General features: G+C 40.0%; 1 protein-coding gene, 1 long non-coding RNA gene and 1 other non-coding gene across 3 annotated transcripts; all 3 read right to left on the bottom strand.

Annotated features, from left to right (window-relative positions):
- Window positions 1-401: 401 nt before the first annotated feature.
- LOC103510316 (multiple epidermal growth factor-like domains protein 8) lies at window positions 402-58622 on the bottom strand. The gene is made up of 45 exons (XM_026824391.1): window positions 58133-58622; window positions 57739-57902; window positions 57265-57314; window positions 55261-55488; window positions 54738-54851; window positions 54470-54594; window positions 53959-54086; window positions 53183-53241; window positions 52354-52601; window positions 51605-51738; window positions 51130-51274; window positions 49333-49470; window positions 48463-48646; window positions 47092-47216; window positions 46565-46702; window positions 45297-45469; window positions 44723-44932; window positions 44200-44310; window positions 43950-44024; window positions 42815-42977; window positions 42453-42481; window positions 41683-41845; window positions 40574-40824; window positions 39786-40041; window positions 38491-38654; window positions 34741-34976; window positions 23406-23597; window positions 22674-22850; window positions 22108-22250; window positions 21550-21768; window positions 20702-20913; window positions 18579-18708; window positions 18024-18198; window positions 12882-12987; window positions 12346-12518; window positions 11205-11379; window positions 10555-10785; window positions 9907-10046; window positions 9268-9474; window positions 8710-8852; window positions 8173-8394; window positions 7370-7698; window positions 6393-6649; window positions 5553-6191; window positions 402-3962 (listed from the first exon to the last, which is right to left on the bottom strand). Exons 1-45 carry the CDS (start codon window positions 58320-58322, stop codon window positions 3503-3505), a joined length of 8331 nt encoding a protein of 2776 aa, XP_026680192.1. The 5' UTR covers window positions 58323-58622; the 3' UTR covers window positions 402-3502.
- On the bottom strand, window positions 47637-48238 carry LOC113467905. Its single transcript, XR_003391827.1, has 2 exons — window positions 48064-48238; window positions 47637-47741 (listed from the first exon to the last, which is right to left on the bottom strand). It is a non-coding gene; the product is annotated as an uncharacterized LOC113467905 (long non-coding RNA).
- Window positions 55545-55616, bottom strand: Trnap-agg. The gene has a single exon. It is a non-coding gene; the product is annotated as a tRNA-Pro (tRNA).
- Window positions 58623-66153: the final 7531 nt, after the last annotated feature.

Below are 66153 nucleotides of genomic sequence, written 5' to 3' on the forward strand. Positions count from 1 at the left end.
AAATTATACACTGTTACTAATCTCTCTTCCTAGTCTTCTTAGTACTTAAATTGCATAAAAAATAAGAATTCCTCTAAATTTCAGCTTTCCTACAGAAAAAAATCTTCAATAGACCTCACTTAATGAATGCTTTATGGTACTTAAAACATCTGGTCATGTGTGACCTCTTCATTTCAGCTCAAATTCAAGTAAACTTAAAATTAATATTTAAAGCAGGGAATTGCAAACTCATAGACAATCTATAGCAAAATTTTACCGTCAAGATTTTCATTTTGCGCTTGTATACTTTTTTTTTCATTTTGATTCAGGATAATTTGAGCTAACACACTGGAGGGCTTTCCACGATAAGTCAATCACACATTCAGAACTCTCAAACAGCTAAATGGCTTTCATTATTTTTATCCTCACAAGAAAAACTTGGACATTTTCTCTAACCTCTCCTTACCATCTCGGTAGAAATTATTGTATAATTTCAATAAAATGTTTTTCAAAAGAATAATATAGTTGGTCGTTGTTTAAGATTATACCTAATGGTTTGTACCCTGCTTACAAAAGGTTTCGAGCGCACTTAGTGATAAGGTTTCGGATTTACATAAAGATGTTTCAAAATTCCAGACACAATTTTGTTTTATTATAAAAGAAAATAACTTTTGTTTTGTCGAGTACTTGGAAAACTTTGTTAACATGAATTTGTCTACTTGTAAAAACCTTCGGGAAAATTGAATTTTAAAATTCAAAATCCCGCATCTTGCCTAGATCACTGTCGCTCGGTGACACTTAGCAAGGCCTCGGTACATTATTATAATTTTAGTTGGTGTTACGTAGATTTTTTAAAAAATATATATTTTAAATACTAAATATAAAATTGACAGTTAAGATTGGAAAAATCAAAGGTGAAAAAAATGTGATTTGTTTACGCTTGCCAAAGAAAATTTTGAAATAATTATATGTTCAACATATTTGAACAAAAGTTTTATCGTTTTAAGTTAACTCCTGATTGGGACAATAATCTTTCTTTAATGCATGCTTTCTTTCAAAATCTGTCAGTATAAAATGGCTAGGTAACCAATGAAGAGCTTCCATAAATAAATAATGTCATTCTACTTGAAAAATGTCCGCCCTTCTACAAGGACTCATATTAAATTGTCAGTCTCCTTTGTGACAAAAATACCAAAAGCTTTCTTGACAAGAAAATAAAAAAAATTACAACATGATTAAATTATATGAAAATTAAATAAACCCAGTGAATGTATTAGAGAATGTTTCGAACCCTGAACCTACGCTATGCAAGTCCCAGAGACTTGAAACTTTCCATGTAAACTGTTATGTACCATAGCTTATCCATTTGTTACATTAGGATACAAAGCATCAGTGTTAGCACTGATGTCACTCCAAATCTGATTGGAAAAGACGAAATATTTATTATTATGAAATATATACAGAGCATAATATATTGTTAACTATTTTCTCGATTCGAGTTTTCTTTTCACTTTCTTTTTCAGCGTTTACTTACAGCATAAATTTTTACCTACAGCATAATTTTGACCTACTTTGAACTAGGAAAATTCAGTGAAAGACATAATATTGAGAATACAAAAAAGAGTAAAAAAACTAGCAACCGGCTCAATAATAAAATAATAGATATTTCTTTCGTTTGTTTTTTATTCAATAGTTTTTGTACAAATATAAACTTACGTTCACTGACACCCAATTTGTTGCTTGTACACAAAAAATAGTCATATTAAAATAATACATACAAACAGAATAAAAATAAAATGCGTAAAAATGAGAAACATAAGATCCATAAAGTACATATGAGAAAATAATACTACTAGTAGACAGTAGGTAGGTAATAGATATAGGTAGAAAAACGTTACACAGCTTTTGCATAACTTTTAAGGATTAAAAAGTCACTTTAGCTCAGCAGTTTCTAAAAAGGGTCTTGTATATTTTACGGTTTTATTTCAAAGAGTAGCACCTAGTAGGGCCCAGAAAACATTGATTTCATAAAAATGATTTTGGAGGAATTTCAGGAAGACTTTTAATATGCAATCTTTTACGCCAAAGATTTAAATTTCCACCTACCAGGTAATATTTCGCTAAAATCACATTCAAATTAGGAACATGCAAGAGGCATAGATATCAAAACCTTGAGAAAGCCAGCGGCTATACGCTATAGCACATCTTGGCTGATCACTGAAGGTGACATTGTGCGTGGTTAGTATCTGGACGGGTGACGATCTGGGACATCGGGGTGCACTCAGCCTCGTGAGGATAGTTGAAATTCCAGGAAGACAGCAAGGTGGCTTTAGTTTTAATTCAGGAAGGACTCAATTGAGATCAATGTGGAAGGAAGATCTGACACCAGACAAGAAACAATTTACATAGCTAAGGACGAAAAATATTGGGATAGCTAAAATTGGCTGCGTTCACAGATAGAGGTAATAGCTGAGGTCACAGATAGAGGTAATAGCTGAGGTCACATATGTATAGAGGCTAGGAAGTAAGCACTAGTTCTGTCAGTGACATTTTATTTTTTTTAGGAGGTTTGATAGAGGGAACTGTAACTGCCAAGGTCTTATCGTCCCGAAATCGAAGAGAAAAGGAAGACAGGATAGGAGAAAGCCAGAATTAAATTATTAGGTCGATTGGAGATTGTACCATTCATTTGTTCATTGTTACTGGCGTATATCCCTCACAGCCTTCGTGGTGCGGGGGGCCCGGAAGGGCACATTGAAGGGCCCTAAAAACCTATATTGTGGAGCACCCCCCGTCAATATATTGATCCAGGGGGCCCTCAAGCAAAACCTTGCGGGGCCCGAAGAAGTATATACGCCTCTGCTGCCAAAAAATTAACACATCAAAAAAGAGGGAGAAATAATACCAACGCTTTTGCTCATACAAAGCAAAACAAAAATATGAATTAAGTAAAATCAATAACAACAAAAATAATGAGGTCCGATTCCACTATCACTTTTGGCTCTCTGATTGGACGAAATGTAGATTGGTTTCGACATTCGGCCAATATTTCGTCCAATCAGATAAGAGATGCTTGATTGAGAATTTTATATCTAGAAGTGATGGTGATATCGGGCCTAATAAAAATACTGTACAGAAAAACAAAATACTGGTAATACTAAGGAAACAAGGTCTGTATACGAGTTAATACTTAATGGTAAACAACTAATGGTCGGGTCCCACAAAAGTGAGTTTAAACTCCGTTTAACTTAAACTCTTGGATTAAGCAATCTGATCTGAACATTAAAATTTCAAGAGTTTAATTTAAACGGAGTTCAAACTCACTTTGTGGACAAGGCCATAACAGAACCAGGTTACTGACAAGACCTGTGGTTTATTTTACGAATCACTCCTCACTCTGCATGCAGAAACATTGTCATTTCTGTGCGAGGAGTGAGAAGTATGACGTCACAATATCCCCCAGGACTTACAATTCCCTGACTATTCTCAGGTTAAGTACATGGTGCATTAGGCCGCGTGTACACTAGGAGCGTTCATTACGTCTCCTGAGGAATGGTCTGGTAGCGGCCGGGTTTACATTAGACCTAGCCAGGGTAATCAGAGATGAAGCCAGTGCTAGCTTCACAGGGGAGGCGCGTCCTCCTGGTAACTTGACAAATATCGTACTCACTGCAGCCAGAGCATTCCCTGTTGGTTCTAACGCGACGGGTCTGATCTCCCCTCCCCCACCTCGTGACCTTCCCCTCCTCCTATGATGAGGGGAGGCAAGACACACAGAGACAGTGGCGAAGGGTCTCCTCGCCAGGGTCATCATTTCTACCACATGACGTCTCCTGGCACGCTGCAGATCTGCTGCTTGTTTTGCTTTCCACGCCACCACACACGACGCGAGGAATAGGAAGAAACAAGAGAAGAACACGGAGAAGAAAACAAACAGGTCAATATGAAGTTGATCCTGACGGAAGAATAGAACCCCGTGATAGGTAGAAAAACGTTACACAGCTTTTGCATAACTTTCAAGGATTAAAAAGTCACTTTAGCTCAGCAGTTTCTAAAAAGGGTCTTGTATATTTTACGGTTTTATTTTAAAGAGTAGCACCTAGTAGGGCCCAGAACACATTGATTTCATAAAAATGATTTTGGAGGAATTTCAGGAAGACTTTTAATATGCAATCTTTTACACCAAAGATTTAAATTTCCACCTACCAGGTAATATTTCGCTAAAATCACATTCAAATTAGGAACATGCAAGAGGCATAGATATCAAAACCTTGAGAAAGCCAGCGGCTATACGCTATAGCACATCTTGGCTGATCACTGAAGGTGACATTGTGCGTGGTTAGTATCTGGACGGGTGACGATCTGGGACATCGGGGTGCACTCAGCCTCGTGAGGATAGTTGAAATTCCAGGAAGAGAGCAAGGTGGCTTTAGTTTTAATTCAGGAAGGACTCAATTGAGATCAATGGGGAAGGAAGATCTGACACCAGACAAGAAACAATTTACATATGTAGCTAAGGACGAAAAATATTGGGATAGCTGATAATAATGGTTGCGTTCACAGATAGAGGTAATGGCTCAGGTCACAGATAGAGGTAATAGCTGAGGTCACATATGTACTAGTTCTGTCAGTGGACATTTTTTTTTTTTTAAAGAGGTTAGAGGGAAATGCCAAGGTCTTATCGTTCGGAAAGCGAAGAGAGAAGGAAGACAGGATAGGAGAAAGCCAGAATTAATTTATTAGGTCGAATGGAGATTGTACCATTAATTTGTTCGATGTTACTGGCGTATATTCAACCCTTAGAGCCCCCAAGGTGCGAAAGGCCCCAGAGGGGCACATTCAAGGGCCCCAAAAACCTATTACGTGGAGCACCCCCCATCAATATATTGATCCAGGGGGGCCTTAAGCGAAATCTTGCGGGGCCCGAAGAAGTATATACGCCTCTGCTGCCAAAAATTAAACACATCAAAAAACGAGGGAGAAATAATACCAACGCTTTTGCTCATACAAAGCAAAACAAAACTATGAATTAAGTAAAATCAATAACAACAAAAATAATAAGGTCCAATGTCACCATCACGAAATGTAGAGTGGTTTTAACATTCGGCTAATCAGGTAAGAAATGCTTGATTGAGAATTTTATATCTAAAAGTGACGGTGATATCGGGCCTAATAAAAATACTGTACAGAAAAACAAAATACTGGTAATACTAAGGAAACAAGGTCTGTATACGAGTTAATACTTAATGGTAAACAACGAATGGCCGGGTCGACAGTGAGTTTAAACTCCGTTTAACTTAAACTCTTAGATTAAGCAATCTGATCTGAAAATTAAAATTTCAAGAGTTCAATTTAAACGGAGTTTAAACTCACTTTGTGGGCAAGGCCATAACAGAACCAGGTTACTGACAAGACCTGTGGATTATTTTACGAATCACTCCTCACTCTGCATGCAGAAACATTGTCATTTCTGTGCGAGGAGTGAGAAGTATGACGTCACAATATCCCCCAGGACTTACAATTCCCTGACTATTCTCAGGTTAAGTACATGGTGCATTAGGCCGCGTGTACACTAGGAGCGTTCATTACGTCTCCTGAGGAATGGTCTGGTAGCGGCCGGGTTTACATTAGACCTAGCCAGGGTAATCAGAGATGAAGCCAGTGCTAGCTTCACAGGGGAGGCGCGTCCTCCTGGTAACTTGACAAATATCGTACTCACTGCAGCCAGAGCATTCCCTGTTGGTTCTAACGCGACGGGTCTGATCTCCCCTCCCCCACCTCGTGACCTTCCCCTCCTCCTATGATGAGGGGAGGCAAGACACACAGAGACAGTGGCGAAGGGTCTCCTCGCCAGGGTCATCATCTCTACCACATGACGTCTCCTGGCACGCTGCAGATCTGCTGCTTGCTTTGCTTTCCACGCCACCACACACGAGGCAAGGAATAGGAAGAAACAAGAGAAGAACACGGAGAAGAAAACAAACAGGTCAATATGAAGTTGATCCTGACGGAAGAATAGAACCCCGTACGCTGGCTTAGGAACCAAGTGGGTGGCTACCAGGGCGAGGTAGAACCGTGTGTTGGAGAGGTCCTGTCTATCCTGAGGTAAGGTCAATACTAGACGGTGTGTTATGTTACGTACGATGAGAATGGTGTTGTTACGACCGACCGTGATGAAGGTAGACAGGCCGCTAGCTACTCGTTCCTCAATCCTAGAAATATTAATAATACAGGTCAGTTATTTAATTTATTAAAATGTAAGTTTTTTTTTGACCTCATGTGGGTGGTAATCATTGAAATACATCCCCAATAGATGAAGAGAATTCGAAATTGAGTTATTTTTTCACTCAGTCCCAGCTGGTTCCAATCAATGCTCTCAGTTTCCCAGACCCTCTGGTTTACCCTGGACTTACCTGTATGGCATATGAACGTGTCTCTTGGTTGTAGACCCTCCTCCCTGTAAACCCATGCTGAGACCAGGGATGGACTCGATATCCATATAGTCGTACTTCGGATCCAGGCCTATGACATGAGAGTTGAGCGTAGTGTTATAGTTGACCACCAGGGTATCATCACGAGGCGATAGGTAGAGATCTAGACTGCCCTGGGTGACGTCTACACTCACTCGGATATCAACGTTCATGAAACGCGGCTGCAATGCGAAAAATACCTGCAAACAGAGAGAAATTATAGTACAATACTTCAGTAAGCTTGTATACTGTAGTGTATAATTTAACCTCTAAAAAAAAGAAAAAAAAAAAAAATTGGTACTGTTGACAAGTGTAATATTTTAAATATCCGTTCGTTTTAGACAACATAACCATTACCAACCTCAGTGGTGTAGTGGTTAACACGGTGGATATTAGATCTGGAGATTGGTGGTTCGAGTCCAAGTCAAGTCGGAAAATTTAGTGTAATGTATTAGGTGCAGAACGACATTTGTGACAAGAATTAATGCTAAAACACAGTTAAAATTCCTCTTTTTTTTAAGTAAGACAATATTTTCACTTACAGACTGTCCCGGGTTGAGTCCCTTCGGTTTCATCTTGCACTCGTCCAGTAGTTTCGAGTCCAAACAGAACCTGGCGTCCACATTCATAACCTTATAACACTGATGTCCATTAGTCGGTGTTCCCGTATAGGAATCCTTACAGCGTGAACATTGCAGTTGGAAGCATGCCTGGTTAGCGTTCTTACTGGCGAGTTGACAGGAGGGGTCGGACTCCGTGTTGTTACCACAGTTACACTTCTCACCAGATACAGGGTCACATGTGTTGCCGTGCCCGTGACACTCGCATGGTCTACAGTGAGAACGACATTTGTGACAAGAATTAATGCTAAACACAGTTAAAATTCCTCTTTTTTTAAGTAAGACAATATTTTCACTTACAGACTGTCCCGGGTTGAGTCCCTTCGGTTTCATCTTGCACTCGTCCAGTAGCTTCGAGTCCAAACAGAACCTGGCGTCCACATTCATAACCTTATAACACTGATGTCCATTAGTCGGTGTGCCAGTATAGGAGTCCTTACAGCGTGAACATTGCAACTGGAAGCACGCCTGGTTAGCGTTCTTACTGGCGAGTTGACAGGAAGGGTCAGACTCCGTGTTGTTACCACAGTTACACTTCTCACCAGATACAGGGTCACATGTGTTGCCGTGCCCGTGACACTCGCATGGTCTACAGTGTGCGCGGAGATCGTGAGACCCTCGGAAATAGCCTGAGAATAGAAGACAATCGGACATTATTGCTTACCGTTATATTATTTGAATACTTCATTGTTGACCCTCATCCGACTAGAGTCTCGCCAACTTTGTACTCTTTGTACGCTTTATAGAGGAAACTCCTGAAGAGCAGAAAGGAGTTTTTTATCTTCCTTTTTGGACATTTTTGCTTACCGTTATATTAATTGAATACTTCATTGTTGACTCTCATTCGACTAGAGTCTCGCCAACTTTGTACTCTTTGTACGCTTTATAGAGGAAACTCCTGAAGAGCAGAAAGGAGTTTTTTATCTTCCTTTTTTTCAGGCCCTAGAAGACCTGTTAAGGCTCCATTTGATTTGTATAAGTTTAATAGGCTGTTAGGGACAAAAAAGGTTAATGAAACCCACAATCGGACTGTCACTGTGGTCCTGGCCATTAATCGCCAAAGGCTCAGATATTCTAGTTCCTTGACTGTCTATTCTCCTTACCTTCAACACAATCTTCACACTTGGGCCCCGTCGTGTGATTACCGCAATGCATACAGCGCGCCCTGGTGGTAGGTCCTTCATCTAGGAAGGCAGCTAGTTCAGATGTACCTCCAGACTCGGGAGAGAAGGGGAGTGAAGCCAAAGATGCGTTTATGCAGAGACCTGTGTGGCCATTGCAATACTCGGAACATGGCACACACTCACCATTGTCACGGGGATCACCTGACACAGTCATAGAAGGCACAAAATTACTAGAATATTTATAGAGATAAGGCACCAAATTACAATGAAATTCATAGAGATTAGCCTATAATTACTATGAAATTCATAGAGTTACTTAAGACACAATATTCCTATGAAATTCAACGACATAAGCTGAAAATTGCTTTGAAAAGACCTTCGAAAAATACAGGTAAAAGTTTACAGGTAAAAGTTTGAAGTTTCTCGCTTTTGGCCAACAAAATACATTACTTTCCTTCCTATAGGATAAGGAAAGTAAAAAAAAGCTAACACTCAAGTATCAATACTACTACTTACCTACATACAGAGGTTCACACTTATCACACTGAGGGCCCTTGGTATGATTATGACATCGGAGACATACGTCTAGTTTATCAGGACCTGCGCAGTCTGCATGTCCATTACATTGACATTGGATACTGCAATTGACACCCACATATCTGGAAGAACAAAAAATTCCAATAGAATCATTTACATCTTCTGATTTATTTAGACGTTTGATAGAGGGAACTTTAACTGTCAAGGTCTTATCTCCTCGAAAGCGAAGAGAAAAGGAAGACAGGATAAGAGAAAGCCACCTACTTTGCCAGCCTAGTTGGCTTGGTTGGTAGCGCCCCTGCCTTGTAATCGCTGGTTCGCGGGTTTGATTCCCGCCCGGGACGGATTTTATCCTAAACAGATACGGTTCGTTCTCGGAACGGCAGGATTTCTCCTATCCTGTCTTCGTTCTCTTTTCAATTTTGAGACGATAAGACCTTAGTAGTTACAGTTTCCCCTATCAAACATTATCAAACCTCTTAAAAAAGAATTAAAAAAACCTACATAATAATAATGGCGGTAACTAAGATTTCTTACCCAAAGTCACACTGACACTTGTCCGGTTCCGAGCACACGCCGCGTACACACCCTTGACTACACACCGGTACACACTCCCCTCCCTCCTCGCTCTTATTATAGCCGCGTCCACACACACACTCGAACCCGTCGGCCAGGTCTACACATTGCTCGCTCTGAGGATCACACGTGTGGTGGTCGTTCAGACATTCGTTCTCCGGAGGACATCTGAGGAAGTAAAAAAGTATGTTATAATTAGGTGTATTTTCCTTTCGGGAAACTTTCGGAAACGGTATTATTATGGTGTGAACGAGGTAAGAAGGAACAAGGGGACAACAATTGAAGAAACTTTTAGAAGAGTCTACTAAATGTACATTGATAAACGTCCACAAGACTAAATGTACATTGATAAACGTATAGTTACAAGATGTATAAAAAAGAAAATTACTGTAGGACCACAAACACAAAACAAATTTATTCTTACAAAGACTGTTTCATAGAGCAACATTTTGCATAAAGTAAGGGATTGCTACTTAGGCGGATGTTTGGTTTGTATAAACTCTCAAGACATTTTCTGACGTAAGTAGTTAATTACATATTACCTATTATGAAAAACGAAAAGACCAATTCATTTTTTTTTTTTCAAAAAGGTGAACTTACTTGACATAGTTCCAAGAGAAGCTATCGTTATTATTGACTTCAATCACTTGATCAGGGTAAGTCTGATAGAACAGAATATCACAAGTAGAACTTTCAGGCCCTGACGAGGGGCTATTGAGAGATCCTTCTGTACACACGCCCTGGAATGAATAATGTGGAATTAATTTATTGGGCTCTGGATTTCGTTATTTAAAAGAAAATTAATTACAATAAAACACACACCCTGGAATTAATAAAACAGTGGAACTTATTTATTTGACACCGAATTTCGTTATTGTTTAAAGGTAAATTAATTAATTAAACAGTAAAGTATCAATTATACTCTCAATTAAAGTTCCGATTCCTAAAGTAATGAGATGGTAAGTCATAAAAAAGAGCTGAACTAATAGGTAGGTACCTAATAATATTATCATATTATGTGGTGTATTCCTTAGGCCAGCCACTCACTATCAGCTAGACCTTACACCTGATCAGGTCTACCTGATACCTGATAGTGAGTTGCTGGCCTTAGCATAATGGACTTGAGATCTGGAGGTTGGTGCTTCGTGTCGCGCCATCTTGAATTTTCTATGGTTTAATATAAGCGATATCACACCAAAAAGGGGCGAAATTCCGAGAGGAAAATACTCAAAATACAACTTAACTCACCATTCCTCCTGTAGTATCTCTCTGCAGAGCACACCAGCCACAGTGAGCGTGTCTCAAACACGTAGAGCATTGGGTATAGGCAGAACAGGACCTGGGACACTGAGGTGCTTGGTGAGGTCCTAGCACCAGACCACACACACCACCAGCACAGTACAGGGCCTCATAGCTGGGAGATATACACTCGTTCAACATGGAGGACCAGCGACACTCGTGCCATCCACCTTCTCCTCCCTGTCCAGCAGAAATACAGAAGGTACAAGTCAGATTTAAATACCTTTCTCGTACACAAAAAGGCTTAGGTGTAGGGGAAAATACCCCTAAAAGTCGGGTTAAGCTTAGGCCAGCCACTCGCTGTCAGGTAGATAGTGAGTGGCTGGCACAGGTGCACCTGATCAGGTCTACTTGATAGTGTGTGTGCTCATCAGGCGTATACCTCATCAGGTGACCTGATTAGGTTAGGTACCTGTCAGGTCTACCTGATAGTGAGTGGCTGTCTTTGTACGGCAGGGATAATAAAGTCAGTCCATTTCTGGGTGTCGAATAGGCATTCTAGGAAAGGTGGGAGTGAAATTTGCAAATTCAATAAGAAAATTAAGAAGAAGGAAAAAAGTTTTTATCTTTTTTGTTATATTTCATGGACTGATACTTACACTCGATGTAAGACAATCTTGACAATCCGTTCTCTGATCACATCTCAGAGGACACGAACTTCCCGTCTTGAGTTTGATATTGGTTCGGTTGGCATCAGTCTTCACTGCACAATTCCAATCATAAATTGGTTCACTGGATACGAGAAGCCCTGACTCGGCAGTCAACATGACTTGTCTGAAATTGAACATAGAACATGACTTGTCTGAAATTGAACATAGAACATGACTTGTCTGAAATTGAACATAGAACATGACTTGTCTGAAATTGAACATAGAACATAACTTGTATGGCATTGAACATAGAACATGACTTGTCTGAAATTGAACATAGAACATAACTTGTCTGAAATTGAACATAGAACATGACTTGTCTGAAATTGAACATAGAACATAACTTGTCTGGCATTGAACATAGAACATGACTTGTCTGAAATTGAACATAGAACATAACTTGTCTGAAATTGAACATAGAACATGACTTGTCTGAAATTGAACATAGAACATAACTTGTCTGAAATTGAACATAGAACATAACTTGTCTGGAATTGGACATAGAACATGACTTGTCTGGAATTCAACATAGAAAAGACTCGATTGATTCACACTTTAGGGATGAGCTTTTCACTCCTCGTCCACACTGCCTCGACAACATAGATGCACCTCGTCGATCGACGGCTGTCGACTGTGTGTGGACACAGCTTAATAAATTATACATACTCTAACACTAACTTTATTCGTGTGCTAACTTGATACCTAAGATGAAAAAGCTGAGTGGTCAAGAACACTGACTAATGACCCAGAGGTGCTGGGTTCAAATTCCGGCCAGGGCGGAAATTTTCTAACCAGATTTTTCCATTCTTGGATAGGCATGGATGCAAAAGAATATGCCTTGAAGTCATGCGAAAGCTGTACCAAAGTACAATCTAAAAAAACACAAGAGGAAATAGAAAACGGTCACTTTTCGGCCATACCTGATCCAGAAGCAGCTAGTTGATTCCTGACACTTGTTACAATCCGACGCCGCACATTGCAGCTCCTTACAGGTGTTCACATTACGCACGGACGTACACTACACTATCAGGTAGATCTGATCAGGTGTACCTGTCGTCAGGTCTACCTGATAGTGAGTGACTGAATTTACCTGGTCCAGAAGCAGCTGGATGATTCCTGACACTTGTTACAGTCCGATGCTGCACACTGCAACTCCTTACAGGCGTTCACATTACGCACGGACGTACACTTGTTACCGGAATCACACGCCACACTCTCCGGAATACAATGCCCGCGCCCGCAGTTTGCACACCACTTGCACGGCTGATGATGGAAATAAAACGAGAATTAGACCACGAACAAATTGAATGCAGTAGCAGTATTGTCGTTTACGACAAAATAAATAATAATAACAATAAAAAAATCGTATTTTCCTTTCCCACTTTCTCCTCTTCTGAAGCTCGTTTGCCCTCTTTTGGTGTTTCCGAAAGAAAAATACAACTTAAGATAAGGCTTATATTATAAGCATAATCTTTTTATATTATTCTACCAAAAGTTTCGTCAACCGCGTAGACATTAGGTTATTTTCCTTTCGGCAAAGTGAATACTGAGGTCAATTTTCAATTCCAAACTAGGTTGGCGTCCGACAGTGAGAATATCATGCAGAAATTATTTCCTATTACATACCTGTTCTTGGTTCCAGTGTATAGGCCACCTGGCCAGACATTCCGTACAGGTGACGGCATCCTGACATCTCCTATTCATCAACCACTGGGCGTTACATATCGGAAATCTGTCCCAATGAGTGCCACGAGTTTCTCAACCATGGTACTTGTGATCTGGTGAGTAGATGTACGATCAGTTGGGCCCTTAGGCCAGCGCTGTACCAAATACGTAAGACCTTGTTTAGACTGAGGGAATAAAGGGACTTTTCAGTCTCATTCTTGCAGTATAAACAGGGTATATTATATCATAATGAAAAGAAAATGGGATTTTTTTTCTTTTTTACTTGAGAAACTAAAAAAAGAAGAAGAAAGAAAAAAGTGAAAATTTGTCCGAATTTGAAAATAAATAAATATGCTAAATAGGTAATATAATTGTGTTTTTACTCACCCAAAATCATTTTTAGTGTAATGTAATTATTTTTCTTCGTTTATTTTCAGAAATACGGTCGTTGTGTGTGTAAGCCAGAGTACGGTTCGCTAGACTGCGGTACCCCGCTGTCTGATAGGCAACTCATATTCTCTCCCCTGTTCAACACGGATCACTTATCAGATCAGTTTGATCATCTGAGGAAGATGTTGCCCCGGTTTGGACACACACTGTTGGCGGACAGGCGCGGACAGTTGTGGCTATTCGGTGGCTACTCCCTGTCCCATGGTCCTCTCAATGATATTCGACTCTTTGATACCAAGACCAATGCCTGGACCAGTGTAGAGGTAAAAACATCAAAAGGGAAAATAATAATATATGTATAGCAATATAGCATAAGTAACCAACCTCAGTGGTGCAGTTGTTAACGCGTTGGACTTTGGATCTGGAGGTTGGTGGTTCAAGTCCAAGTCAAGTCATAAGATTTATCTAGGTGTAATAATCGGGGAACGATATTTGTAACAAGAATTTAAATATGCTTAACACAATTTATGTAAAAAAAGAAATTAAAAGTAATGTGATTTTGATATAAATTTAGTTTTTCCCTTTTTATTTCACAGATCACCATCGGCTATAACAACGAAGCTACAATGCCCAGGGGACGTTACTTCCACGCGGCTGAGTTGGTTCATTCTACCCATGAGATCTTCGTGTTTGGAGGCCTATCGCAGAGTCCCAATAGAACACTGAGTGACTTCTGGAAGTTCAATGTCAAGAATGATCGCTGGACTTTGATTGAGGTAGGAATTGGTGTAGTGGTCAAGACGCCCGCCTGGTAAACAGGAGGGCGTGGGTTCAATCCTAGCCGAGGTATGGAATTGTATTCTCAACACAATTAGAACAATGGATCACAATGACTGCCAAAGCATGTTCCATGGGTTTCTATAGAATCCCATGTATTAAAACATCTGCCATAACATGAGAGACAGACTTTGGTTCTTGGAATTTTTTGAACCAAAAATAGCCAAATTTCACTCAGAGGCCTCCTTTCAGGTAACCCTTGAATATATAAGTGGCCTGTGGCAGCAGTTGTGGACGTACAAAGCGGAATCTCTTTGGTGGAATAAAAAAAAAAGTACCAAGCCAGCCTAGTTAGCTTGGTTGGTAGCGCGTCTGCCTCGTAAGCGCTAGGCCGTAGGTTCGATTCACGCCCGGGGCGGATTTTATCCTGATGGGATAATGTTCGTTCTCGGAACGGCTGGCTTTCTCCTATCCAGTCTTCCTTCTCTCTTCAATAAATGATCGCTGGACTTTGATTGAGGTAAGAATTGGTGTAGTGGTCAAGACGCTCGCCTGGTAAACAGGAGGGCGTGGGTTCAATCCTAGCCGAGGTATGGAATTTTATTCTCAACACAATTAGAGCAATGGATCACAATAACTGCCAAAGCATGTTCCATGGGTTTACCTACAGAATCCCATGTATTAAAACATCTCCCATAACATCAGAGACAGACTTTGGTTCTTGGAATTTTTTGAACCAAAAATAGCCAAATTTCACTCGGAGGCAATCTTTCAGATAACCATTGAAAATACATAAGTGGTCCATGACAGCAATAGTGGACGTCCAAAGCGAAATCTCTTTTTTGGAATAAAAAAAAAAGTACCATAATAAAATACAGCTTCTCTCTACTTCAGCCTAGTTATCTTGGTTGGTAGCGCGTCTGCCTTGTAAGCGCTAGGCCGCAGGTTCGATTCACACCCGGGGCGGATTTTGTCCTGATGGGATAATGTTCGTTCTCGGAACGGCTGGCTTTCTCCTATTCAGTCTTCCTTCTCTCTTCAATTTCGGGACAATAAGACCTTAGCAGCTAGATACAGTTCCCTCTGTCAAACCTCTTCAAAAAGGAAAAAAAAGTACCATAATAAAAAACAGCCTCTCTCAACTTATACCATAATCTTCTCTCTACATACTGTTTTCAGACCTCCCCCTCTCCTCCCCCTGTAGCAGGCCACACCCTAACTCTGCGCCGCTCTGAGGACAAGGAAGAAGAAAGCTTGATCCTGATTGGTGGATTTAGTCCCCGGCATGGCTTCCTCAAACATGTGTGGGAATATAACTGGGACAACAACTCCTGGATGACCTTGGAAACTTCGGGCAATGGACCTCTAGGTAATAATAATAAATGCCGTTTCTTTGTGTTATTATATCACAACTTTGTGTTATTATATCAGAAAGGCCGCTGTTGCTCATTTTCGGCTGCTCACTGGGCATGACTGTTTGGCTGAACATCTCCACCGCTTTGGTCTAAAATCTTCTCCTATTTGTTCCTTAAACAGTCCTATGAACTCAGTTCATCTAAACTTCTGTCCTGCCTTGGAAGTCAGCAATGACATTGTAGATCAATATTGGGAAGCCAGAGGTAAAATGACCTAGTAGTCAAATAACCCGACATTTGCAAACAAAAACAACAACATATCACAACATTGGTGATCACTGCAGCATTGTAAGATTTTCCAAATATCTCGATAATCCAGCGCTTAATGTTTACCCTACCATGCTGGCACCGGTCGCTATGCGCATTTATTTTACACAGCTGCTCATTTTCCTCACGAGGCTGAGTGGGCCCCACAACAGCCAGTCACGGAATCAATCATTTGGATGATACAAATTTTTTGACCCCGCCGGGAATCTAACCCGGGTCTCCCGCGTGCAAGGCGAGGGCAGTGACCACTACGCCATGGGAGCTTACTATGTTGTGTAGCTTTTTGTCATCTAATTTTCTAAATACATCAGTTCCGTTATGTTTGTTTCATGTCCAGGTATCTATGGCCACAGTACCGTGTTTCATGTGCAGTCTCAAAGTTTCTACGTGTTTGGTGGCTACACATATGCCGTCAATAGAACCTTCATTTCAGATCGCCTCTACGCGTTCCATTACCCGACCAAAACTTGGACCGTCCTGCCTATCTTTCATAGCTATTCACATGCGGTAAGTTCCATTACCCGACCAAAACTTGGACCGTCCTGCCTATCTTTCATAGCTATTCACATGCGGTAAGTTCCATTGGGTGTTCTAGTGTTGTCCCAGGAGATTTTCCACCCAACCGCACTGAAACAGTGTCTGTTTGACTCATTGAGAGATGGTAGTTCAATAATTGACGATGGTAAAAGATGATTGTTTCACTGCGGTTTTTATTTCGTATAATAACGATTGCTACATTAGATTCGTGTGATCTGTGTCGTAGCGTCCTAGGCTTTTGGCTAAAGAGTTCCCCGATTTAGATAGATAGGTACTTTAAAAAAAGGCATGTTTCACCGCCGCGCCGTTTTTATTTGGCAGCTATGAAACAGCTGCTACATTAGACTCCTATGTCGTTAGATGTGTTTATTTTGACATTTCAGCCCCGAGAAAGATTTCTACACTCTGCCATCACGACTCCTCATCACTTGATTATCTATGGAGGTCGTATGCACCCTTATGTCAAGTCAGATATATTGCTAGCTTACTCCTATGCTTGCAACCAGTGGCTGAAACTACTTGGCAGAGGTGAGTGACGAATTTCTTATCGTCCCAAAATCGAAGGAAGAAGAATGGACCTCATACATATGTTTAGGACCCAGAATCTGGTGGTTGGTGGTTCGAGTCCAAGTCATGTCATGACATTTAGCGTAGTGTATTAAGCGGGGAATGACATTTGTGACAAGCAGTTATGCTTACCACAATTGAAATTCCTTTTGTACTTTCCTTATTCTAGAGAAAGGAAAGTAATTTAATCGACAAAATTTTCGATGGACAGGTTTTAGTGCCAGAACACGTTTTCAGGTCCCTAGAGCCTAATTCCAAAGTTTCAGCCATCGGGTCCGTGTGTGTGTCTGTGTGTAAACAAAATATCTCAAGAACGATGAGAGCTAGAGACTTGAAATGTGGCAAGGGTGCAATACGAAACACGGAGTCAATAGGATAAGGAAAGTCGTGTGATGTTCACACCTGATTTATTATTTCCAGATGTGGAGTTAGTTCAAAAGCCGCCTCCACACTCGTACGCTCACTCGATGACTTATGATGAGGAAACTGGCTATATCTACGTCATGGGAGGCTTTACTGGCGGTATTCAGAGTCACGTGACTAGGATCTATGTACCCCGTGACCCGTGTAACTTGTGGAGTGAGAAGGAGAAGTGCAGGTGAGTGTACTGTACTTCTTGCTTACTTATGGCCGCCATTCACGCTCAGACCGCTGACAGACCTAGGTTTGTCAGCGTTCTGAGTGTGAGTGGCTTTTTTACTTTCTATTATTTTATTATTAACAGATCGTACCTCAACACCGCTTTCGCATTACTTCAAGGCACGTTCTTTTACATCCATGCCTATCCAAAAACTGGAAATTTAACAGATTATTAACAGATCGTACCTCAACACCGCTTTCGCATTACTTCAAGGCACGTTCTTTTACATCCATGCCTATCCAAAAACTGGAAATTTTGATTAGAAACTTTCCGCCCTGCCCGGATTTGAACCCAGCACCTCTGGGTTGAGAGTCAGTTCTCGGGCACATGGGTGGGCACAGTTCTTGGTTACTAAGTTACTGAGATCAATTAATAGTACTTCAAGGCCCGAAAGTAAGGCTCTTTTACTATAGGCGTTTTCCATCTTTTTCTTTTGTCTTAAACATACTGATGACGAACGTGTTTTATTTCAAAGGAAATATCTGGGCTGCTCCTACTGCGCTGTCTTGCGCACCGATAAACACTTCTGCTATGATAACGGACCGGACTCGCGGGATCCCTGTTATAATCAGAACGGCACTACGACGACTAACAACGGCCAGATATGTAACGCCCAGTGGTTGATGAATAGGAGATGTCAGGATGCCGTCACCTGTACGGAATGTCTGGCCAGGTGGCCTATACACTGGAACCAAGAACAGGTATGTAATAGGAAATAATTTCTGCATGATATTCTCACTGTCGGACGCCAACCTAGTTTGGAATTGAAAATTGACCTCAGTATTCACTTTGCCGAAAGGAAAATAACCTAATGTCTACGCGGTTGACGAAACTTTTGGTAGAATAATATAAAAAGATTATGCTTATAATATAAGCCTTATCTTAAGTTGTATTTTTCTTTCGGAAACACCAAAAGAGGGCAAACGAGCTTCAGAAGAGGAGAAAGTGGGAAAGGAAAATACGATTTTTTTATTGTTATTATTATTTATTTTGTCGTAAACGACAATACTGCTACTGCATTCAATTTGTTCGTGGTCTAATTCTCGTTTTATTTCCATCATCAGCCGTGCAAGTGGTGTGCAAACTGCGGGCGCGGGCATTGTATTCCGGAGAGTGTGGCGTGTGATTCCGGTAACAAGTGTACGTCCGTGCGTAATGTGAACGCCTGTAAGGAGTTGCAGTGTGCAGCATCGGACTGTAACAAGTGTCAGGAATCATCCAGCTGCTTCTGGACCAGGTAAATTCAGTCACTCACTATCAGGTAGACCTGACGACAGGTACACCTGATCAGATCTACCTGATAGTGTAGTGTACGTCCGTGCGTAATGTGAACACCTGTAAGGAGCTGCAATGTGCGGCGTCGGATTGTAACAAGTGTCAGGAATCAACTAGCTGCTTCTGGATCAGGTATGGCCGAAAAGTGACCGTTTTCTATTTCCTCTTGTGTTTTTTTAGATTGTACTTTGGTACAGCTTTCGCATGACTTCAAGGCATATTCTTTTGCATCCATGCCTATCCAAGAATGGAAAAATCTGGTTAGAAAATTTCCGCCCTGGCCGGAATTTGAACCCAGCACCTCTGGGTCATTAGTCAGTGTTCTTGACCACTCAGCTTTTTCATCTTAGGTATCAAGTTAGCACACGAATAAAGTTAGTGTTAGAGTATGTATAATTTATTAAGCTGTGTCCACACACAGTCGACAGCCGTCGATCGACGAGGTGCATCTATGTTGTCGAGGCAGTGTGGACGAGGAGTGAAAAGCTCATCCCTAAAGTGTGAATCAATCGAGTCTTTTCTATGTTGAATTCCAGACAAGTCATGTTCTATGTCCAATTCCAGACAAGTTATGTTCTATGTTCAATTTCAGACAAGTCATGTTCTATGTTCAATTTCAGACAAGTTATGTTCTATGTTCAATTTCAGACAAGTCATAAAGAAGAATGGACCTCATACATATGTTTAGGACCCAGAATCTGGAGGTTGGTGGTTCGAGTCCAAGTCATGTCATGACATTTAGCGTAGTGTATTAAGCGGGGAATGACATTTGTGACCAGCAGTTATGCTTACCACAATTGAAATTCCTTTTGTACTTTCCTTATTCTAGAGAAAGGAAAGTAATTTAATCGACAGAATTTTCGATGGACAGGTTTTAATGCCAGAACACGTTTTCAGGAGCCTAATTCCAAAGTTTCAGCCATCGGGTCCGTGTGTGTATCTGTCTGTAAACAAAATATCTCAAGAACGATGAGAGCTAGAGACTTGAAATTGTTTATGTAGGGAATAAATGTGGCAAGGGTGCAACACGAAACACGGATTCAATAGGATAAGGAAAGTCGTGTGATGTTCACACCTGATTTATTATTTCCAGATGTGGAGTTAGTTCAAAAGCCGCCTCCACACTCGCCACATTGTTTTTAATTTCTTTTTTTTTACATAAAGAAATTGTGTTAAGCATATTTAAATGCTTGTTACAAATATCGTTCCCCGATTATTACACCTAGATAAATCTTATGACTTGACTTAGACTTGAACCACCAACCTCCAGATCCAAAGTCCAACGCGTTAACAACTGCACCTTATGCTATATTGCTATACATATATTATTATTTTCCCTTTTGATGTTTTTACCTCTACACTGGTCCAGGCATTGGTCTTGGTATCAAAATGGCAGAGTGTAGAAATCTTTCTCGGGGCTGAAATGTCAAAATAAACACAGGAGTCTAATGTAGCAGCTGTTTCATAGCTGCCAAATAAAAACGGCGCGGCGGTGAAACATCCCTTTTTTTAAAGTACCTATCTATCTAAATCGGGGAACTCTTTAGCCAAAAGGCCAATACCTTCGAACAGCCTAGGACGCTACGACACAGACCACACGGGTCTAATGTAGCAATCGTTCATTAATACGAAATAAAAACCGCACTGAAACAATCATCTTTTACCATCGTCAATCATTCAACTACCATCTCTCAATGAGTCAAACAGACACTGTTTCAGTGCGGTTGGGTGGGAAATCTCCTGGGACAACACTAGAACACCCAATGGAACTTACCGCATGTGAATAGCTATGAAAGATAGGCAGGACGGTCCAAGTTTTGGATTCCCTCAGTCTAAACAAAGTCTTACGTATTTGGTACAGCGCTGGCCTAAGGGCCCAATCATACAGTCCAACTGATCGTACATCTACTCACCAGATCACAAGTACCATGGTTGAGAAACTCGTGGCACTCATTGGGACAGATTTCTTCCTGACAGTCAGGTCCGGTTCTCCTCGGGGGGCACACACACTGGTTGTTGATACAGGTTCGATTCTCGGGACACTTGTCCGGGCAGCTGAAGATCTGATAGGTGGCGTTGAAACCTTCACTCGGCTTACCTTGCTTGTAGTGAATAGTCATAACACCTGAGGGGAGGACATCGAGGTTTGACATTACTACAAGCTTAGACTGGCTGGGGGACTTTGAACAGGGAGTGTACCAGCCTAAATTTCCCTTGCTAAAGAAATAGCAACGGTTGAGTGCGAAGGGCATCAACTTGTAAAATTTGTAGCCAAAACCAAATGTTAGCCCAAAGCAATCACCTTAGTTAGGGCTGATAGAAAGGCTGACGAAAAACGCCGACCCCATCTGTACACGGGAAAAGACGAAGAAAAAGAATAATATAATTTAAATGAGAAAAAGAAGAATGTAATTTAAATTACATTGTCTACAGGACATTTGGACAAAAATCGGATAAAACTCACGTGAACAGGAGTATACCAGCCTAAATTTCCCTTGCTAAAGAAATAGCAACGGTTGAGTGCGAAGGGCATCAACTTGTAAAATTTGTAGCCAAAACCAAATGTTAGCCCAAAGCAATCACCGTAGTTAGGGCTGATAGAGAGGCTGACGAAAAACGCCGACCCCATCTGTACACGGGAAAAGACGAAGAAAAAGAATAATGTAATTTAAATGAGAAAAAGAAGAATGTAATTTAAATTACATTGTCTACAGGACATTTGGACAAAAATCGGATAAAACTCACGTGAACAAGCTCTTACCAGACTTGGCTTCAAGGACTTCATATCCCCGATGCATATCCTCAGTACAGAACACGCCCAGGGTAGTACTCTGATGGGTCCCTCCTACCGATGTCACAAAGTCGGGCAGTCCATCGTAAATATACACGGCGTTCTCATTACAAGGAACGTTGATGTCTGGCTGAAGACGAAGCAAGATAATGTCCGCCGGTGCTGTGCTATTCGAGTCCAAGCTCTGACCTAGAAGTATAAGTCAAATCAAAAAATCAATCAATCGATAGTTTTCCACACAGAACAAAAAAAAAAAAAAAAAAAAAAAAAAAAAAAAAAAAAAAAAAAAAAAAAAAAAAAAAAAAAAAAAAAAAACCCCGAAATTTTACCTTTCTCGGAACTTTGACCTTAATATAACTAATTAATGTCAACTTTACCCGAAATACCGTATGCACCAATAGATTCCTTTAGGTTTTAGCTTTTTTCAATACCAAAACTAATCGGCTGCTTGTTTCAAAAGATATGAGTTTTTTGTCTTTTCCCTAAAAATGTCCACTTTTGGAACAGGACTACTCAAATAGTACCTACCTATGATCCAGAGACACTCGCGGGACGGAGTGTCTTTGCCCTCCCAGGCGTTACGTTCAGCCAGACCACTGCCTAGCCCCTGGGGCCCTGGACCTGTCAGCATACCGCGTGCCATACACTGATAGTAACAAGTGCCTCCATCCCTAGCGGAACACAAGTAGACATTAGAAGATTTTTTTGTTATTGCTGTTGTAAAATACCATCAGCTTCTAATTAAAGAGGAATACCAAGAACATCCTGGATCCTGGATCCAAAATTTCAGTCAATGGTTCAACAAAAGTATGCCAGCTTCTCCAAGCAGCTCATGACAAAAAATGAATTAGCCATCATGATTACCAACGTTCAATAGAATACGGCACCAAAAGAAGTTTTTTTTTCTACTGTCTCCGAGACAGGGTTACCAAATCTGTACTACATCCTTTACAGACAATAACCAGTTCTATTTGTGTCACATAAAGGAGCCTTCTGAGGGTTTCTTCATCATACTTTTAAATTTCACAACATTGAATTTTTTTTCTCCCCGCCATTTCTTGGTTTAAATAAAAATAAAATCTGGTAAGACTTACGTGGGATCTCCATAATAGCCAGGCAGACATCGTTCACAGTTCTTGCCCTGTGTGTTATCCTGACATATGCATTCTCCTGTGATGGAATCACACACCCCCAGTACGGAATTGCCATGGCTATTACAGTCACACTTACGGCAGCCTTCCTGTGTTGTGGCATTACCGTAGCTGCCCGCTCTGAAAACAAACCGTACAGGTGCTTACATTGCGGAAAATCTGCGGCAGATTTGCCCACAATAAGAATATGACTCAAATAATTGGTCCACGGTTGGTCCAGTGGTAGCACGCTTGCTTGCCATGCAGAAGGTCCCGGGTTCGAATCCTACCATCGACAAAAATTTGTACTCGTTTTTCGATTGCAAATATTTCAACGGGTTACTTTCTGGTGTTCTCGTGTTCACCCAGCACCTAAATGGGAAGTATTGTGTCTCTCCTCGCCCATCTGATGAGAGGCATACTACGGGATGGACAATATGGACATGCTACGACACAGACCACACGCATCTAATGTAGCAGTTGTTGCATTGGTACGAAATAAAAACGGTGGTGAAACACTCATCTTGAAATAAATATAAAATAGTTGGATTGATATGGACATGCTACGACACAGACCACATGCATCTAATGTAGCAGTTGTTGCATTGGTACGAAATAAAAACGGTGGTGAAACACTCATCTTGAAATAAATATAAAATAGTTGGATTGTTGGGAAGCATGATAATGTTGCTTTACCTGCAGTATTGACAATGATCCCCTGTAGTCCAATCGTGGCACTCATCACAGATACCAATCCCATGTACACAGGTGGAATGATTATTACACAGACAATTCACGCTGCAGTCCACGCCTGTCCAGCCGAGCTCGCACTGACAACTGTAGTCAGGAGGACCCTTACAGTACCCGTAGATACACTTGTTGTAGCATCTGAAACAATAAACGAGAATAAATTAGACATAGCAAAGATACGTACATACATAAGAAGAAGAAAAAAAGGTTCGATAGCGGGAACTGTAACGGCTAAGGCAGGGCCACCCAACCGGTCGATTGCGACTAGCACACCCAGCAGTGTTTGAACCTGGCAATAGTGATAGAGGGAACTGTAACTGCCAAGGTCTTTTCGTCCCGAAATGGAAGAGAGAAGGAAGAAAGGATAGGAGAATGGCAGCCGTTCCGAGAACGAACACTATCCGTGGAATCGAATCCACTTAGACAGTTCTATATTATTTTTAATGCGCTTGCATTAAAAAAAAAATAATAATAATAATAATATAAAGTATAGTGAAATTAAAATAATAATAAAAAAAACTTTCTAAAATTTTCCGATTTGAACATTTTTTGTTGAATAGGAAGTACATAAGATCACGATGATGTCTTTCCAGACTGAAGTGGAAAAATTGAAGGAAGAGCAAAAAAACTTGAAGGAAGAGCAGAAACATCTAAAGGATCGCATGGACAATATGACCACCCAAATGAACAACCTCATTCAACTCCTACCAAACAGTGTCCACATTACACCAATGCTTCTTGAACAAAGGTTCAAAGATTTGGTTTGGGTATCACATGAATCAGGATACCGAACAGAGCCAAGTAAATCTGATAAAATGGACGTCAAAATATGGCAATACGACAAAAACATTTCAAAGAGTCCCGGAACATTACCAGATCCTAAAGAATTGGGTTACAAAAAAGATATATCCGACCTAACGTTGATATCAAAAGAGAAAAGCGAAGGAAATTGCGATAAAAACAAAGAAATCAAATGCCTGTACGAAAAAAGTCCTGCGAATTTTATTCAACTTCAGGATTCAGCTTATCAAACTCTAATCAAAGTGAATATTTCCGATGGAGATGTCGTTCAAGATTCAGAACTGTTCGCTCAACTCAATACACATGGTCAATCCGATATAGGATTCTCCAGAGATAATACAGCGGGCAAAAGATCAACACAACAAAGATCAACGCAAACTTATCCATCAGATGAGGAAAGCAGAGTGGATATTGTTGACTATTTTACGTTAGATTCACTGGATCTTCCAAGCCATTCCAAGAACTTTGACCAAAAAGGAAATCAAAAGCATCATAAGAAAGCTGAATTGATTTCCAAGATGAAAGATATCAACATGAGTAGTTTGTACGGAAGAAATCGACATTGTGAATTGGATGATCCAGATTATTTAAACTCAGATATGTATGATGATAAGGGATTACTAAAGCCAATGTATGACGCTGGTTGTTTTCAAAATGCATACAATGAAGCATTGAAAATGTACAGTAGTAGCACTGTACATCGCGACAGCTGCATTGGAAATAACAGTGAATTATCATCTACAAAAGAACGAGTTAATGACAAACAGAGTCTACATCCTGAAATGACCAGAAACAGCGCCATGTCTAATTATATCAAAAGAGGAAGAAGCACACAAGATAATGGATCAAAACAGAGTAAAGCTGATATTCAAGAAGAGTTTTGTGAAAATAAGAAACAAGATGTAAGGAAAGAGTCTGAATCATTAGAACAAAATATAGAAGAGAAAGAAAAGGACACTGATGTATCCACATCCTTGTCCACATATACCACAATGTCCACAGACATACTAAACAATGAATCAAGGGAAAGTCATCTTTTTGTTGAACTACCAAAGAGGGAAGAAACGTACCAAAATGATGACATCATCGAAGAATCTACTTCGTTCAAAGATTTGCAGAATTTTTCAGAATTTAAAATGGGCATTGAAGAAAATATTGGAACAAAAAGTGTTAAATCTGTTAGTGTAAAACTATTTACAGAAAAAGAAAATTTGCAAATAAAAGAAAATGCCAATATTAGGGAAGAAGTACCCGCTGAAGAGAATTATCATAGGAAAACAGATGGAGATCAGATGGTAAAAACGAGAAAAAGTCATGTTGAAGGAAGAAACAAGATGTAAGGAAAGAGTCTGAATCATCAGAACAAAATATAGAAGAGAATGAAAAGGACACTGATGTATCCACATCCTTGTCCACATATACCACAATGTCCACAGACATACTAAACAATGAATCAAGCGAAAGTCATCAAAGAAAGAATTCGATGAGCTTACAGACTCGAAAATCAAAGCCGCTATGAGCAAGTTAGAAAAGAAACTCAAGGGACTGGCAGAGGATAATGAGCAGGGGGCTTCGGGCGCTAAGAAACCAGCACTCAGGTAAGACAACTTGCTTTCTGATAGGTAACTTTTTCTTCTCCTAAATTTAAGGGGAGTCCCATGCTTACATTATTTCACTTAGTAATACATGTGGCCCACTTCTGTTCATGATAGAAGAAAGAAGAAACTTAATAACTTCTATCATGAAAAGGAAAGTAAAGCTTGTGGGTCATCTGCTGAGGCACAATGAATTCATCACCAACATCATTGAAGGAAGAGTATTGGGGAAGAGACCGAGAGGAAGACCCCGGAAATCCTAGTTTGACGATATTTAAAAACTGATGGGCTGCTCTTCCTACCAACAACTAAAGAGAACAGCAACAGACAGACATGAGATTGAAGGAAGAGTATTGGGGAAGAGACCTAGAGGAAGATCCCGGAAATCCTAGTTTGACGATATTTAAAAACTGATGGGCTGCTCTTCCTACCAACAACTAAAGAGAACAGCAACAGACAGACATGATTTGCTACATTGACAAGACCTTGCCTTTAGATCCTGATGATGATGAAGATAAAGTTCAAACCAAAAGTGAAGCCTTTTTTTTATTACAATCGAGTATATTTTTCCGTGTTCCAGAGACATGTACTGCATTTCTTGCAACAATGAAGTGGTGATGATGGATAAGCACGGAATGTACGAAGCCGGACAACCCATCCCTCCCAGTACTCTAAACGTATGTTGAAGGTGGAGTCCAAACGGTAAAAGCTAAAAAGACCAAATCCAATGATAAACGGAAGAGTAAAGCGAATGAAAATGTTATTGCAGAACAAATAGTAACTAGTTACCCAGTTAAAATAGAAGAAAAAAGTTTTGCGAAATTGAAGACCTATATGCATGGGCAAGATTCTGACACTAAGCAAGAAAAATCCGAAAAATCAAGAACCATGAATGAAAAATTAACAAAAAATACTCACGAAGCCGACGAAACCAGATACTTGGGGACCTATTCTACAGAAGAAATATACGAGACTTTCAAGGACTTAAGACTTAATTCGATACTGGACACTAAGAATTCTCGCACTGAAAGTGAGAAAACTAATGAAGAGGAAGACAAAAAATATGATAAAAAAGAAAAAGATGAATTTTACGAAACAGAAACTAACAAGCTCCAGAAGTTCAAAACAGACTTGACAAATTTGGTTACACAAATCGTGAAATCCACTATGTCTGAGCAAGGAATATTCCTTAAAAATGAGGAAGAGACGTTAGAACCTACCAATGGTAAACCTATTCCAAGCAAACAACTTGAAAACAAAGAAGAAACTCTTAATAAAGAGCAATATGGAGTATTCACCTATCAAAAACAAAAAGATCGTGTCATTCAAACAGTGTTAACAAGTGGAGTAACAATGTTTGTTAATGACAACGAAGAAGGAATAAGGACAGCGCAAGATGAAAAAATAATGATAGAAGAGAAACAGAAAGACGACGTTGTTGAGGATCTAAATGCATTCCAAGAGAGAATATCTAAAAGACCACCAGGACGTCATGGAATGAGACCGAGAAAAGAAATGGACAATTTTGAGAATATTAAAGCACTAAATAAGCCGAACACAGCCAACAGTGGCTATATTACGGGGAACAAATTAACTAACATAAATAATGGATACAACAGAGAAAAGAGCTTTCATAAAATCATCCGGTATGATCCGGAAGATAAACCTAGAAACATAAGGGAAACCAAACCAACAACCTTAAGGACCGAGTATATCCAAGAATCTAAAAACATATACAACGGATATATTCAGACAACTGAACCCATGAACAAACGTGTAGAATATTGTCAGGATATTAAAGAAAACGTACAAATTAGTGAGAGACCTCACACTACAATGAAACAAGAAGGACCAACTGAACCAAACACTACAAAGCAACGAATTAGACCACCTGAACGAAGAGGTCAAAGGCCGAAACGAGAAGAACCTATATTGAAAGTAGACAAACCCACTGAAATTAGAAACACACACTCCTTCCGAGATCATAATAAAAGCGTTAGTAAGTATAAAAATCTAGGTCCGAAACGTCTAGGAAAATGTTGACCCATTCATACAATTATCAGTTTAAAACTTTAAACACTAATATTATAATTTCACGAGAAAAATAAAACATTAATATATGAGAACATGTTGCCTAACTGACATCTCTCAAGGCATTTTAATCAAATGACAATTTATCAACAACAATGTAAGAAATTTTGTATTGTTTTTTTTTCAGATGTTCTACACTTCAATGCAAACTTTCAAGACAGAGGTAAGAACAGATTTCCTGAAATACATGTTTAGGACATACCTAATTATCAACAACAATGTAAGAAATTTTGTATTGTCTTTTTTCAGATGTTCTACACTTCAATGCAAACTTTCAAGACAGAGGTAAGAACAGATTTCCTGAAATACATGTTTAGGACATACCTAATATGGAAATTAGTGCTTGAGACTATGAACAAATCGAAAATCAAATATAGGCAAGCAGAACAATGGATTTTTAAAAACATGTCGTATTCGAGGAACTTCGGAGGAAGCTTCAATTTAATGGTTTTCACAATTTTGTCCAATTTATTATTTACAGCATCGTCTTTGGCCGTGGTCAATCCAGATATCCTGAATATTATGGACATTGCAAGCGGAACTACAGGGGTGAGTTGAACTACTGAAGCAAATTTCCGATTCCTTTTATAAATATCATATCGTCGTTAAACAGTTTATTTTTATCGGTAGAGTATTATTGCTTTGGGCATGGTAGTGATGTTACTTCTTTCTGTGTATCTCACGGACAAGGAATGTAAAGTATTTATTTAATATACCTTAATTATATTATCGACTAAGACTTTAGTAGGTAATTGTTCTGAGAACCAACACAGCCTAATTGGTTTAACAATAGTTATTTGTTTTAGAAGTAGGTATCTACATAGCTTCCCGAAATACACTAAAATGGGTCTCAATTAACGTCCGATATTTTCCGTAAGTCTGGCTCTGGCCAGTCCATATTCAACATTTCCTCCAAGTCAGGAAGTGCAGCTACTTGAAATGTGATTTCCAAATTATTAATCCAATGAATTAGTTTTTTCCGTGTAAAGTTTTAAATGTTTTAGAATTTAATGAATAGAAAGTCCTCAAACTTTTTTGAACAAAAGTTTTGAAACAAATTCAAGTACCTATCTCTTTGGTTATTTAGTTTTTTAATATAATACAATAGGTGTACTTGCCCTCCCACGATGGAGAACGAGGAAAATATGGTAACTATTGTTCAAATAACAACTTCTTGTGAACATAAAGCGAAATTAAAATGTCGGGGAGGTGCTCCTATTTCAAGTAGATGTTAAACAACAAAATCTTACCTGTGCATTTACGCACGGCCTAAAGCTGTGCCCTTCCCTAGGTACGGCACAATACCTTGCCCCCTCGTAAAAAAAATCTGGGGAGAGCCTGCTCCCCCCCTCCCCCGGCTTACCCGTTCATGGAAATTGTGAGGGACACTTTACTAGTACAAATTTTATCCTATCTTTTGTCCAGTGTTAACATTGAGTAAACCTGATTTTTTTGTTGCAGAGCATGGAAGACCTAAGTGCACTATTTCCCCAGAACTCCCAGAAGAAGAAATATAATGACTTAGTGAGAATAGGTATGTGTGTTTAGTAGGGTAATTCTTGTCTCATAGGGTATTAGGTATTTTACCTTAGGTATTCTTTTGGGACCTTTGGGACAATAGGAAAGGGACATACAACCCTTAGGTATTAATTGAATGTACCAGTTACCAATAGGTGACCATATGGACAATCGCGTGCACCTGACTCTCCCCAGCCCCACTTAGGCTGGGTGATGTTATTGTGAGGAGACGGGTAGCTTTGTTTTCACTGCCCAACTGCTCAAACTTCAAATTTAATTCGAAGAAACCATTTATTGATGAAATTTGTAATGAAACAATAAGTTGAATGTTGTTATGATCTCTGCCAAATCTAATGTTCCATTCCAGTGTCGGACTTGTTGAGCCATCTGACTACTAGAGAGTATGATCCATTCGAAAAGAAAACCGGAGATGCCCTCAATATTATCAATCAAATCCTAGCTGATATCATGGTAACAGCATCTTCCTCCCCCTCACTTGTTCACCAACAACCTCAATCTTCTTCTATCAGTACTACAGTTCTTCTGCGGCCTTTGCAAGACAAAATGCACAACCTGGAGAAAGAGATCACACTGCTCAATGGTAAGTGATATTCATCATTACGGAGTTATCCATTCAGATGTGCAATAGTCCTACATACTGGAATTCGCAAATGCTCATTTCGAGTGAGTATAAGCATGGAGCATAAGGTAAAGCTTATTCATATAAACGGGAGCAAGTGCTTATACTTCAATCTCATACTCATGAGCAAATGCTTATACTCCATGCTCATACTTACGAGCATTTCCTTCTTTTTTATTCATACTGCCCAATGTAAGTATTTGAATTATGAAACTCAAAATAGTCAAAACCATTTCAAATATTTGAACCGATGTCGATGATATATAAAAAATAAATTTGCCATTTGCAAGTATAAGTTCCAAATCCTCCAGTCAGATATTGTCAAAATAAAATTCAGATATTATCGAAATAAAATAGTAGAAATATTGCAGGAGAAGAATAATTCGAATTATTCGAAAAATGAATTCAATACATATCTAACACTCAATTCAATACATATCTAACACTCAATTCAATACATATCTAACACTCAATTCAATACATATCTAACTGAAATAAAATAGTAGAAATATTGCAGGAGAAGAATAATTCGAATTATTCGAAAAATTAATTCAATACATATCTAACACTCAATTCAATACATATCTAACACTCAATTCAATACATATCTAACACTCAATTCAATACATATCTAACACTCAATTCAATACATATCTAACACTCAATTCAATACATATCTAACACTCAATTCAATACATATCTAACACTCAATTCAATACATATCTAACACTCAATTCAATACATATCTAACACTCAATTCAATACATATCTAACACTCAATTCAATACATATCTAACACTCAATTCAATACATATCTAACACTCAATTCAATACATATCTAACACTCAATTCAATACATATCTAACACTCAATTCAATACATATCTAACACTCAATTCAATACATATCTAACACTCAATTCAATACATATCTAACACTCAATTCAATACATATCTAACACTCAATTCAATACATATCTAACACTCAATTCAATACATATCTAACACTCAATTCAATACATATCTAACACTCAATTCAATACATATCTAACACTCAATTCAATACATATCTAACACTCAATTCAATACATATCTAACACTCAATTCAATACATATCTAACACTCAATTCAATACATATCTAACACTCAATTCAATACATATCTAACACTCAATTCAATACATATCTAACACTCAATTCAATACATATCTAACACTCAATTCAATACATATCTAACACTCAATTCAATACATATCTAACACTCAATTCAATACATATCTAACACTCAATTCAATACATATCTAACACTCAATTCAATACATATCTAACACTCAATTCAATACATATCTAACACTCAATTCAATACATATCTAACACTCAATTCAATACATATCTAACACTCAATTCAATACATATCTAACACTCAATTCAATACATATCTAACACTCAATTCAATACATATCTAACACTCAATTCAATACATATCTAACACTCAATTCAATACATATCTAACACTCAATTCAATACATATCTAACACTCAATTCAATACATATCTAACACTCAATTCAATACATATCTAACACTCAATTCAATACATATCTAACACTCAATTCAATACATATCTAACACTCAATTCAATACATATCTAACACTCAATTCAATACATATCTAACACTCAATTCAATACATATCTAACACTCAATTCAATACATATCTAACACTCAATTCAATACATATCTAACACTCAATTCAATACATATCTAACACTCAATTCAATACATATCTAACACTCAATTCAATACATATCTAACACTCAATTCAATACATATCTAACACTCAATTCAATACATATCTAACACTCAATTCAATACATATCTAACACTCAATTCAATACATATCTAACACTCAATTCAATACATATCTAACACTCAATTCAATACATATCTAACACTCAATTCAATACATATCTAACACTCAATTCAATACATATCTAACACTCAATTCAATACATATCTAACACTCAATTCAATACATATCTAACACTCAATTCAATACATATCTAACACTCAATTCAATACATATCTAACACTCAATTCAATACATATCTAACACTCAATTCAATACATATCTAACACTCAATTCAATACAAGGATGTTTCATCGTTTTTATTTCGTAGCAATGAAACAACGGCCACATTAGACCCATGTGGTCTGTGCCGTAGCACGCCCATCCCGTAGTATGTCCCTCATCAGATGGGCAATAAGAGACACAATACTTCCCATTTAGGTGATGTGTCAACACGGGAACACCAGAAAGTAACCCGTTGAAATATTTGCAATCGAAAAACGAGTGCAATTTTTTGTCGATGGTGGGGTTCAAACCCGGAACCTTCTGCATGGCAAGCAAGCGCTTTACCACTGTTCTATCCGTGCCCTCAAACATTTGGTAACTCAACTTCTCTTCCAGATATAACGCCGCGTCCGTGTTGAACAATTGCATGCCCATCAACCGATACGTTGGCGGAAGCAACACAAAACTTTCGCTTGCCCAAAAGCGCAAGCTAAGCCAGCGAGCGCCCTTCGGAGAGCCGGGCTATTTTCCACCTCATATCTTAAAGGATGTTTCACCGTTTTTATTTTGTAGCAATGAAACAACGGCCACATTAGACGCATGTGGTCTGTGTCGTAGCACGCCCATCCCGTAGTATGTCCCTCATCAGATGGGCGATAAGAGACACAATACTTCCCATTTAGGTGACGGGTCAACACGAGAACACCAGAAAGTAACCCGTTGAAATGTTTGCAATCGAAAAACGAGTGCAAATTTTTGTCGATGGTGGGATTCAAACCCGGGACCTTCTGCATGGCAAGCAAGTGCTTTACCACTGTTCTAACCGTGCCCTCAAACATTTGGTAACTCAACTTCTCTTTCAGATATAACGCCGCGTCCGTGTTGAACAATTGCATGCCCATCAACCGATACGTTGGCGGGAGCAACACAAAACTTTCGCTTGCCCAAAAGCGCAAGCTAAGCCAGCGAGCGCCCTTCGGAGAGCCGGGCTATTTTCCACCTCATATCTCGGTGATAGCGCGAGAATATTCAGGCAAACCGCAGCCCCGTCCTGAATCAGAGGAAATAGTGTTCCAAGATATTGTGCTCAACAGACCAGGTCCACCAAAAGGACCACTAAGCAATGAACTCAAATATTGCAAACGATAATCCACGCGACAAAGATGCGCTGGAAAAACTGGAAGTGTGTTTTGACAACTTAAAAAAAAAGAAAAAAAAAAAAAAACTTGAAACTAGTGATTATTTAGTGAATTGAATTGAGAAGTTATGAGAATTTAAAGAACCTATTTGTGAGGAAAAAAACAGAAGCAGCCTGCTAAATACTGTTTGTAATGTGTAAAAAGTATTTTTGATGTTTCATTATAACCGGAAAATAAAGTCAGTCTGTCTCCGTGCTGGATAAGTGTGCGGTTGTGCATTTGATCCTATGTTAAAGTAATAAATAAGCTAGACGTAGGGTGACGGAAAAATGTGCGTAGACCTTCTAACTCCGACATTACTTACAACATCTACATAGCTTCCCGAAATACACTAAAATGGGTCTCAATTAACGTCCGATATTTTCCGTAAGTCTGGCTCTGGCCAGTCCATATTCAACATTTCCTCCAAGTCAGGAAGTGCAGCTACTTGAAATGTGATTTCCAAATTATTAATCCAATGAATTAGTTTTTTCCGTGTAAAGTTTTAAATGTTTTAGAATTTAATGAATAGAAAGTCCTCAAACTTTTCTGAACAAAAGTTTTGAAACAAATTCAAGTACCTATCTCTTTGGTTATTTAGTTTTTTAACATAATACAATAGGTGTACTTGCCCTCCGACGATGGAGAACGAAGAAAATATGGTAACTATTGTTCAAATAACAACTTCTTGTGAACATAAAGCGAAATTAAAATGTCGGGGAGGTGCTCCTATTTCAAGTAACCAACACAGCCTAATTGGTTTAACAATAGTTATTTGTTTTAGAAGTAGGTGCCTACATAGCTTCCGAAATACACTAAAATAGGTCTCAATTAACGTCCGATATTTTCCGTAAGTCTGGCTCTGGCCAGTCCATATTCAACATTTCCTCCAAGTCAGGAAGTGCAGCTACATGGTGTAGTGGTCAAGACACTCGCCTGGTAAACAGGAGAGCGTTGGTTCAATCCTAGTCGAAATATGGAATTTTACCCTCGATATAATTTGAGAATTTGACCGCAGTAATAGTAATAGCCTACTTACTGCTGGACTAGAAGAACTTTTCAGCCCTATGCGAGCAGGATAAACAAGGTGTTTTATTCTATTTTACTTACGTTTTAGTGCACGAGGTTTTGCCATCCCCATGAAAGCCGCGTTTACACTGACACGAGTAGGACCCGTGCGTGTTGGTGCACGTGGTGTAGTGGTCAAGACACTCGCCTGGTAAACAGGAGAGCGTGGGTTCAATCCTAGTGGAAGTACGGAATTTTATCCTCAATATAATTTGAGAATTTGACCGCAGTAATAGTAATAGCCTACTTACTGCTGGACTAGAAGAACTTTTCAGTCCTATGCGAGCAGGATAAACAAGGTGTTTTATTCTATTCTACTTACGTTTTAGTGCACGAGGTTTTGCCATCCCCATGAAAGCCGCGTTTACACTGACACGAGTAGGACCCGTGCGTGTTGGTGCACTTGGCGTCCTTATGACAATCGTGTAGGCCGAGTCCACACTCATCTACATCCGGACATAGGGAGTAAGACCAGCGAGCGTCCTCCTCGTATACGGAAATGTTGTGACGGGCTGCCACAGCTACGGCACAGGAATCTGAAATAAAACACAACATGTACTAGTAGCAGAAGGCTAGGGGACGCAGAGAGTAGACTAGCGTCTAGCTGTGGGACTATAAACAGGGAAAAGAATAGCTAACCCTAACCAGCCTGGCTGGATGGCACTTTCAAAGGGTTCTCTCTGCTTGAAAAGAATAAGCACAAGTCCTCACGATGGTTGACTGCGGTTCAGGAGCAGGACGAGCCAATTAAACATGGCTCGTGTATGGCTGATAGAAGAGATATTTTCTCTATTTTTTCATCACCTTTCGGCTATAGCTAAAGCCGCTACAACAACAACATCTTCCCTAGAAATAAGCGATCTAGCTGCTAACACACAGCAAAAGCTAACGTAAATTTGTACCCCGTACTTCGGCTGATAGGGACTATATTATTTACTTCAACAATGGTAACACAGGTGTGACAGGCTGCTGGTCGTCTGTAGGCAGAGTGGGTGGTAGACAAGAGGTAAGTTGGAAGTTATAGCTAAGGTGTGTCCAAACATAGTCGACATCGATCGACGAGGTGAAGCTATGTTACATTGAAATGGGGGTCTTTTCTGGTGAAATTCCTGTGTGCGGAGTCCAGTATGTAGGACTATTGCACCCAAAAGCTATGTTGTGGAGGCAGTATGGACGGTTTCATTGGACATCGATCGACGGCCGTCGACTATGTGTGGACGTGGACACTGGACACAGCTGAAGAACTCGATCATAAAACTGGTATAAAGCCTCCAATGCTGGGGTTTACCAACTCGGGATTGAGATGAAACGCATATCTAACACTCAATTCAATACATATCTAACACTCAATTCAATACATATCTAACACTCAATTCAATACATATCTAACACTCAATTCAATACATATCTAACACTCAATTCAATACATATCTAACACTCAATTCAATACATATCTAACACTCAATTCAATACATATCTAACACTCAATTCAATACATATCTAACACTCAATTCAATACATATCTAACACTCAATTCAATACATATCTAACACTCAATTCAATACATATCTAACACTCAATTCAATACATATCTAACACTCAATTCAATACATATCTAACACTCATGTCCTCTAATTACTATAATACGTTGTCCTCTTACATCTCAGATATGATTCAAGAGACTCACGTCCAGGACAAGAAACGAACCAAGCAAGCCGGCCTCAACAAGGAGGCTGTAGAGGCCATCAAACAGCTACAGAAGGACATGAAGTCCATCCAGGATAAACTCGGTCAACACAGCGAAGTCATCGAACAAAACAAACTCTGTCTGGAATCGCTGTGCGATTATATCAAAGAGATGGATTACAAGAAGATTGACAGGAAGGAAATTGATCTGATTACGAACGATATTATTCAGAGAAGTAAACTGGATGAGAAAGTAGCCAAGGAGGAGTTCCAAAAGGAGTGCCAGGAGCTGGGAGAAGCTATCAAGAATGCCAACGCCAAAGTAGACATGCAAGTAAGTACATAAAGATGATATGATATGATAAGGTAGTAGGGCATAATCAGGGAAATTTCAAGGCTGGTATCCTCCCTGTTTAAACTCCCCCGGCCAGACTTTGATAGTACTTCAATATAGTATATTAATGGGCTCCAAAATGGCAGAATTTTCAATTATACATATTCTTTCGTGTATTTACCCTTGCAATATTGTAATGTATATGTAATGTAAACTAGATGCAAATAAATAAATTACAATTACAATCACAATTATTATTAAGAAGCAAAGCTCTTATTTGGGTGGTTGTAATTTTCAAAATTTCATTTGCAGCGACGGTGCCAAATGATGCAGTCAGACATTATCAACCAAACCCTGGAAATGGTGCAGGAGAATCTTCCAAAGAAAGAAAAGATCATATGATAAGGTAGTAGGGCATAATCAGGGAAATTTCAAGGCTGGTATCCTCCCTGTTTAAACTCCCCCAGCCAGACTTTGATAGTACTTCAATATAGTATATTAATGGGCTCCGAAATGGCAGAATTTTCAATTATACATATTCTTTCGTGTATTTACCCTTGCAATATTGTAATCTATATGTAATGTAAACTAGATGCAAATAAATAAATTACAATCACAATTATTATTAAGAAGCAAAGCTCTTATTTGGCTGGTTGTAATTTTCAAAATCTCATTTGCAGCGACGGTGCCAAATGATGCAGTCAGACATTATCAACCAAACCCTGGAAATGGTGCAGGAGAATCTTCCAAAGAAAGAATTCGATGAGCTTACAGACTCGAAAATCAAAGCCGCTATGAGCAAGTTAGAAAAGAAACTCAAGGGACTGGCAGAGGATAATGAGCAGGGGGCTTCGGGCGCTAAGAAACCAGCACTCAGGTAAGACAACTTGCTATCTGATAGATAACTTTTTCTTCTCCTAAATTTAAGGGGAGTCCCATGCTTACATTATTTCACATAGTAATACATGTGGCCCACTTCTGTTCATGATAGAAGAAAGAAGAAACTTAATAACTTCTATCATGAAAAGGAAAGTAAAGCTTGTGGGTCATCTGCTGAGGCACAATGAATTCATCACCAACATGATTGAAGGAAGAGTATTGGGGAAGAGACCTAGAGGAAGATCCCGGAAATCCTAGTTTGACGATATTTAAAAACTGATGGGCTGCTCTTCCTACCAACAACTAAAGAGAACAGCAACAGACAGACATGATTTGCTACATTGACAAGACCTTGCCTTTAGATCCTGATGATGATGAAGATAAAATTCAAACCACCAAAAGTGAAGCCTTTTTTTTTTAATTACAATCGAGTATATTTTTCCGTGTTCCAGAGACATGTATTGCATTTCTTGCAACAATGAAGTGGTGATGATGGATAAGCACGGAATGTACGAAGCCGGACAACCCATCCCTCCCAGTACTCTAAACGCCAGGTAACACAATTTTATTTATTGGTGTACCAAAATTTATCAAGCGGACAATCATTTTTTTTAAAGGATGTTTCACCGTTTTTATTTTGTAGCAATGAAACAACGGCCACATTAGACGCATGTGGTCTGTGTCGTAGCACGCCCATCCCGTAGTATGTCCCTCATCAGATGGGCGATAAGAGACACAATACTTCCCATTTAGGTGACGGGTCAACACGAGAACACCAGAAAGTAACCCGTTGAAATGTTTGCAATCGAAAAACGAGTGCAAATTTTTGTCGATGGTGGGATTCAAACCCGGGACCTTCTGCAGTTCAGTAAGCCCATCTACACACAAGTCTACTGAAAAGAAACTGATTAGTAACCAGTTAGTTACTCGCGATTTACTAACTTAACTGATGGTTACTAATCAGTTTCTTTTCAGTACCTACCTCCGTGTTTAGATGGGATAAAATGTTAAACAAGTACAGACAAATCTGGTGTGAACACTACACGACTTTGAAATTTCCGTTAGGCACATGGCAAAAAAAACGAAAAATTTTCAGACCTGGAAAAATGTCTACATTGTCTACCAAAATGGACGGTTAAAAAATCAGCTCATAAAATTTTAATTATTACCTACCGCCAAAAATTCCAATATTCCGTTGGTGCACTTGGCGTCCTTATGACAATCGTGTAGGCCGAGTCCACACTCATCTACATCCGGACATAGGGAGTAAGACCAGCGAGCGTCCTCCTCGTATACGGAAATGTTGTGACGGGCTGCCACAGCTACGGCACAGGAATCTGAAATAAAACACAACATGTACTAGTAGCAGAAGGCTAGGGGACGCAGAGAGTAGACTAGCGTCTAGCTGTGGGACTATAAACAGGGAAAAGAATAGCTAACCCTAACCAGCCTGGCTGGATGGCACTTTCAAAGGGTTCTCTCTGCTTGAAAAGAATAAGCACAAGTCCTCACGATGGTTGACTGCGGTTCAAGACGAGCCAATTAAACATGGCTCGTGTATGGCTGATAGAAGAGATATTTTCTCTAGTTTTTAATCACCATTCGGCTACAGCTAAAGCCGCTACAACAACAACAACGACAGTAGAAGCAGCTGTTAAAATAACCCTTGTTCATACCTACCTACATAAGGCGTATTAAAATCGCCCGGTACACAAGCACCCTGGATCGGATTATCGAAATCATAGCACCAGCCACATCCCAAACTCGACAGGCACGACGAACAATTGCTATGCCGCGAGCACGACTGACAGATCTCGCCACCATCTAAAGCACCAGAGCCACTGCCAGCTATACCGGAGTGATAGGATCTGTCCAGCCACTCCCTACATCGGCCCATCTGATATTCGGATATGTACACGGAGAACAGGAAACATTCCTGGGGGACACAGATTAGTTAGCACAGCACAGATTAGTTCCAAACAGGATAGGAGAAAGAAAGCAGTACTAGGATCCCTACAAGTGTAGTCATATGTATATGTAACGGCCCATATCTCCGCCCCTAGTGGTCCGATTTCAATAAAATTTGAAATCTAAGGTTTTTGAAGCATTTTGAGATGATCTTGATAATACATTTCGAAAAAATTGAGAAAAATTTTATATCAGTGCCATTGGATTAAGCTGGCATGAAAAAAAAAAAAAAAAAAAAAAAAAAAAAAAATACAGCTAACCCTAACCAGCCTAGCTGGATGGCACTTTCAAAGGGTTCTCTCTGCTTGAAAAGAATAAGCACAAGTCCTCACGATGGTTGACTGCGGTTCAGGAGCAGGACGAGCCAATTAAACATGGCTCGTGTATGGCTGATAGAAGAGATATTTTCTCTATTTTTTCATCACCATTCGGCTACAGCTAAAGCCGCTACAACAACAACAGTAGAAGCAGCTGTTAAAATAACCCTTGTTCATACTTACCTACATAAGGCGTATTAAAATCGCCCGGTACACAAGCACCCTGGATCGGATTATCGAAATCATAGCACCAGCCACAGCCCAAACTCGACAGGCACGACGAACAGTTGCTATGCCGCGAGCACGACTGACAGATCTCGCCTCCATCTAAAGCACCAGAGCCACTGCCAGCTATACCGGAGTGATAGGATCTGTCCAGCCACTCCCTACATCGGCCCATCTGATATTCGGATATGTACACGGAGAACAGGAAACATTCCTGGGGGACACAGATTAGTTAGCACAGCACAGATTAGTTCCAAACAGGATAGGAGAAAGAAAGCAGTACTAGGATCCCTACAAGTGTAGTCTCAGTGCCTAGTGATACGTATATGTAACGGCCCATATCTCCGCCCCTGGTGGTCCGATTTCAATAAAATTTGAAATCTAAGGTTTTTGAAGCATTTTGAGATGATCTTGATAATTCATTTCGAAAAAAATTAATATCAATGCCATTGGATTAAGCTGGCATAAAAAAAAAATGTACCTTGGAACCGCTTTCCCATCACTTCAAAGCACATTCTTTTACATCCATGCCTATCCAGGAACGGAAAAGATTGGTTAATGCCGCCCCGGCCGAGATTCGAACCCAGCACCTACAGATTGAGAGTCAGTGACCACTCAGCCACAAGAGGTTGATTTACTCCAAGAACGGAAAAGATTGGTTAATGCCGCCCCGGCCGGGATTCAAACCCAGCACCTACAGATTGAGAGTCAGTGACCACTCAGCCACAAGAGGTTGATTTACTAACCTGAGTGGCAGCACACCACACACACCGGCTCGCATGTAAGCACTGGTCACAGGTGACTCTATCATGACATGGGTCCAGACATTGTTCCGATGACGTCACAGCGGCCTTATACCGGCCACGCCTCTCACATCTAGCGTCCTCCGGCCACCATTCACACAGGCCTGACTCTGTGCAGGCCAGGCATGTGATGTGGTGGGCACAGGCGGGACATGAACCCGGGTGTAGGATCATGTAGTACCATTGTGATGGATCTGAAATACAAATACAATAAGTAATAGTTGTTGTTGTAGCGGCTTTAGCTATAGCTGAAAGGTGATGACAAAATAGAGAAAATATCTTTTTTTATCAGCTATAAACCAGGGTGATGGTCTCTAGCCATGTTTAATTGGCTCGTCATGAACCGCAGTTTACCATCGTGAGGACTTGTGCTTGTTCTTTTTACGCAGACTGCTGCTGGTGCTTTTATACTGCTCACATAGGAGTGAAAAGTAATAGAGAAAATATCTCTTATATCAGCCATACACCAGGGTGATGGTCTCTAGCCGTGTTTAATTGGCTCGTCATGAACTGCAGTTTACCATCGTGAGGACTTGTGCTTGTTCTTTTTACGCAGACTGCTGCTGGTGCTTTTATACTGCTCACATAGGAGTGAAAAGTCCCTCTATGCCCAACCTTTTCAGAGGAAGATCGACTTAAATTTTCAGTACAGTCTTGCGATCGACTTATCGTGTTGTGTGTAGTAGGAACACTCTTATTTAAATTACATTGCCTACAAGGACATTGGGAAAGAAATCGGATGAAACTCGCGACAAGTGGGAACGGACCTTAAGGTATTAAAACTCCAACACAAAATTGACGGTTAAATTTCTCATTTCGCACGAGCCAGCCTAGTTAGCGTCTGCCTTGTAAGCGCCAGGCCGCGGGTTCGATTCCCGCCCGGGGCGGATTTTATCCTGATGGGATTATGTTCGTTCTCGGAACGGCTGGCTTCCTCCTATCCTGTCTTCCTTCTCTCTTCGATTTCGGGACGATAAGACCTTAGCAGTTACAGTTCCCTCTGTCAAACCTCGTAAAAAAAAAAAAAAAAATCATTTCGCACGAACACTTACCGTTTTGGTCGACACACACTTGAGATTCGTTGAGAGATCGGGAGAAACATTTACTGAGCGAGTCGCACCACGCACAACTGGCATCACTCAAACATTGGAGACAATTGTGATACTCGCACTCCCCTGAACCTTCATACGGTTCCAAATACTCGAATGTAAACACCTGCATAAATATTATAAATAATAGTATTGTAAATATTTATTGGCAATAAATGGATACATTAGGTACAGACATTTTGACTGGCTAGGGGACTTTAGACAGGATAGATACCAGCCTGAAATATCTCTTGCTAAAAGGTTGAGTGCGCAGGGCATCTTTGTATTTTTGTAGCCAAAACCAAATGTCAGCCCAAAGCAATCACCCTAGTTAGGGCTGATTGAGAGGCTGACGAAAAAACGCCGACCCCGACTGAACACGGAAAAGGCGCAAGGAAAGAAGAAGATTACGTATAAGCATTAATATAATAAGGTTTAGGTACAACTGACTATGTCTTTGTTAGATTTTTCCCTTTTTATCCCATTTTCTCGGTCAGAACCAGAATCCCGGTTTCGACCAAATATGACTTTTCTCAGCTCCCTGTTATTCTTAAATTAGGGTGAGCCTAGTTAGCTTGGTTGGTAGCGCGTCTGCCTTGTGAGCGCTAGGCCGCGGGTTCAATTCCAAGATTTTATCCTAAATTGATAAGGTTCGTTCTCGGAAGGGCTGGCTTTCCTCTCTCTTATCGTGTTGTGTGTAGTAGGAACACTCTTATTTAAATTAAATTGCCTACAAGGACATTGGGAAAGAAATCAGATGAAACTCACGACAAGTGGGAATGGGCCTTAAGGTATTAAAACTCCAACACAAAATTGACGGTTAAATATCTCATTTCGCACGAGCCAGCCTAGTTAGCGTCTGCCTTGTTCGATTCCCGCCCGGGGCGGACTTTATCCTGATGGGATTATGTTCGTTCTCGGAAGGGCTGGCTTCCTCCTATCCTGTCTCCTTTCTCTCTTCGATTTCGGAACGATAAGACCTTAGCAGTTACAGTTCCCTCTGTCAAACCTCGTAAAAAAAAAAAAAAAAAAAAAATTTAAAAAAAAAACTGCCAAACCTCGTAAAAAAAAAAAATCATTTCGCACGAGCACTTACCGTTTCGGTCGACACACACTTGAGATTCGTTGAGAGATCGGGAGAAACATTTACTGAGCGAGTCGCACCACGCACAACTGGCATCACTCAAACATTGGAGACAATTGTGATACTCGCACTCCCCTGAACCTTCATACGGCTCCAAATACTCGAATGTAAACACCTGCATAAATATTACAAATAATAGTATTGTAAATATTTATTGGCAATAATTGGATACATTAGGTGCAGAAATTTTGTCTGGCTAGGGGACTTTAGACAGGATAGATACCAGCCTGAAATATCTCTTGCTAAAAGGTTGAGTGCGCAGGGTATCTTTGTATTTGTGTAGCCAAAACCAAATGTCAGCCCAAAGCAATCACCCTAGCTAGGGCTGATTGAGAGGCTGACGAAAAAACGCCGACCCCGACTGAACACGGGAAAAGGTACAAGAAAAGAAGAAGATTACGTATAAGCATTATTGTAATAAGGTTTAGGTACAACTGACTATGTAAGTTATTTGTTGGATTTTTCTCCATTCCCCCGCCTTCCTTGGTCAGAATCAGAATCCCAGTTTCGACCAAATATGACTTTTCTCAGCTCCCTGTTATTCCTAAATTAGGGTGAGACTAGTTAGCTTGGTTGGTAGCGAGTCAGCCTTGTGAGCGCTAGGCCGCGGGTTCAATTCCAAGATTTTATCCTAAATTGATAAGGTTCGTTCTCGGAAGGGCTGGCTTTCCTCTCCTGTCTTTCTTCTCTTTTCGATTTCGGGACGATATGACCATAGCAGTTACAGTTCCCTCTATCATCAAACCTCTTTAAAAAAAATGCCATTAACTGCTATACAATATTTTTGAATTATTTAATTGAAATCCTCTTCTGTTGGTTTTACATCCTATCTGAATCCTAGTTTATCACTTACCCTCCTGATTCTTTTAAATCTGTCACCATCACTTGGTTAAAAAAAAATCTTACTTTAGGAGATTCATGGCTTCTATTGACTTGCAGTCTCATTCTGGACGGAGATAAAGCATGCGAGCTTCCCGCTTCCTCTTCTGTTGGTTTTATATCCTATCTGAATCCTAGTTTATCACTTACCCTCCTGATTCTTTTAAATCCGTCACCATCACTTGGTTAAAAAAAAAAAAAATCTTACTTTAGGAGATTCATGGCTTCTATTGACTTGCAGTCTCATTCTGGACGGAGATAAAGCATGCGAGCTTCCCGCTATTCAAACCACCAAAAGTGAAGCCTTTTTTTTTTAATTACAATCGAGTATATTTTTCCGTGTTCCAGAGACATGTATTGCATTTCTTGCAACAATGAAGTGGTGATGATGGATAAGCACGGAATGTACGAAGCCGGACAACCCATCCCTCCCAGTACTCTAAACGGCTTCCCGCTATGAACTTCTGAGATTCAAAGTCTACCAGATATCTTCCAGTGGTAAGCTGAGAACCGGGCCACTCCGCATTGAAGCATTGGAATGCATCCGAAGAGATGTTAGCTAGCAGTTCCTGAGGAAGGGGGATTCAATTACTATGAATGGTGCTGTTAAAGGGTTATTTTACGTCTTTTTAGTTGGTTTGTTTGGCAGCGTGTCTGCCTTGTAAGCGCTAGGCCGCAGGTTCGATTCCCGCCCGGGGCGGATTTTATCCTGAACGGATAATGTTCGTTCTCGGAAGGGTTGGCTTTCTCCTATCCAGATAAAACCCCCTTGAACGCCTAGAAACAATATCTGGGCTCCTTCCATGCCCTACGTGTTTGTATTTACAGATAATTTTGCCGTTATCCAGTTCAGTCAAAATTCTCGCGATTTTCGATGACTTTTGATGTAATTTTTAATTTTCAGTGCTTTTCAAAAATGTTTTTAATTTTATTTTTCATGACCTATAAACCCTAGAATCAATAAATAAAACGTGTTCTTACCAAAGTACCATTGGGTGGCGCCATTTTGAGCCTAGCCGAGGAGAACGCTATGCAGGCTTGTAGCTGATCAGGATTATGTGCAGAGCCCGCACCGGGGTGAATATAGCCATGCAGTCTGGCCAGAGTTTCGCCACCTAGAGATAGCTCGGTTCTCGTCATAGGAGAAGAGGACACGGTCACTTCCACGGAGGTAGAGTTAACAATGGTAACCTGGTACGAAATAGAAACAGATAGGAGATAATACTTGATTAATCAATCCATATCAAATCATGAACTATTTGGGGTAAGGCAGAGCCTTTCTCAACTTTTATAGATCCCCCCATTAGGTGCTTCAACTATGCTTTGTGCGTGTCGTTCGCGCCGATTTGCATCATTTTTAAATGTCTCCTTTACAAACAATTCCCATAAAAAAAGTCAAAAAACTAGTGAAAGAAAAATGTCAAAAGACTAATTTTATGCTGTGTCGTTTGGCAACTCTATACTTAGAACAGTTTGTTAAATACATTATTTTGATTCTTTCTCTCTAAAATGTCTCAGGAGAAAGACAGGGCAACAGAGTAGGAGGTATACTCACATGATCTGGCTGAGAAAAGTTAGCCGGATGAGCATACTTGAGAAAGGTAAGGCCAGGGGTTTTATCTGCCAGTCTGCATTGAGAGGGGGCCGTCACCTCTGTTCCTACTGAACCCCACCAGCCTGGCTCCTGACTCGGTGTGTCTTCTTGCAGACCACACACCCCGTAGTCATCTGAAAACGAGTTAGTTTTGAAAAGGTTTGATAGAAAGACCTGTAACTGCTAAGGAAAAACATGTATTTAATATTTATGGGAGAGAGGATTTTTTTTTCAAGAGGTTTGATAGAGGGAACTGTAACTGCTCAGGTGTTATCGTCCCGAAAGAGAGTTAAAAAATTAAAACTGTGAATGTTCATGACAGATATGTAGACATGTATTTCCTTTCGGGAAATCGAACCGGTTCCCTTTTGGAAACAGAGATCTTTCGAATTTTGTCCAATTAAAATTGGTGAATTTTTCAGTACACTGAATCACTACTTAGTGTACTCCCAGTTTAACGTCCCCTGGCTAGACAAATGGCCCAAGTTGTGCTAACAAAAGACTTTTCTCCTTTCGAAATTTCCCGTCTTCTGAAGCTTGTTCTCTCTTTTGGCGAGATAGCGCCTGTAGGTACTAAACTATAGGAAATTCAAGATAGCACACCGTTGGAGTCTTTTGATAATTGAAAAATAACTTGATTTACAAACCCTTTAGGTTACAATCAATACTACACACGCAAGCTAAGGCCTAACTTTTAGGAGGTGGGCTAGATTCTGAAAGGAAAATGGAATAGAATATACCATGTTTATACTGCTGAACAAACAAACAAACAACGATAATACAACTGAAGTTCAACTTACCGGCAAGCAGCATGTTCGAATCTCGGTGCCGGTGCTATCCTTTCCCGAGTTCCATTCGCCTGTCGACCAAGGAAGCCCGCCGTTCCGAGAACGAACCTTGTCTCTTTAGGATAAAATACGCCCCGGGCGGAATTTGAACCCGCGACCTAGCAATTACAACAGTCGTACACAAAAGTCCACTCTGAGGCTCAGGTGTAGGGACAGGCCTAGAAGTAAGTTGTGTTATGCTTATACGAATCCAGCGCTTACAAGGGAAAGCGCTACTTAGAAGAGGGAAATGAGCTTCAGAAGAGGGAATTTTTTTATTCTTACCTCACGTCCTCAATATAACTTGAGAAATTGACCACAGTAAAAGTGGTAGCCTACTGCTGGAGTAAAGGGACTTTTGAGTTCTATGCAAGTAATATAAATAATCACTATTATTCTTACCTCCCTTATGGTGACAGCGGGCGTTATGTACACACCAGGTGCATTGATTTAGATTTAACTTGTGTGCCACAGACAGAGGCCGCGTATCCTGGGAGTGGATCAAACAGGAGTGACAGCTACTCAGACTTGGACAAATACCTGGAACAAAATAGAAAACCAACCAATTAACCAAAACTCAAACTTGGACAAATACCTGCAACAAAACAGAAAACCAAACAATTAACCAAAAATCCTCACTAGTGGTTAACGCGTTGGACTTCGGATCTGGCGGTATGGAGGTTCCAGTCCAAGTTTTTTTCGAAATAATAATTTACTTTACTTTTCAATAAGACAGAACATAAACAATGATAGTGACAAACACAAAGAAAGAAATGAGAGAGGGAAAAAATGTAATTAAGACAAAATGTTATAGGTATAAAAAAGCAATTTCCTTTTTCCACTTTCTCTTTTTTTTTCTTTCTTTCTTTCTTTAATAGAATGTACCTACTACCTATTTTCCTTTAAATTAATTTTCAAGACTCCATTACCTGGACATCGCGTGGTTTGTAGATTGGTAGTACAGTTGACACTTAGCATACGACCGTAGCAGATATCATCGGAGGAGCACCAGCCACACTCTGGATTAGCCGTGCATTCTAGCAGGGAGTGATGACTAGAAACAGATAAGAAGCGAAGTAGTTATCTTGAAAAACAAATAACAGAAATACCCACTTCAGAGTCACACGATCACCAAGTTGAAGGATTTGCCCATACCTCTTAAGGTGTGTCCACACATACTATGTGTCACTTAGTCGACGGCCGTCCATCAACGTGAATAGATAATGATCGATTAACGCCGTATGTATAGACACACCTTGACAAGCCAAATACATAATAATAATAGATCAGTTGCGCTTACTTGTGTGATGTTTCAAAGTCATAGAGCAGGAAAAATGAGGACCAACGGAATTTTTCTTTTTCGCCTGTCGACTACCGCGGTACAATCTCAACTGAGATCCCGGGTTCGAGTTCCGGTCGTGTCCCAAATTCCACGAATTATTAGCGGTGAGAGAGTAGAGGATATTCTGGAGTATTGTGCGAGTGCGGAGACCCCATCTGCTTTCCTTTTCTCCCTCGTTGGAGAGCACGGCAGCCAGAGCATGGGGGTCGATGTGACTGTGAGAGTACTTGCCTGAGTCTGGAGAATTTGAGAATGAGAATTAATGATTGCCCGAATCAAAGAATTTATCCTTTTATCATGAGAATTTATCTTTCTCTCTCTCCCTCTCCTTGTTTATTTTTCCGTTTTCTCTCGTTTTTTTTTTTTTTTTTTAATGCAGGGTCAATAGTTTCAATTTTTAACTACTAGAGCCATAATCAGGCTCCTTGAAGTTAGCAAAAGGAATCAGTATGACCAGCACCCAACTGATATGGGATATGACTCTTGTTATGAGATATGACACACCCACATCACACACCCTATGACTCAGATGTGGTTATGAGGTATGGAAATGACTCACCTACAATATTTCCATCACTATCTAGCCACTGGCTGGTATTGAATAAGTACACCTTGAGATCTCCGAGCACAGAATTCAGACTGAATCCTCCAAACACATACAAAGCGTCTGTGTCGTCCACATAGACTGCAGAGTGCGAGGTGCGAGCCTCTATCACAAATTCAGATAGGAAATGCCACCTGTAGGAGAGAAAATTGGATTATTTCATGGAAAATCTTTTAATTATATATGAAATAAAACAAGCTATACTTAACTTAAATAGGTCTTATTCTACTCGGTCCAGTTGTCCAGTTAACTGGCTGGGGGACTACAGGGAGGATACCAGACTGAAATTCCTCTTGCTAAAGAAGGGGAGTTTGTGCCGTTCTTGTGTGAATAAAGGCCATAATAAAAACTTACTAGCTGCAGATATGCTCTGGTTCATAGGACGTATTATAAGCAGGGGCGAGGGTCGGGGGGAAGGTAAAGGCTATCAGGTCCGCGTTCACGTTTCCATGGTAACCGCCCATGAGAAGTAACGTGTTGCCACGTCTAACATCTGCCGTGTGACCGAATACACCTTGCTGTTTTGGATACTTGTTGCCTGTGTGAGAACATGTAATGAGAGTTCAGTAAGAGGGAAGGTGAAGGCTATCAGGTCTGCGTTAACGTTTCCATGGTAACCGCCCATGAGAAGTAACGTGTTGCCCCGTCTAACATCTGCCGTGTGACCGAATACACCTTGCTGTTTTGGATACTTGTTGCCTGTGTGAGAACATGTAATGAGAGTTCAGTAAGCCCATCTACACACAAGTCTACTGAAAAGAAACTGATTAGTAACCAGTTAGTTACTCGCGATTTACTAACTTAACTGATGGTTACTAATCAGTTTCTTTTCAGTACCTCCGTGTGTAGATGGGATAAAACGTTAAAATGTTAAACGAGTACAGACAAATTTGGTGTGAACAGAACACTACACGACTTTGAAATTTCCGTTAGGCACATGGAAAAAAAAAACGAAAAACGAAAAAAAACGAAAAAATTTCAGACCTGGAAAATTGTCTACATTGTCTACCAAAATGGACGGTTAAAACGGTTAAAAAATACCTACCGCCAAAAATTCCAATATTCCTAATGTGAAACATTGTTATGAAATTCCTAAAATGAGAGGAGGGGAAGCTAATAATATTGAAGGTGGAGAAGTAAATGAAAAAAGAAGAAAAAAAAAATACGAATCAGAGAAAATGTCGTTTCACATCTTTATGGAAAAAGGGCTACTACACTATGTACCTCGTTTAGTGGAGCCCAAGATATCATCGTTCACCCACGTATGACATCCGAGATGATACAGATACATCTGATTATCATAGCAGATCTCTTCCTGGTTATGTCGATGTGTGTATCCTCCGAATATGACCATGTAGTTGCCTGGAATCAGTACAGGAAACAGTGCAATACGAAATTAATGCTTTTTTTCACTCTTCACAAATTTCAAGGTTTCCAATGTCCACACAAAGCTTCGAACGAAATTAAACCACGCATCAAAAAAAAAAAAAAAAAAAAAAAAAAAAACCTTAAACCACCTAGCAGAGGTGCTTGAAATGAGAATCCATCATACACAAAAACATAGTCATATGAACATTCAGTGCTCATGTGTACAAACTTGAGTGTGATGAATTGATTAGTTGAGTTGGCTGAAAAAGGAAAAGGTTTTTTTTATAAGGTATCTTGTTGCCATGGGAATGTTTATTGATATCTGATCAAAGGATTTTGAGAATTCTTGTAAATGTTAGGGCATAGCCAGTATAGTTATCTTTGAGCGGCTGAGAGATTAACAAACACTTCAACATGAAATTGGAGAACTAACCTATAAATACAACATGCTAAACATAATCAATGTTTACCATGGCAGTAAAGTTCTCACCTTTGATAAGCCATTCACAGTGGGTATCATGAGTGTAATTTTCTCCAATTGGTCCATCGCTGATAATTCCCCACGAATCTGTCAGCACCTTCCTGGACTTATCACAGGAGGTTATACTTGTGATAGTGGACGGAGCAAAGTAGATAACGATCAGTGCCCAGATAAGATGATACCGATGTTGAACACACATGATCTGCACGACTAGATACCATAGCTGACTGAACGAGTCACCAGGCAAGCTCAAGAATCATGAAACAACATTGTCAAAACTCTCGGGACAGAAAAGTACCCTGTTTGGACCACATAGGATGGTGCTGTCCTCATTTCTCAAAAACAAGTGGTGTTTGAAACTGAAAGCATGGGGGTGACGGGATTTTCTACAAAGATAATGGAACACGCTTTTAATCAGTTTTATCACTGACAAAACGGTAACGGTTAATTACAAGAAATAAAAGAAATATATTAAATATAAGTTGATATGAACACTTCACTGATACTGATAAGAAAACTCAAAATCTCAAATCTGTTTTTTTTTTTTTTTTACATCTGAGAAGTGGGCAAAGTTTCAGATGCGCTCAACAACTTTTCGCAACGAGAGAAGAGAGAAGTTGCTGAAATAGGATCCGTTCACACGATGACAAGTTGCGAGTCTGAGGACCAGTGGCGGTGCATGTTCTAACAAGACCGTCGGATTTTCTCCAGTCACGTAGTGAAAATTTCATTTTTTTTTGTTTTCCTCGAATTTTTAGGATTTTTGGCATTTTGCTGTTACAATAACGGGCTGTTAGGATTTTCATTACTGATAAAACGATAGCGATTATGATTTTCGTTATCAGAAAAGTAAAAGGACTAGGTAATAATATTTCATAGGATGTGAAAGCTAAATGCAAGTTACTTTTATCCAACCTACCCTGACTACCAACAAAAATTCAGATGCCAAAAAAAATCGACAGGAAATATACCGTGTTAATGCTAAAGTTAGAGGATTTATATTAAAATTAAAACATTTAGCACTCGAGAAAAAATTGGGCTTGGCCGGGATTTACGAGCCAAGGTATTTCAGGGCGGTCAAAGAGTTTTAAACCCCAATCCTTCTACCTTTTTGACACAAATATCATGCCAGCCTATCGGACACGGTAAGTTTTTGCTAACTGGTTTCTTACCTACAATGGTAGCAGAATGGAAAGCTCTCTCGCGCGGTACATAAGTGTCTCTACTCTCAGCTCTAGGATAGCTAACTTCCGAGTAGTGACGAGATTCTACGTTGAATATAAACAGCTTGTCAGAGATCTTGGAGAACCTGGCCACCTGAATACAACAAGAACATGGAATTTAATACGAACTACAAAACTACGAGTCTAAAAAAAAAGCTCAAAAGAAACTAGCGCTTCTCACGACTTTACCTTCAGCCACAGGTCGCTCAAATTTTGCAGACAGCTTCCATAATTAATGATGATCAAAAGTGTCCGCGGTTCGGACCTCGGGAAATGTACGGTTCGGCCGGTAATTAACGTCAAATCTTTGAAAATATTTGGTAGCTCAGATTTTGCAGATAGCTTCCATAATTAATGACGATCAAAAGTGTCAAGAAAAAAGTTAACGTCAAGTTAGTTTAAAAAAGACGTTTGTTAACTTTACCTGAGTAAGTATGCCTCCATAGACCAACAGAGATTTCGAGTACACATCATAGACGGTAGAGTGCGCTGTTACTCGGAAGTCTAGAACTTGGCCTCCTCTGGGTATTAACTCCTGCCACTGTTCATCACCTCCCACTGGAAATGTTACAACACTCAGTAAATAAATATCAAAACCAACCTCAGTGGTGAAGTGGTTAGCGCGGTGGACTTCGGATCTGGAGGTTGGTGGTTCGAGTCCTAGTCAAGTCATAAAATTTAGCGTAGTGCATTAAGCAGGGAACGACATTTGTGACAAGCGTTTATGCTCAACACATTTAAAATTCCTTAAATAACTATCAAATCATGAATTGTTTGTGGTGAAGCAATAGCCTCTTCAAAACTTTATGAGTTTCACAGTATTACAAATCTTTCATTTACTCAATCACCAAATCTATCATTGCTCGTATCTTTGACTTATAATGCCACCACTCAATTAAAGTAGGTACTCAATTGTTCTCACGAGGCTGAGTGCACCCTGAACTTCAAACACAGAGCCGAAAAAAATTCGACCTCGCCGGGAATCGAACCCGGGACCTCCGGCGTGCAAGCCTAGTGTGATACCCACTCTGCCAAGGAGGCTACTGTAAATCCCTAAATACCTAAGAACCAGTGAATGGGTTCTTCGAATTAAACTGATCCCAAGGGCAAGGTAAACCTAGACCCTTGACAAATGGAGTTTGCCTGAAGACATATGATGCCCAATCCACTCACCTGTGCTGAGTTTAATGGCAAATATCTGTGCCGAAAACTCGCCATGGGCTTTGCTTCCCCCTAGCACATACACGTACTCCGTGTCAGGGGCATAGGTCAACGTATGTTTGGACAGGGCTGGAGGCGTAACTAGGGAAGACTGGGCGCGGAGTGACCATGTCCTAGAGGTGACGTTGTATAGCCACAGTTCATTGGAGAGGCGTCCGTCTGACAGTTTACCCCCGTATAGGAGAAACCCACCCGGGTAGCTGAAACGCAGGGGAACAACAGAAATAGATATAGCATGAAAACCTAGATAATAGGAATGGTTTGATTAAAAAATTAAAACTGTGAATGTTCATGAAAGATATGTAGATGTAGACACGTATTTCCTTTCGGGATACCGAACCGATTCCCTTTTGGAAACAGAAATCTTTCGAATTTTGTCCAATTAAAATTGGTGAATTTTTCAGTACACTGAATCACTACTTAGTGTACTCCCAGTTTAACGTCCCCTGGCTAGACAAATGGCCCAAGTTCTGCTAACAAAAGAGTTTTCTCCTTTCGAAATTTCCCATCTTCTGAAGCTCGTTCTCTCTTTAGGCGAGATAGCGCCTGTAGGTACTAAACTATAGGAAATTCAAGATAGCACACCGTTGGAGTCGTTTGATAGTTGAAAAATAACTTGATTTACAAACCCTTTAGGTTACAATCAATACTACACACCCAAGCTAAGGCCTAACTTTTACGAGGTGGGCTAGTTTCTGAAAGGAAAATGGAATAGAATATACCATATTTATACTGCTGAAAAACAAACAAACAACGATACTACAACTGAAGTTCAACTTACCGGCAAGCAGCATGTTCGAATCTCGGTGCCGGTGCTATCCTTTCCCGAGTTCCATTCGCCTGTCGACAAGTTATATGAACTTATTATAGGATTTACTGATATTGAGCCGTACTATTATGTTAGTTTTGAAAAGGTTTGATAGAAAGACCTGTAACTGCTAAGAAAAACATGTATTTTAATATTTATGGGAGAGAGGATTTTTTTTTCAAGAGGTTTGATAGAGGGAACTGTAACTGCTCAGGTGTTATCGTCCCGAAAGAGAAGAGAGAAAAGATGACAGGATAGAAGAAAGCCCGCCGTTCCGAGAACGAACCTTGTCTCTTTAGGATAAAATACGCCCCGGGCGGAATTTGAACCCACGACCTAGCAATTACAACAGTCGTACACAAAAGGCCACTCTGAGGCTCAGGTGTAGGGACAGGCCTAGAAGTTGTGTTATGCTTATACGAATCCAGCGCTTACAAGGGAAAGCGCTACTTAGAAGAGGGGAAATGAGCTTCAGAAGAGGGAATAAGGTCTCAGACTATTCTTACCTCACGTCCTCAATATAACTTGAGAAATTGACCACAGTAAAAGTGGTAGTCTACTGCTGGAGTAAAGGGACTTTTGAGTTCTATGCAAGTAATATAAATAATCACTATTATTCTTACCTCCCTTATGGTGACAGCGAGCGTTATGTACACACCAGGTGCATTGGTTTAGATTTAACTTGTGTGCCACAGACAGAGGCCGCGTATCCTGGGAGTGGATCAAACAGGAGTGACAGCTACTCAGACTTGGACAAAGGCGTTATGTACACACCAGGTGCATTGATTTAGATTTAACTTGTGTGCCACAGACAGAGGCCGCGTATCCTGGGAGTGGATCAAACAGGAGTGACAGCTACTCAGACTTGGACAAATACCTGGAACAAAATAGAAAACCAACCAATTAACCAAAACTCAAACTTGGACAAATACCTGCAACAAAACAGAAAACCAAACAATTAACCAAAAATCCTCACTAGTGGTTAACGCGTTGGACTTCGGATCTGGCGGTATGGAGGTTCCAGTCCAAGTTTTTTTCGAAATAATAATTTACTTTACTTTTCAATAAGACAGAACATAAACAATGATAGTGACAAACACAAAGAAAGAAATGAGAGAGGGAAAAAATGTAATTAAGACAAAATGTTATAGGTATAAAAAAGCAATTTCCTTTTTCCACTTTCTCTCTTTTTTTTTCTTTCTTTAATAGAACGTATCTACTACCTATTTTCCTTAAAATTAATTTTCAAGACTCCATTACCTGGACACCGCGTGGTTTGTAGATTGGTAGTACAGTTAACACTTAGCATACGACCGTAGCAGATATCATCGGAGGAGCACCAACCACACTCTGGATTAGCCGTGCATTCCAGCAGGGAGTGATGACTAGAAACAGATAAGAAGCGAAATAGTTATCTTGAAAAACAAATAACAGAAATACCCACTTCAGAGTCACACGATCACCAAGTTGAAGGATTTGCCCATATGCCCATACCTCTTAAGGTGTGTCCACACATACTATGTGTCACTTAGTCGACGGCCGTCTGAATCCTCCAAACACATACAAAGCGTCTGTGTCGTCCACATAGACTGCAGAGTGCGAGGTGCGAGCCTCTATCACAAATTCAGATAGGAAATGCCACCTGTAGGAGAGAAAATTGGATTATTTCATGGAAAATCTTTTAATTATATATGAAATAAAACAAGCTATACTTAACTTAAATAGGTCTTATTCTACTCTATTATAATCAGAAAACCTTTTACAATCTGTACCTGAAAAACAATGTTTACATCTGCAAATGTATAATGAACAAATCATCTATTATTTTATTTCACCTCTGCAAATCAGGTCTGGCTGGGGGACCTTAAACAGGGAGTAGACCAGTCTAGTCTGGCTGGGGGACCTTAAACAGTGAAGAGACCAGCCTGAAATTCCCTGGCTAAATAAATGGCAAATAATTACCTCTGCCAATGGCAAAAAATTACCAATGTATTGTTACAAATAATAATAATAATAAAAAAAAACTACAGATATAAATTAATAATAGGTACCTATTGCCTTCCTTGTCAAGGTCAAACAGACTGCAATACTGTCCGACAAATCCCTTCTGACACAAACACTGTCCTTCCACACAGTCCCCATGTCCACTGCACTGATTGGCACACAGCTGGTGTCTACAGTTGGGACCACCCCAGTCCGTATCACAGATGCAAGTATGTTCTACACATTGGCCATGGTTTGTACAGTTAGCCGAGCAATTTGTAATGGAATACTCGGCTTGAAATCCATCCGTGGATAAAGACATGTAAAACATTTAGCACTCCGAGAAAAATTAGGGCTTGGCCGGGATTTGAACCCGGGACCTCTCGCACCCTAAGCGAGAATCATACCCCTAGACCACCAAGCCACGATGAAATATCCTGCAAAAATTGTGTTTTATCAACAAAACTCGTTTTCTCTTCATTCGAGCGAAAACACTTTTACAAACTTGAGATAAATACGCCTTCAGTTTAAAATAATGCAACAAGCATTACAAATGTAATTTCAAGGGGTTTGATCGAAACATTCCACAAACGTAGGTACCTACATCTACAGTCGAAAACCAGTGGCAATAGTACATGCATCAGTATTTCAGTAGCCAATGGATCATTGAAGTTAAGCAACGCTGTGTGTGGTTGGTATCCGGATTGGTGAGGGTGACCTTTGAAATCCCGTCCTGCTGGCTTTTTCCGGCCCCACTCAGGCTGGGTGAGGTGTGAGTTTGGCGCCGAATGGAGGGTAAAATCCCAGTCGTTTGCAACAAGCATCACAAATGTAATTTCAAGGGGTTTTATCGAAAGATCGAAACATTCCACAAACGTAGGTACAAACATCTACAGTCGAAAACCAGTGGCAATAGTACATGCATCAGTATTTCAGTAGCCAATGGATCATTGAAGTTAAGCAACGCTGTGTGTGGTTGGTATCCGGATTGGTGAGGGTGACCTTTGAAATCCCGTCCTGCTGGCTTTTTCCGGCCCCACTCAGGCTGGGTGAGGTGTGAGTTTGGCGCCGAATGGAGGGTAAAATCCCAGTCGTAAAAACCTCAGTAGTTATATGTACAGTGACAACACACTTTACAAAAAAGTACATTTTTATTTTTTCTTGCGAAACACGGGCCTAGTTCTGGTAAAAGAATCTTGAAGATGAGAAGGAGGTACCTATCTATGGGTAGAGAAGTAGAGAGAGGGGACCATCAGTAGAAAGGATATTAGGAAGATTTTTTCCTCCCCCGCCCCTTCGGCACTTGTTGAACTGTACAAGTAACAAGTAATAATTCTTTCCTTCGCTTCCCCATCTCCTGTTCTTTTTTCGTTCTCTTCCCCTTTTCCTCCTGTCAATTCTTCCTATTATTTCTTCTTCTCCCTCACAGTCATGAACATAATACCTATATTCACCTCCTTGTTAGCCTCCCCTCATCTCTCTCTCTCTCTTTTTGCCTTTTTTCTTCGAAATTTCTCTTTTTCTCTGCAGAAAGATACTTTTTTCCTTTTTCTCTCTTTCTCTTCCCAGTCGTAAAAACCTCAGTAGTTATATATGTACAGTGACAATTAACCACTTCAAAAAGTTCTTCTTTTGTGTTCTAACTGTACAAAAAAGTACATTTTTATTTTTTCTTGCGAAACAAGGGCCTAGTTTTCTGGTAAAAGAATCTTGAAGATGAGAAGGAGGTACCTATCTATGGGTAGAGAAGTAGAGAGAGGGGACCATCAGTAGAAAGGGTATTAGGAAGATTTTTTCCTCCCCCGCCCCTTCGGCACTTGTTGAACTGTACAAGTAACAAGCAATTCTTTCCTTCGCTTCCCCATCTCCTGTTCTTTTTTCGTTCTCTTCCCCTTTTCCTCCTGTCAATTCTTCCTATTATTTCTTCTTCTCCCTCACAGTCATGAACATAATACCTATTCACCTCCTTGTTAGCCTCCCCTCATCTCTCTCTCTCTCTCTTTTTGCCTTTTTTCTTCGAAATTTCTCTTTTTCTCTGCAGAAAGATACTTTTTTCCTTTTTCTCTCTTTCTCTAAATCCATCCAGCATGTAGTTGGTATCACTGTATAGCAGAATAAGCATCTGGAAAATGGTAAAAATAAGTTAGGTAGGTACATTGAGAGTCTATGGATTCATGGTGAAGTGGTAAGCCAGATGTCAAGATTGTCAAGGCAGTAGGATGTGATAGGCAAGAATAATAAGTAAATAATTAACTCTCAGGTAGGTACTTAGCTGGATAGAAAGTGCTTATCAAATTTGAGACTTGGATGTCCAAACATTTACCTGCTATAAATAGTAACACAGAAGGAAATATTTCCTTGGTCATTAGAGCAATGAATTGAAGAGTATACCTAAACATATAATATCTCTAGTAGCACGGTCAAAATTTCTTGACTTTGTGGGGTGGAGTGCTACCACGCTCCTTAATCCAACTAAGTAGGTATGTATATAGCATTATAGCTATATAGTGTAATATTCAATAAAGTATCTAATTTTCTTCACTTACATAACCTGAAGATGCAACAACGGTCTGTGGCTCATTTTTTCCACTAAATGTACCGAGCAGAGGTGCTTGAAATGAGAATCCATCATACACAAAAACATAGTCATATGAACATTCAGTGCTCATGTGTACAAACTTGAGTGTGATGAATTGATTAGTTGAGTTGGCTGAAAAAGGAAAAGGTTTTTTTTATAAGGTATCTTGTTGCCATGGGAATGTTTATTGATATCTGATCAAAGGATTTTGAGAATTCTTGTAAATGTTAGGGCATAGCCAGTATAGTTATCTTTGAGCGGCTGAGAGATTAACAAACACTTCAACATGAAATTGGAGAACTAACCTATAAATACAACATGCTAAACATAATCAATGTTTACCATGGCAGTAAAGTTCTCACCTTTGATAAGCCATTCACAGTGGGTATCATGAGTGTAATTTTCTCCAATTGGTCCATCGCTGATAATTCCCCACGAATCTGTCAGCACCTTCCTGGACTTATCACAGGAGGTTATACTTGTGATAGTGGACGGAGCAAAGTAGATAACGATCAGTGCCCAGATAAGATGATACCGATGTTGAACACACATGATCTGCACGACTAGATACCATAGCTGACTGAACGAGTCACCAGGCAAGCTCAAGAATCATGAAACAACATTGTCAAAACTCTCGGGACAGAAAAGTACCCTGTTTGGACCACATAGGATGGTGCTGTCCTCATTTCTCAAAAACAAGTGGTGTTTGAAACTGAAAGCATGGGGGTGACAGGATTCTCTACAAAGATAATGGAACACGCTTTTAATCAGTTTTATCACTGACAAAACGGTAACGGTTAATTACAAGAAATAAAAGAAATATATTAAATATAAGTTGATATGAACACTTCACTGATACTGATAAGAAAACTCAAAATCTCAAATCTGTTTTTTTTTTTTTTTTACATCTGAGAAGTGGGCAAAGTTTCAGATGCGCTCAACAACTTTTCGCAACGAGAGAAGAGAGAAGTTGCTGAAATAGGATCCGTTCACACGATGACAAGTTGCGAGTCTGAGGAAACCAGTGGCGGTGCATGTTCTAACAAGACCGTCGGATTTTCTCCAGTCACGTAGTGAAAATTTCATTTTTTTTTGTTTTCCTCGAATTTTTAGGATTTTTGGCATTTTGCTGTTACAATAACGGGCTGTTAGGATTTTCATTACTGATAAAACGATAGCGATTATGATTTTCGTTATCAGACGAGTGGTCACATACACATACCAAAACTTAAATGAATTTCAACAAAAGGTACCTACTTGTCTAATGAATTTCAACAAAAGCAGAGTTATATTTTCCTTTCGCAATTTTCAGGTGATATTGGTGAAAAATACGGCGAGGAAACCTATTGAGGGATCTCCGTCATCTCCGAAAACAGGTCGCTCACGTTCATCCGGAAAAGATTAACTACCTGCTATGCCACCTACTTACCAAGCCTTCATCACAGACATTATAGGGTCCTGTCCTGATGGCGCGGTTGATAAGTGATTACTGAAGCTTTCCGTGGATGATAAGTGCATGATTACTCTTATCTCAAAGAATCAAGGTTAAACGGAAGATCACGAAAGATTTCACGCAAACCAACAAGGCCTTCATCAGTGCACCTCTAACATCAGGGTTGTGTATTGAACCTCTAGTTCTCTAATAACAGAAGTTGGATGTTAGTATCACGAACGATAAGATAATGGCTCACTGCTCACGAGATGTGGGTATACACAAAAAAAGTTCCAACTTTTAGCCTTGTTGGAGAGTTCTGTGGTCTCCGTACCGGTTCTACCTTGATCAGAATCTTTCTGGTTACTGGTTTCTCTTGCTCTCTCTCTCTCTCAATATTCTGCTAAGTAATTGCTACGAAAAACGATGACGAGATAAAAAGATAAAAGTTTTAGGTACGTACAGTACGAGCACGAACCATTGTGAGCAATCATTTTCAGGTATGTATTTAGATGTCGAGGATGACTTGTTCCAAAACTGAAACAGGAAGAACATTCCAGTTGATTCCAGCCCTGGTTAACTTTTGGAGGATAGCGCGTCTGCCTTGTAAGAGCTAGGTCGCGGGTTCGATTCCCGCCCGGGGCGGATTTCATCCTACACAGATAAGGTTTGTTCTCGGAGTGATAAGGTTCGTTCTCGGAGCAGCTGGCTTTCTATTATCCTGTCTTCCTTCTCTCCTCGCTTTCGGGACGATAAGACCATAGCAGTTACAGTTCCCTCTGTCAAACCTCTTAAAAAAAAAAAAAAAAAAATACGACTGGTCACATACCAACTTAAATGAATTTCAACAAAAGGTACCTACTTGTCTAATGAATTTCAACAAAAGTAGAGTTATAGGGCAAGTGTACCATTTATTCGCCCACCTAAAAAACGTACCATTTATTGGCCCACCTGTACCATACGCCATATAAGTCTGAACTGGACGAACTTTTTCAAGATCCAATTTCATCAAAAGAAAGGGCTTAAAGACTGCTATCGAACCAGTACTATTCAAAAATTGTAGTCAAAAAAACAAAAATTAGAAAAATAAATGTGGGCAGGTGGGCCAATAAATGGTACGTTTTTTAGGTGGGCGAATAAATGGTACACTTACCCTATGACCAAATAGTTTAGTCCGTTTCTGTACTACCAAATACAATATTATGTAGGTACTTGTCAATTTTTTAATTACTATCCTTTCGCAATTTTCAGGTGATATTGGTGAAAAATACGGCGAGGAAACCTATTGAGGGATCTCCGTCGTCTCCGAAAACAGGTCGCTCACGTTCATCCGGAAAAGATCAACTACCTGCTATGCCACCTACTTACCAAGCATTCATCACAGACATTAAAGGGTCCTGTCCTGATGGCGCGGTTGATAAGTGATTACTGAAGCTTTCCGTGGATGTCTGGATGATAAGTGCATGATTACAATGATTACTCCTATCTCAAAGAATCACTTAAGGTTAAACGGAAGATCGTGAAAGATTTTACGCGTATACCATCAGCTGATCGTTGAACCTACATAAACCAACAAGGCCTTCATCAGTGCACCTCTAACATCAGGGTTGTGTATCTCTAATAACAGAACCTCTAATGAGAAGTTGGTATCACGAACGATAAGATAATGGCTCACTGCTCACGAGATGTAGGTACAACAAACAAAAAAGTTCCAACTTTTAGCCTTGTTGGAGAGTTCTGTGGTCTCCGTACCGGTTCTACCTTGATCAGAATCTTTCTGGTTACTGGTTATTGTCCAGCGAACACGGGAGTGTGAAGTAAACGAATTGCAGGTTATAATGTGCGAAATCATTAAGGTTCATACCAAGTAAGACTACCTACTTTGGTAGGTTATACATAAATGTTGAATTATTATCTGAGATTTACGAGCTTTATTAAGAGTAACGACCGGGAACATTTGTTTCGCAACAACAAATGTTTCAAATGTTGAGCAACTTTCAAGATAAAACCCATGTTTTAGAAAGAGTCTGAAGTTGCTGGATTGTTGCAGAAACATTTCCGGGTTGTTGAGAGACAATGTTTCTGATGGAAATGTTGCCGGTGGGTACTACGCTCTAAGAAGGAACGTTACCTACGTACCTGCAAATCCTAGGATTCCTTGGTAGGTATTAAGTATCTAATAATAGTAGCTAACCCATGTGACCTATTGTTACAACATCAAATGGAAAAGCGAATGTTCTTTGTGGACATAACTATAAAATAACTCAATATCAGATCTTTGGTGATCAATAATTAATTGTGCACACACTTTGATAGTAGTATGTGACAAAAGACAGTTCTATGGAAGCCATCACAGCTTCTGGTAATTCCCAGCATGTTTTTATTATTGTTAAAGTGCTCATCAGATTAGATAACTGACCAGTGATCAGGAATGTAGGTATCTACTTACATTACCTAAATGAGTACCTAGGTAAAACATACAGTGAGTACTGATGAGCTACCTATTTGAAATTCTTCTGAATCCATTTACTTTTTTAAATTTTGGGAATTTATCTGAGTACATTCACATACTTGGAAAAATGGATCTCTGGTAAACCCACAATTTGTTGACTCGCTGAGTTGATTCAACTCATGTTCAAGAATATGATCAAGCGACAATTCGTTACAATATGTTACACCTGTTACAATGGGAATTCCCGTCATATATGTTGTAGACGAGACCGCGTACAATCTGGGTTTCAGAGATAGGTAGTGATGGAAAATTCCCCTAATGTTGACATTTGGTCCAGAGGGCGAACACGGGAGTGTGAAGTAAACGAATTGGTAATGTGCGAAATCATTAGGCTCATAGTATAATAGTAGCGAACCCATTTGACCTATTGTTACAACATCAAATGGAAATGAGAATGTTGTTTGTGGACATCAGCTATAAAATAATTCAATAAAAGATTTTTGTAATCAGTAATTAATTACGCACACGCTTTGATAGTAGGTATAGGTAACTATAATATGCGACAAAAAGACAATAAATTTATTCTATTAAAGCCATCACAGCTTCTGGTAATTCCCAGCATGTTTTTATTATTGTTAAAGTGATCAGGAATGTAGGTATCAACTTAACTACATTACCTAAATGAGTACCTAGGTATAACATAATAGGTATTATTGCTTTGTCTGAGACTGGTAGGTTGGGTAGTTTGATGAGTACTGATGAGCTACCTATTTGAAATTCTTCTGACTCCATTTACTTTTCTAAATTTTGGGAATTTCTCTGAGTACATTCACATACTTGGAAAAATGGATCTCTGGTAAACCCACAATCTGTTGACTAGTGTTGACTCGCCGAGTTGATTCAACTCATGTTCAAGATTATGATCAAGTAACAATTTGTTACAATATGTTACACCTGTTACAGTGGGAATTCCCGTCATATGTTGTAGACGAGACCGCGTACAATCTGGGTTTCAGAGATAGGTAGTGATGGAAAATTCCCCTAATGTTGACATTTGGTCCAGAGGTTCTGGATTCGAAATTCGAATCCTGTGGAAGTTTCCATTTGGTGCCATGCGTCTGAAGGTAAATGGGTGCGTTTCTCTTTTTCTCCACTGCTTCTCTTCTTCTTCCCTTCTTCTCTTCGCCTCTTTCTTCTTTTTCTTGGCCTTTCCTCACTTCTTCGGAAACATTTTTTTTTTTTTAAATAAAAGAAATCCTGAGAGAATGGAAATTTCTTCCCGAAAGAGTAAGGAAAACACTTTTTTCCAACTGGACAAACAGAGTGAATGAGAAAGTACTTTTCTACTCCGTACACATTATGCTGTTACTATGGCAACCGGATGGTAACTTCTGTATCAACAAGTATCTTGCATTAGAGGTCCAGGGGCAGTTTTAGGTGGTGGGTAGCTGGATTAAGCGGAAAATCTTGCATTAGAGGGCAAGAGACAGTATACGCGTATTTTCTTCATGGTGGTAGTGGTTAAAACCATTGCATAACATTTTGGTGGAGAACATTACCTGGCATTGCACCATTTCCCATCAGTACCACCTGAAAACTGAAAAGGCTGTGGAGGATTACCAAGAGTTCATAGTCTTCATCTTCACAAAGGAGGATTGAGACGAAAACAAGGAGATATGGGAGTTGTGATAAAACATTTCAGCCCTACAATGACTCGTTTTCAGCCCTACAAAGGCTCACATTCAGCCCTACAAAGCTCTGCCTTCAGCACTACAAAGGCTCGCCTTCAGCCCTACAAAGGCTCGCCTTCAACCCTACAAAGGCTCACCTTCAGCCCTACAATGGATCGCCTGGCCCCCGTTCCTGATCACGAGTGCTGCACTACTCTGACGATAAAAAGTAAAGTGATGACTTAAATAAATTACAAGAGAGCTTAACATGTTTTATTCAGAACCTCCACTCCGCACTCTATTCCAGGGATTTCCAACTTTCATGTGTATGCGGGCCACATGCAACATTGGCAGGTACTTCGCGGGCCACATATTACGCAGGTTAGGAGGCCCGTATCCAGGATTTTCGGAGTCAGCGCCATAGTAAAAGAGCAGAAATGAAGCCCGATGGGGCCCACAAAGGAGACTTCGCGGACCACAAAAATGGTCTGGCGGCCACATGTAGCCCGGGGGCCGCTAGTTGGAAATCCCTGCTCTCTTCTTACGTCTGTAGCTTTCGTCTTGAGGGCGCCCCAAATTATTCCTGAGAGTGAGTGATGGTATTAAATAATCTGGACCTCATTTATCACGTGAGGTTTGTTTGTAACATATTGTTCGTTCAGTAGGTTTCGACAGCATGTGAGTGCTGAGATTGGTTATGGTTATTATGAAAATAGGTAGCTATTCTCAGAACACCAAATGGAAAAAGCAACTAGTACGCCGTCAATGCATCCAAAACTTCATACCTGTGTAACTTTGAGGTTCTCTACCACCTAACTCTTAAAGTATGTAAAAACATAGTTTACCGGCCGTCGATCGACGAGGTGAATCTATGTTATCGAGGCAGTGTGGACGGTTCAATCGACATAGATTGATCGTTTTTCCATTCGGTATTCTGAGAATAGTACGCCGTCAATGCATCCAAAACTTCATACCTGTGTAACTTTGAGGTTAATGCCGAGAGCCGTGCGGGAGGCGTTCTCTACCACCTAACTCTTAAAGTGTATAAAAACATAGTTTACCGGCCGTCGATCGACGAGGTGAATCTATGTTATCGAGGCAGTGTGGACGGTTCAATCGACATAGATTGATCGACGGCGTCGACTATGTTTCGACACACCTTTAGAGCTCCATTATTATGTGACCATATTCTCCATCAGTATCCCTCGATTGGGATTGATCCTGCGCCCTCCTGTTTACCAGGCGAGTTTGACCATCTGGCCAAGGAGGCATCAGGTTTGTTTGAAGCTTTTTGGTGGTCAGATTTTAGTGCCAAAACACGTCGTTTTTCTTTTAATCCAACGTTCGCTCCATACTTCAGAGGGATTTACTTAAAGGGTTCAAACATTGATCCCCTCATAAAATCTCCAGCACTGATTTCTGTCACTTTTTAATTCAATTACCTATCAGCTATCAGTGCTCTTTTGAAACGTCTTTTGAACTGACGTGACGAGGGTAATTGGATTTATTGCTCTCTCTCTCTCTCTCTCTCTCTCTCTCTCTCTCTCAATATTCTGCTAAGTAATTGCTACGAAAAACGATGACGAGATGAAAGTTTTACATACAGTACGAACACGAAACATTGTGAGAGTTATTTTCAGGTATGTATTTAGATGTCGAGGATGACTTGTTCGACAACTGGAACAGGAAGAACATTCCAGTTGATTCCAGCCCTGGTTAGCTTTTGGAGAATAGCGCGTCTGCCTTGTAAGTGCTAGGTCGCGGGTTCGATTCCCGCCCGGGGCGGATTTCATCCTACACAGATAAGGTTTGTTCTCAGAGTGATAAGGTTCGTTCTCGGAGCAGCTGGCTTTCTTCTATCCTGTCTTCCTTCTCTCCTCGCTTTCGGGACGATAAGACCATAGCAGTTACAGTTCCCTCTGTCAAACCTCTTTAAAAAAAAACACCTAAAAAAAACTTTTTTGTCAGCCGCCAAAAAGCGGATGCAAGAATCGGTTGCTAGGCAACGGCACACGGGAGTTATGATAGAATATCTCGTTGAAACTATCCTATTATTTACCCCCCGAGGTCCCTTCATAATCCCCCCCCTCGTATTTACCTCCCTGAAAGTTCTCTTTATTGTTTCAGACAGCTTTGATTGAAAACGGAGATTGAGCTTTTAAAACTTTCTGACGTATGAATAATGATACCCCTAACCTTTAGTGAGTTTAGTGTGACGTTCAGTTTACGGAGTGGATTTTTTTTACTTTTGAGTGACCAGCCTAGTTAGCTTGGTTGCATGGTAGAGCATCTGCGTTGTAAGAGCTAGGTCGCGGGTTCGATTTCCACCCGGGCCATATTTTATCCTGAAGGGATAAGATTCGTTCTCGGAACGGCTAGCTTAATTCCTCCGATCCTGTCTTCCTTCTTTCATCGCGTTCGGGACGATAGTTAATTAGTTACAGTTCCCTCTGTCAAACCTCTTTTTTTTTTGTTCTCAATCTAAAGTCATAAAAGGTACAAGTACACACATACTTATGCATGGATTTTATTGAAATCACACGGTTCCTTACATTGAAATGTGGGTCCTAATTGATTTACACTTTCATTTATAGTCCTCTATGCGCTATGCTCTCCTCTCTCCTCTTTTTTTAGCCTATGAATGTTTCTTCATTGAATGGATTTTATTTCCATCCAGAAACTTACGTAAAATGGGATCTTTCCCTTCTTCAGGTCTTCCTCGATAGCCGCTTCCAAAGCATCACCTCTCAGTTTGTAGCTGTCGTCAGCTGGGAGTCCCCTAATAGTAACTCCTCCTAGGAGGCCAGCACGCTCCACGGACGAATGAGC

This window comes from Diaphorina citri, unplaced genomic scaffold (assembly GCF_000475195.1).
Source record: "Diaphorina citri unplaced genomic scaffold, Diaci psyllid genome assembly version 1.1 scaffold582, whole genome shotgun sequence".
In the NCBI taxonomy this organism is placed as follows: Eukaryota; Metazoa; Arthropoda; class Insecta; order Hemiptera; family Psyllidae; genus Diaphorina; species Diaphorina citri.

Bases quoted from the DNA above. Each gene is read 5' to 3' on its own strand.
- LOC103510316 (XM_026824391.1), bottom strand. From the start codon at position 58,322: ATGTGTGTTCAACATCGGTATCATCTTATCTGGGCACTGATCGTTATC. The intron at 51,739-52,353 runs GTGAGTGGATTG...TAACATTTCCAG, and splicing joins TGCCATTAAACTCAGCACAG to TGGGAGGTGATGAACAGTGG. The intron at 7,699-8,172 runs GTAAGGAGAATA...TTCTATTCTCAG, and splicing joins GTGTGAAGATTGTGTTGAAG to GCTATTTCCGAGGGTCTCAC.